The sequence below is a fragment of the Mastigoproctus giganteus genome, chromosome 4 (assembly GCF_048544385.1).
Source record: "Mastigoproctus giganteus isolate SK-2022 chromosome 4, ASM4854438v1, whole genome shotgun sequence".
NCBI classification, from domain to species: Eukaryota; Metazoa; Arthropoda; class Arachnida; order Uropygi; family Thelyphonidae; genus Mastigoproctus; species Mastigoproctus giganteus.
Window position 1 is genome coordinate 10,292,223 of NC_143578.1, and position 72,089 is coordinate 10,364,311.

General features: G+C 39.0%; 2 protein-coding genes across 2 annotated transcripts; both read left to right on the forward strand.

Annotated features, from left to right (window-relative positions):
* The first annotated feature begins 252 nt into the window (after positions 1-252).
* On the forward strand, positions 253-37,173 carry LOC150086387 (3-hydroxyacyl-CoA dehydrogenase type-2-like). The gene is made up of 5 exons (XM_090371346.1): positions 253-530; positions 9,496-9,660; positions 12,838-13,002; positions 24,907-25,144; positions 36,856-37,173. The coding sequence occupies exons 1-5, from the start codon at positions 507-509 to the stop codon at positions 37,044-37,046; spliced, it is 783 nt and encodes a 260-aa protein (XP_090227472.1). The 5' UTR covers positions 253-506; the 3' UTR covers positions 37,047-37,173.
* A 14,936-nt stretch (positions 37,174-52,109) lies between these two features.
* Positions 52,110-66,422, forward strand: LOC150086388 (uncharacterized). The gene is made up of 6 exons (XM_090371347.1): positions 52,110-52,217; positions 56,477-56,538; positions 65,331-65,441; positions 65,533-65,625; positions 66,068-66,097; positions 66,254-66,422. Exons 1-5 carry the CDS (start codon positions 52,124-52,126, stop codon positions 66,092-66,094), a joined length of 387 nt encoding a protein of 128 aa, XP_090227473.1. The 5' UTR covers positions 52,110-52,123; the 3' UTR covers positions 66,095-66,097; positions 66,254-66,422.
* Positions 66,423-72,089: the final 5,667 nt, after the last annotated feature.

A 72,089-nucleotide genomic window follows, 5' to 3' on the forward strand; every position in this document is an offset into this window, starting at 1 on the left:
TTCAGATTTTAACAAATCACTTCTGTTCAGATTTTAACAAATCAGAACAGGATCATTGTCATATCTTAGAATGCAGAACAGATCTAGCTAAATCTTAAATATGCACCAATTAAACTTAAAGCTTTTGAATTTAGTGCTGTAAACAAATCTAGCTTCAATATTTGTAGCCAAAGGTGTTTTCCAGAAAAGGACGATATGTTGTATTTTCAGCCTATCCATTTTTTCCCCCATTGAGTTATTTTGGGTTTTTCATCCCGCTTAAGAAGACCATCGTTCCGTGAGCACCCACACTCAAAATGCGTATTTTCATCAATAGTAGAAATGCAAACACAAAACCGATATGATAAATCTAGAGAATGTATGCCAACAAAAACGTGCAAATATAAAGCCAGTCAGCAATGAAATCGCCAGGCACGCCAGTATTCATATGAATCGCCAGCTATCATTTCTTATCGTATGATTAGCGTGCCTCCCTCAGATTTGCTTACCCACGTGCTGCTTCAAGGATGACGAATATTCTTTCACTAAAGGTTTGTTTTTCGTGATTTTCACCGGTAATTTTATATATTTATTATTATTTAATTTTTTTTAATTTTCATTTAGGTAATAACCCCCTAACGATTACATTTAGTATTAGTGGCAAAAGATTCAAGAAAGAAAGATTATAATAATGCATTATATGTTGTAGTACGAAAACATAATGTAGGTGGGCCATTGAAGTGGAGTGAAGTTCCGTTCATTTTATTACAATCCTTGTTTAGGATAGTAATAATGAAACGAAATAATGCAACTGTTATGCGTGAATTTATCTAACCTCAAATCTAACTAAATCTATAGAACGTTTCCGAATGCATCCCTTCATCTTATATTCACAACATCGATTAGCAAAGATTTCTCAAGGCTAAAGGAGTAAGATTTCCAATCAGATAAAAAGACATACAAATGGCAGCAGCCTGTTATCAACCAGCCAATTAGTAACAATGTCTGATATTGCAACTTTCAATCATTTTCGTTTTTTTTTTTTTTTTTTAAGTATATTTGAATACAGTATTACTTATCTACTATCGATTATCCACTATTTTAATTCATCTGTACTAAATTATCTGCTCCTAGCCATGTGATTCGAAGGGCTTGCTGTTATATGCAATAAATCAATATTTATTTATGTTATGTGAAGTAATAGAGGCATGTGATGCAAGAAAGCAAGCGGGCTTATGTAGCATCAGCCAAAAAAAAAAAAAAAAAATCCACACTACCATTCCCTCTAAAAGTTTCTCTAGCAAGTATACATGCACCTATTCTTAGTTACCCTAACACAGCACATGTATTTATTTGTTTCATGATGATTGCCATCAGTTCCTGAAACCCCCAACACCCCTCACTCCAGGCCGCTGCTCATTCAAATAGAAGTAGTGCAAGAATCACCTTCACCTCTGCCTGCGGCTACTTTTAACATTTTAGTCTGTGAATCCCGGGGGCTCACATCTGGTGAGTATGGGCTTGGCACACCCAGGGTCCTGAGCTGGATATCATCATTCTTCTCTTTCTTGGTGATTCCCTTCTACTTTTCTCTCTCTCTCTCTCTCACACAGTAACTTGTGATTTTTTTTTTTTTTTTTTTCCTGGTGCAGCATAAGCCTCAGGCTTCCTTGCACCATATGGGTATTAATAATAATAATAATCTCCTCAAGCTAGCAGTTTTCTGACCACCTAATGCTACTTTGATAGCATTAGCAAACACTTGCACTCTTCTGTTTAAGTGTATCCCATCCCTGTAGAAGCAGTTTCTCCTGTTAACAAGCACAGACCACGCTGAAAAAAAAATCTACCCCATGAGCCTTGCACAATCCCTCCAGGGCCGAATTGATTGACAAGGCTCTCATCATATACTCCCCCCTATCGTGTCTGGGCAGAATTATAGACACTTTCAAATTTAACCCTAACTCACGACTTTTTTTCAACATTGACCTATACTTGTTAAGTAAATCTGCAGATCTACTCTTAATGTCATTGGTGCCATCGTGTACAACAATATTGCCCTTTGTGCCCTTAAAAGATGATATCTGCTTCACGACATCATCAAAGTGGTATTGTTAATCTTATTAGTTCTTATCCCAGAGGTAGAATTAATGTATGGCAAATTTGCCGTGGCCACAGCCAACTTGCCGCAATTGCCGAATAGAGTTAAAGATTTAGAATAACAACTAAATTTATAATTTATTTTAACTCTTTTGTATAGTCATCTCCTTCCATTCAATTTTGTTCAGCCACTTCACCACCCTTTATTCTGGTTTCAAAAGTTATAATTGAAATATACGATCAGAACACGCAACTTTGAAAAGATATTGTTTTTAAAGACATTCTGTGCATTGAACAATTTTAAAAATTGGTGGAATGCATGAAACAGAAGTTAAAAAAATTGTATTTTTGAACCCGAGCCCCAGGAAGGTGGGCCGTGGGCCTCCATAGCTGAGTGGTCGGGCGGGAGTGCAATACTCCTACTTCTCTCTCTCTCTCTCTCACAGGGTACTCAATTTTTTTTTTTGGCTGGTGCAGCATAAGCCTCAGGCTTACTTGCACCATATGGCTAATAATAATAATAATATTGCAGATTAGGCTTGGACAATACTGTCATCTTCACAGCAGTCTCCTAAGAAACAGTATGTGATAAATTGTGCCAATACTCCAATTACAGTTCTGACAGTTGCAACTCATACACAGGGCCAGCTTTAGGTAAAGCTGAGTAATACTTAGTAGATACTGGATTGCACAAAGCAGGAGAAACCAAATGTTGCTAGCATATAAATGCTGTTGTTCCAACAACATCAATAGAACCCCAGGGGCTCACATCTGGTGAGTATGGGCTTGGCACACCTAGGGTCCTGAGCTGGATATCATCATTCTTCTCTTTTTTGGTGATTCCCTCCTACTTCTCTCTCTCTCTCTCTCTCTCTCTCTCACAGGGTACTCAAATTTTTTTTTTTGGCTGGTGCAGCATAAGCCTCAGGCTTACTTGCACCATATGGCTAATAATAATAATAATATTGCAGATTAGGCTTGGACAATACTGTCATCTTCACAGCAGTCTCCTAAGAAACAGTATGTGATAAATTGTGCCAATACTCCAATTACAGTTCTGACAGTTGCAACTCATACACAGGGCCAGCTTTAGGTAAGGCTGAGTAGGAACTGGCCTAGGGGTGCCAATGCTGCTCCCCTCCTCCCAAAAACAAAGCTTTCAAGGAAAATTTTGTGTGTTTTATGTATTAACATGCTAAATGCAAACAATATTAAATTCATAATTTACTAATTTACATACTTTTAATTTATAATTACTAATTTATATAATATAATTTACTTTTTGTAAGTAAATAAAATGTAAAATTAATCATTCTAAAAAATGAAAATCTTTGCATCGGCAGGAGGGGATTGACATCAGTCAATGTGGCATAGGGGCTCCATATACCCTTAAGATGTGGCCCTGCTCATACTCCAACAGAAGCTGTAGAAATTAAAGCACCACCTCCAACAAAAAAAAAAAAAAAAAAAGACCAAATTTTAATGACCATGGATATGGATGACACCAACCAGGATGAACTAAACCTGTCTTCATGCAGAAGATATGTACACTGGACATTCTGCCTTTTCAAGAAAAAAAGCAAAAATGAAACTGGACCAAAAACACAGACTGAATCAAATTAAACTACTAAAAACGATTAAATGAATACTAGATTACATCATTGAACGGAATTGTAGAGATGTACTTAATAGTATTGATGATATCTGTGATCTAATCAAGCAGTATAGTTCAGCCTCCATGAAACCAACCTCGTTCCATGGATGACTGATATGACAAATAAATCATAAGTTATGCTGCTGAAAGCACATATTGGCCATACTCATCTTGCACATCTATTTTTGCTGCTAGGAGATGATTCCCCCCACTTATTGAATATAAAGCATATTCTTATTGAATTCTCTCATTATCAGCTTGACACATCCACAACCTACTGATTAATATTATTGTGGACAACATCATGTGGACAGCTGATGCTATTGAGGCAGTGTTAGGTGGGTCGGAAAACTATTAGCTTGGGGGGATACAAGGACTAATAGATTAACAGTAGCCACTGGCAGAGGTGAAAGTGATTCTTGCACTGCTTCTATTGGAATGAGCAGCAGCCTGGAAAACAAGATGCAGGGTATTTCAGAGACTGCTAGGAGTCATTGCAGTACAAGTAAACACATGGGTTGTGTTAGGGTAGCTAGGAATAGGAACAGGTGCATGTATACTTGCATGTACACCAATGCTAGGAGTTTGGTAAATAAATTTGATGAATTTGAGGTATTGCTCAGAACATCTAAGGCAGATATTGTTGGGATATCAGAGACATGGTGTCACACAGATATAAGGAATGCAGAACTGGAATTAGGGGAGTAGAACGTCTACAGAAAGGATAGGAAGGGAGGAGGGGCTATGCTATTAGTTAAGAAACACATAAAATCCAAGGAAGTGAAGCCAGTTGACATCGCTGGACAGTGCAGTGTCGAGTCAGTTTGGTGTGACATAAGCATTGGGAGATCAAAATTGAGAGTAGGAGTGTGCTATAGGCCTAATGACTCTGATGAGTATAATAAGAAACTGTACGGGGAAATAGAGTGGGCCAGTAAATCAGAGAATCTTATAATGGGGGATTTTAATTTCCCAGATATTGACTGGAATTTGGGGGCTGGTCACTCACACACTAGCAAGGCTTTTGTGGATTTATTGGATGATTGTTTTCTACATCAGCATGTTTGGGAGGCAACTACAGGAAGTAATACTCTTGATCTGATTATCAGTAGTGATTCTTCATGCGTTAAGAATCTGCAGATAAAGGAAACACTAGGTAGTAGTGATCACAGTGTGCTGAAGTGAGATTTACTCAAAGAGGTAACTACCATCAGGGGTAAAGGAAAAGGTTTTTGCTTTCATAAAGGTGACTACGGTGGTCTGAGACGGTATTTAAATTCTATATGGTGGGACCAACTGATGATGTTACCAACAGCAAATTCAAAATGGGAAGCATTCAAAGAATTTATCTTGGAAACTACTAGGCTCTACATACCAACTAAGAAATATTGTTTAAGGTTTAGGCCTAAATGGATGTGAGATGAAATAATGAGACATGTGGCAGAGAAGAAAAATGCATGGAATACATATAAATTAATGGGTGACATGGAAGCCTATGATAGATATAAGCTGGTCTGTAAGCCTATGATAGAAGCCTATGATAGATATAAGCTGGCTGCGCTGGTAAGCAAGTCACAAAGGAGATTAGGCAGGCAAAGACAGATTATGAGAAATCCTTGGCAATGGATGTAAAAAAAAAAAAAAAACAACAAAGAGTTCTTTACTTATGTAAATTCTAGAAGGAAGGAGATGAATCAGATTGGTCCACTGGATATTGATGTTTCAACTGTTGATGATCTTGCTCAGTGGCTAATAAACTAAATGAGTATTTTGCATCTACATTCACCCATGAGGAATTATTCAGGGAGAGGAATGCCAGAGGTGAGTTAAACTCTGCCAGTAAGCTGGATGATTTTGTAATAACTGGGAGGAAAGTGGAGGAGAATTTGTTGAAGATAAACATAAAAAAGGCACCCGGTGTGGCCGGGATCTATCCAGTTATAAAAGGAGGCAGCAAAGGAAGTAAGCAAACCCTTAGCCATAATTATGAGAGCTTCCTTGAACTCAGGGGAGGTACCCATAGACTGGAGATGTGCAAATGTGACCTCAATTCACAAAGGAGGATCAAAGGCTGACACAAGTAATTATAGACCTGTGAGTTTAACTTCTGTTCCAGGAAAATTAATGGAGGCACTGGTTAAAGAAGCACTGCAGGATCATCTAGCCAAGACTTCAGTTATAGCTCGGACACAGCATGGTTTTGTTAAGGGAAAGTCTTGCCTGACCAATTTGATTGGATACTATGATGTGGTTACAAAGGAACTAGATGCAGGGAATAACTTTGATATCATATATTTGGATCTTAGAAAGGCTTTTGATACTGTTGCGTATGGAAAACTGCTGCACAAATTGGAGCAGTGTGGCATTGGAGGCAAATTGCTGCTATGGATAAAGGGATGGTTGAGTGGGAGAAGACAGAGAGTGGTAATCAATGGACACTGCTCGTCGTGGACTAATGTTATTAGTGGAGTCCCTCAGGGTTCATTATTGCATCCATTATTGTTTTCTGTATTTATAAATGATATTGATGATGGTATATCAAGCATAATGTCCAAGTTTCCAGATGATAAGAAGGTTGGCAGGGTTGTTAGGGACACTAATGACAGTACGCTGCTTCAACAGGATCTAGAAAAGTTGAGCAGTAGGGCTAAGAGGTGGCAAATGAAGTTTATCATTGACAAATGTAAGTACTACATATGGGAAGCAGCAACCCCAGAGTGACGTATCAACTCTGTGGTACTACACTGACAGTTGTAGAGAACGAAAAGGACCTGGGGGTAATTGTGCAGGCAGATATGAAATTTTCTGAGCAGTGCAGACAGTCTGCAAGCGTAGCTCATAGTGTCTTTTCAATGATTAGCATTAGTAGAGGCATATGATGCAAGAAAGTAAGCTTATGCAGCATCAGCCAAAAAAAAAAAAAAAACTTCCACTTCACCCCTCTGTTTTTTCGAAACAATTGTCCAGCTCAGCCTTAAATTTATTTAGGCTATCAACTTCCACAACAAGGGATGGAAGTCTGTTCCACCAACCAACTACCCGCTGGCTAAAGGCAAATTTCCGCACATCTATCCTACATCTGTCTTTCCTCAATTTGAATTTATGCCCTCTCAGGTGATTATTCTGAGCAATAGGAAGAATCCCATCAGCATTGAGCATGCTCAAACCATTCACGGCTTTATACACCTCTATCAGATCACCTCGCCGGTGCCTAGTCGCCAGACACTGTAATTTGCAAAACTTAAGCCTTTCTCATAAGAGCAACCCTTTGTTCCATTCACTAATCTTGTTGCCCTTCTCTGTACTCATTCCAGCAGCTCTACATCCTTCTTGAAATGAGGGCTGATGACCCTCCTATGTGTGTGTCCTGTGGCACAATTTTAACGATTAGACACCTTTTAATTGACTGTCCAGATTTTAGCAGCACCCGTTTTACCGCTTTTAATCATCTGACTGAGCCCTATACACTCAGTCAGATTTTATCCGACAATGACGTGTCTGCTGTTTTTAGCTATTTTAAATCAATAAAGGTTTTTAATTGTATTTAAAATTTATGTTATTGTTACCTCTTTATTGATTTATTTTTTATATCTTTGTTATTATATATCTGGACATGGTGGCCTTACTAATTAGGTCACCGAGAGTTTAAATTTTTTAAATATTATCTAGTCTTGGCGCATTATAGCCTTAGTTGCTAATGCGCCAAAAAATCCAAACAAACCAAACCAAACCAATCCTTCTAGAAATGAGGCCTCCAGACCTGTATACAGTACTCAAAGTGTGGCCTGACCATTGCCTTATACAAGGGAATAATCACCTCCTTATCCCTGCAAAAAAAATTCCTGTATATCATTGACAAGACACCACGAGCTACTCTTGCAGCCCGTCTGCACTGATCAGAGAACTTCATATCTGCCTGCACAATTACCTCCAGCTCCTTTTCATTCTTTACCACTGTCAGTGTAGTACCACAGAGTTGATACGTTGCTCTGTGGTTGCTGTTTCCCATATGTAGTACTTTGACAAATGTAATGTTAAACTTCATTTGCTACCTCTCAGCCCATCTGCTCAAGCTTTTCAGATCCTGTTGCAGCAGCAGCATAGCATCAGTAGTGTCCTTAAGAACCCTGCCAACCTTTGTATCGTCTGCAAACTTGGACATTAAGCTTGATATACCATCATCAGTATTATTTATTGATGACAGGAATCTTAATTATATTAAATATTAAAATAATATTCCTGTATATCCTGTATTATATTCCTGTATAATAAAATTCCTGTATATCCTGTATTATATTCCTGTATAATAAAATTCCTGTATATCATCAATAAATATTATTTATTGATGATATACAGGAATTTTTCTAGCAGGGATAAGGAGGTGATTATCTCCTTATATAAGGCAATGGTCATGCCACACCTTGAGTACTGTATACAGGTGTGGAGGCCTCATTTTAAAAAGGATCTAGAGCTATTGGAACGAGTACAGAGAAGAGCAACAAGATTAGTGAATGCAACAAAGGGTTGCTCTTATGAAGAAATTCTTAAATTTTGCAAATTACAGTGTCTGGAGACTATGCACCTGCGAGGTGATCTGATTGAGGTGTTTAAAGCCTTGATGGTTTGAGCATGCTCAATGCTGATGGAATTCTTCCTCTTGCTCAGAATAATCATTTGAGACGGTATAAATTGAAATTGAGGAAAGACAGATGTAGGATAGATGTGCGGAAGTTTGCCTTTAGCCAGCGGGTGGTTGGTTGGTGAAACAGACTTCCATCCTTTGTTGTGGAAGTTGATAGCCTAAATAAATTTAAGGCTGAGCTGGACAGGTACTTGGAACGAACGGAGGGGTGAAATGGGAGCGTGTCTAATGCTAATCAGTTTAACTGAGTTTTTATTTGTATGAAATTGATTAAATTATATCAGTACTTTTAAGCTCATTTTAATAACACATTCTCATCTTCACCCAAAAAGAACAGGTGCAATATTCTCCCACTTCCTAGATTGTAAAATTATATACTGGTTGACTATAAGTAATGGAAAAAGTTACAACAGGGCAGAATGATAGAACACAACATTGACATGGTTGGGGAACTTGCTGTTATCCTCACTGTGGAATTATCTTTCTCCAACCCATTTGGCAACACCCCCATCCATACAACAATTCTGTATAGAGGTTGCTCCCTTCCAGATAGAATTGAGGCAACCAGACAGCTGGACCGTACGAAGATATTTCAGTGCCCCAGGCAGAAAGAGTGTTTGGTGCTCTTTATTAAGGATATAGATATTTTTGCCTCATTGGTCTTTTGTTTTTGGTGCCCTCTTTATTGATTCTGAAGCATGCAGTGGGAGGAGTGAAAGAGCTACCCAACAAGAGGAGTCACCACACTGCCTCCATATGTCCTCAGTGCCTAGTTTCCACTTGTCTTTTGCTCTTTGCTAGTAAGAATATCGCCATCCTGTAATCTGACTTAAAATTTTTGTCTAAGAAGAAAGCACATAGATATGGGCTGAAATCTAAAGCATCTTTTATTGTTCACATTACTATTAATTCTCTGCAATATTTATTTTAAAATTAGTCTTTTAATGCAGAGAAGTATCTTTATTACAAGTCATTTATCTGTTCAATATTCCCTTTTAAAACAACATTAGAAGGCACATCAGATTAGTATGAGTACTCTCCATAGAAAATGAATAATCATAGAAATTTTCATAAAATAAAGCATTGATATATTTCTTATGTATGTTTTGTATCTTTCTAGGGTGTAGTAGCCCTTATAACAGGTGGAGCATCTGGACTAGGACGTGCAACAGTAGAAAGAATATTGAAACAAGGTGGAAAAGTAGTGCTTTGTGATCTTCCAGCATCAGAGGGTGCAAAGGTTGCTGCAGAATTAGGTTCAGACTGTGTGTTTGCACCGACTGATGTAAGAATAAATGAAATGTGTCAAAAAGTTTTGGATAATTGCAATATTTTTATTAAATACTTTGAAATTTGTGTATTTTTTAAATGCTGCCTTTACAATAACTTGAACAGGCTTTAATAAATAACTTTGACTATTTTATATTTATTGATTTATTAAATTTTAAGGACTAGAAAGAAAGTTGTTCCAGAAAGTAGAATTAATATTGTTGTCTTATTATGAGGCGCCTCCGTAGCCAGGTGGGAAGGAGCAGCGGTGCATAGCACAGGCTTCTTGATTAGACCGGGGTTCGAGCCCGTCGCCACCAAATACGGAGGATGTGGAAAGGTCAGGGAATGACCACTGCATATCCCGGAGCAATATGGCCTTAGTTGCTAATGCTCCTAAAAAAAAAAAAAAAAAAAAAAAAAAAAAAAAAGTCTTATTATACCTGTATGCTAATAAAATGTTCTGATAACTTGTAGGTCAGAGTCCAAAATGGTCATGTCAAACTGGATGCCCTCATACATTTCTGTAGCCCTAAAATGTTAACTTTATAGATTAAGTATTAAACCAACATTAAAATAATAGTAAATGGTGATGTTTTAAGGTGGTACGCTGAAAAATTTGTAAATTATTCAAATCTTCATAAACATTTTTAGGCATGAAATTGTGTATTATGTGTAGAAGAAAATATGACAACATGTAATATTTCAGTAATGCTGCACTGGTGTAGCCTGTGAGATGCTCAAGAACTGTTCTTGTGGCCTGCAGCTACTTCTGGGTTTCACAATTCTGATCTGAAGTTTATCTTATGTATGTAGCAGCTTGATATGAGCACCTTTTATATCTTTGTATACATGCATCTAATCTGTATTCATCTCTTGCCATGTATAAATTGGATTAAATAGCAAAAACAATAAGCCTGGGATAATGATGAGGGAAGAATGATCCTGGGATAACGAGGAGGGAGTAGTGATCCTGACATGCACGTTACAAGAGCTTCACGTTAGTGATCGCTCTTGTAATGATTGCGTTAGTGATCATCAGCAAAACAAAAAAAAGAAACTCTCCACCTCATTTTTACTTTTCTCTAACGATATGTGTAATACTTCAGTTTGAGGGCGCCTCCGTAGCCAGGTGGGAAGGAGCAGCAGTGCGCAGCACACGTTTCTTGATTAGACCAGGGTTTGAACTCGTGACCACCAAATACGGAGGATGCGGAAAAGTCAGGGAATGACCACTGCATATTCCCGGATCAAAGTGGCCTTAGTTGCTAATGCTAAAACAAAATAACAACAAACTTCAGTTTGAGGAAGTGGGTAGTTTATTGAAACTACCCACTTCCACAACACCAGATGGAAATTTGTTCCAACAGTTAATTACTCTCTGATGAAAGCAAAATTTTTGCATATTTATCCTGAAACCATCATCTTTTCAGCAAGGAAATTGTAGTAAAATGGCTAAATTGAAGTTTTTAACTCCTTCACTTATTTGGATGGGGTTGCACTATTCCCCCCCTCACACACAAACTGTAGCTTTTTGTCTCATAAAACAGGAAAATGAAATGATCTTTAGAAATGGAAATCTGAAAGAAACAAGAGTACAGTTTTGTAAAGGAAAAATCATGTTTAACTAACCTGGTTAGTCATTTTGTGATATTTGTTCATGAGCTGTATATATAAAATAATTTCAATGTTGTTTATTTCAGTGTCAGCAAAGAATTTCACTTAGTTGTTAATGTGCTTTTATGGTATAAGCTGGAATATTTTTGGATCACAGGTAAGGGCCTTAGATGGAGTGTAAGGTGGTTATGAGGCAGGAAGTAATGATTAATTGTTACTCTTCAAATAGGACTAATGTGGGGTTCCTCACGGATCAGTACGGTAGGGCCCCACTCATACAGCAGGTTAGGTTCCAGACCCTTGCCGAAAAGCAAAAATTGCTGAAAAGTGGAACATAGCTTTTTTTTCACTTGTAAATGCATATAAAAGTCTAATAACATGTTTACACTATCATATAATGTAAACAGACAATAAAATGGTGCCCGACATCCTTCTCACACTCGGTTAGTGATCCCATCATGCCGAAAAATGCCAAAAAAGTGGAACAAGTGCCGAACATAATGAAGTATTGATATAATTGAAAGGCGGCATATTAGTGGAACACTGAGAAGTGGAATGCCAAAAAGCAGGACCCTACTGTACATGGAAAGCCATAGTTTTTCTTAAATGACATCGGCAGAGGGATGGAGGACATGTCAAAAAATCATTAGAGTGGTTAATAATTAGCACCAAGCAGCACTCCTTCAGGATAATAGGCTTCAGAAATGGTCAGAGAAGTAACAGCAGAATGCAGCAAAATGCAAGGGCTTATTCTTAGGGAATAGTATTAGTGTTAGCTATATGGTGTAAACAAGATACGTAAGTGTCTATCCAACTGACCTATGAATTTCCCCAAGCTGTTATTCACTACTCGTGGAGATAATGTATTCCTGTAATTAATAATTTGCTAGTTAAATGAAAACCACATTTGAATTGAAAACAGCAAAGGAAGTAAGCGATTTTGGCAAGGGGTGCAGGAGAAGATTACAACAAGTGAATACAAAGTTCTCTCTGTAGTGCAGACAGCTGGCGAGGATGACCCATGGTGTTCAATCAGTTTTTTTTTTCTCTGGAGAAAAGGAGGAGGTCATAGCCCCCTGTACAAGGCAATTATAAGGCTCCACTTGTAATACTGTATCCAAATGTGGAGCATGCCTAACAAAAGAGATTAAGCATTTTCTTCTAGCCAGCAAGTTGTTAATTACTGGAATAAGTTGCCTCTTGGAGAAATTCATAGGTCAGTTGGATAGTTACCTATGTGTGTGGAGGAAATCACACACAGAGTACTGATCATAGCTGCACAAACCAAAATAAATAAAATAAATTTTATTTATTTTGGTTGGTGCAACTATTAGTATTAGCTGTATGGTTCTTGCACCATATGATACTAATAATAATAGCCGAAAATTGGTGGTGCTGAATTTGAAATGTCCAGCTGTATGCGGTAATCCAAAGAGAGATTCCATGCTTGCTAATTCATTAAGGTGTCAAAATTAAGTTGTTCTTAGGTAAATAAATTTCAGTTATTCAGCATGTTGCAACTTGCTCTTTTGCATATACTATAACGGTTCAGTTAGATTTTTACATTTCCTTACAGGTGACATCTGAAAATGATGTTAAAAATGCTGTAGCTTTAGCAGAATCAAAATTTGGCAAACTGAATGTTGCTGTAAGTTGTGCAGGAGTAGGAATAGCCTGCAAGACATACAATTTTAATACCAACCAACCTCATTCTTTAGATGAATTTCAGAGAATTATTAAAGTAAGTCATAAAATTACACATGCATGTATATATATATATATTTATTTATGCAGATTATTGTTGTTTCCCGACATTAAATTATATATATTTTGCTTATTACTATAAGACTTTCTTGAAAGTGTTGGAAAATTTGAATGTGAGACGTCTATACTGATTCTGTTATCTGCAAAGATCATTCACGTAAGTTAACAAGGTTTGGTCAGCTGTGAAATGGGTACTGTTGCTGCTGCATTAATGGGGGAAATCTGTTATCAGGCCTAGATTATACAGTGAGTGTGCCAGTTGTTTTTGTGCATACTGATGTCTGCACGGGTAGCACAGTGGTATCGTCACTGTCCTCCCCACACCTAGTGGAAAAGGCACAGGTTCGAATCCCGTCGATGACTTGAGGAACTTTTATGGACTTTTATCACTCTGTGACTGAGTTAGTCGGTCTCAGACGTAGATAGCAAGGTTTCCCCCAGAACCCGGGGTTTTTCATCTAGCAAAACAGGCAAATCAACACACGTGATTTATAGACACAATACACGTGGGTAGTTGAAATTGCATTTCTAAGTGACCAAATAAAATAAATTTTCTGTGCATATTGATGAATCATTAGACATCTTCTGGCAACTGTGATGTAGAATTGCATTCTGAATGACTGACTTCCCAACAACAAAAGAGACTCTCCACATTATCCCTCCATCCTATTTAATAATTTGTCTAGTTATTCCTTAAATTTATTCACACTACTCATTTCCACAACACCAAATTATAGCAAAAGGTAGTTTTATCTATAGCTTTTGCTATAGATAAACAAAATTTTTGGTAATAAGAAAGAATTTTATTTATTTTTTTATTGAAAATGACAAAATTAAGTTTTCTCTGCACCACATCTATGCTTATACACCTGTAAGCCCTCTTGATGGGTGCACCTGTATGTGGTGAGGGGGTGGTCCCCTCACCACATACAGGTGCTGAGGGGTGGTCCCCTTGATGCTTCTGGTCCTCCAGCAGCATCAGTGGGAGGTCATCACTGATCCAATAGCATCACTGGGATCCAATGCCCACAGCCCATGTTCCAAGCTAGCATAAATGGAATCTGGAATGTTTGCCATGCACTATGACCCATGGAAATTCGGAAAGGGGGATCCTTGTGGTTGAGGGGGCCCGGCTTCAACACACCACTTTGGCCCCTGCTTCGATAAGATCGGTGGTTCTGGATGGCCTGGCTAGGATCAATCAGCTAGTGGGTTCGCCTGCAAGGGTCAACCGTGACAATGCCATGCCCCTACCCTCATGGTCCAAGGGACAAGATTCAGGCTTGTGGCTGTGCGGGTATGGCATCTGGGTAGCCCTGGTATCCCACTCCCAAACGCATTTATTGTTTGCCGTGTAGTGGGCGTCCCTTTGGGCTCTGTGGTGGGTGGGGAGTCCGGATGCCAAGACAAATTTAAACTCATGAATCCCGATAAACTTGATTCTTCAGGGGTTGCAAAGCGGTCCCTATCTGCAAGTATAAGAGAAGAAACAGACAGCACAATTGTGCCAGACAACGAACAGAAATACCATCAGGTCCTGTTCCAAGATTCCTGATCGTTCACTGCAACAGTGAAAAGCCTATTGGAAAAATGTCGTCCTTCTTTATACAGAAGGGTTTAGAGGGGTTAGCAAGTTCTCCTAAATCAATTAAGAGGCTCCATTCTGGGGAACTCGTAATTGAAACAAAAATGACAAGCGTTCTGAGCAGCTACTCTGAGCAAATTCATTCGGAGGAATACCGATAAGTGTGACACCATGTAGAACACTCAATTCATCGAGAGGTGTCGTTTCAGAGTGGGACCTTCTCAAGGTTACTGAGGAGGAAATCTGCTCTGAACTAAAGCCACAGGGAGTTATTGCAGTTAAAAGAATTTCTGCATGTAGGGATGGGAAATTTGTTCCCACCAGAAATATCATCCTGACGTTTAACTCTCCTAAGTCTCCTAATGAGATCAAAGCTGGCTATATTAACTGTCTAGTGCATCTGTTTGTTGGTTTGTTGTTTAGTGGCACAAGGGCTGCTAAGGCAATATTGTGCCTCATCCGTATGTACCAAATCCTTTACGGTGCTTTAATTGCCAGAAATATGGACACTTACAAATGACCTGTCATGGAGCCCTTGCATGCACTCGTTGTGCTACAAAGGACCATGAAACCTCATCATGTTCAGCTTCAAAACCATCGTGTCTTAACTGTCAAGGAGAGCGCCTGCCTATTCACGAGCATGCCAGAGGTGGAAGGAAGAAAAAGAAATTCAAAAACTTAAGGCAGAACTGAACATATCATATCAGGAAGCAAGAAAAGTGGTGAAACACTTGAATATAAACAAGCCTACCTATGCTCAGAAGGCAGCAGGAAGATGTTCCATTGGAACCCAAACAGAAATGACTATACCACCAAAAGAGTCATTCACTCCTATTGCACACTACCTGTAAGTTCACAAAAAACTGTAAAAAAAGAGCTCAATCACCTGCCACTCCCATATTGGTACCTCCTAATGCTCCACCAGTAAAAAAAACTAGAAAATAAGTCTAAAGTAGAAAAGAATAAGAAGCCTGAGGTATCCGTAGCACTCAAGAAAATGAGGAGATTGAGGAGAAAGAGGTACCAGATGACTCAGTCCTGGAACTCTTTGCAGTGGAGGAAATGGACACGGGACAGTGTCCATAATTCTCCAAAACAGATAAATCCAAGACTGAGAAAAGTAAGCCCTCAGCACTTCGGAAGCCACCTGATGGACCCACCAAGTCAAAATAATGGCTAAATTCCTACAGTGGAATTGTCATGGATTCTGGTGAAATACTGACGACATCAAGGTCCTGCAAAAGAATGAGCCAGTTTGCTTCTACTTTAGTATTAGCATTTAGCATTAGTAGAGGCATATGATGCAAGAAAGAAAGCTTACGCAGCATCAGCCAAAAAAAAAAAAAAAAAAAACACACTTCCATTTCACCCCTCCGTTCGTTCGAAATACATGTCCAGCTGAGCCTTAAATTTATTTAGGCTATCAACTTCCACGACAAGGGATGGAAGTCTGTTCAACCAACCAACTACCTGCTGGCTAAAGGCAAATTTCTTCACCTCTATCCTTCATCTGTCTTTCTTCAATCTGAATTTATGCCCTCTCAGGTGATTATTCTGAGCAAGAGAAAGAATCCCATTGGCACTGAGCATGCTCAAACCATTCGAGGCTTTATACACCTCTATCAGATCACCTCGCCAGTACCTAGTCTCCAGACACTGTAATTTGCAAAACTTAAGCCTTTCTTCGTAAGAGCAACCCTTTGTTCCATTCACTAATCTTGTTGCCCTTCTCTGTACTTGTTCCAGCAGCTCTACATCCTTCTTGAAATGAGGCCTCCAGACCTGTATACGGTACTCAAGGTGTGGCCTGAGCATTGCCTTATACAAGGGAACAATCACCTCCTTATCTCTGCTAGAAAAATTCCTGTATATCATTGACAAGACACCATGAGCTATTCTTGCAGCACATCTGCACTGCTCAGAGAACTTCATATCTGCCTGCACAATAACCCCCAGGTCCTTTTCATTCTCTCCCACTGTCAGTGTAGTACCACAGAGTTGATACATTGCTCTGGGGTTGCTGTTTCCCATATGTAGTACTTTACATTTGTCAATGTTAAACTTCATTTGCCACCTCTCAGCCCATCTGCTCAACCTTTCCAGATCCTGTTGCAGTGTCAGTAGTCTCCTTAACAACCATATCAACCTTTGTATCATCAGCAAACTTAGACATTAAGCTTGATATACCATCATCAATATCATTTATAAATACAGAAAACAATAATGGACCCAACACTGAACCCTGAGGGACTCCACTAATAACATTAGTCCACGATGAGCAGTGTCCATTGATTACCACTCTCTGTCTTTTCCCCTTCAATCACCCCTTTATCCATAGCAGCAATTTGCCTCCAATGCCACACTGCTCCAATTTGTCCAGCAGTCTTCCATGTGCAACAGTATCAAAAGCCTTTCTAAGATCCAAATATATAATATCAAAGTTATTCCCTGCATCCAGTTCTTTTGTGACTGCATCATAGTATCCAATAAAATTGTCAGGCAAGAATTTAAAACCATGCTTGTGTCCGAGCTATAATTGAAGTCTTGTCTAGATGATCCTGCAGTGCTTCTTTAACCAGGGCCTCCATTAATTTTCCTGGAACAGAAGTTAAACTCACAGGTCTATAATTACTTGTGTCAGCCTTTGATCTTCCTTTGTGAATTGGGGTCACAGTTGCACATCTCCAGTCCATGGGTACCTCCCCTGAGTCCAAGGAAGCTCTCATAATTATGGCTAAGGATTTGCTTACTTCCTTTGCTTCCTCCTTTAATATAACTGGGTAGATCCCATCCACCCCAGGTGCCATTCTTGTGTTTATCTTCAACAATTTCTCCTCCGCATTACTCTCAGTTATTACAAGATTATCTAGCTTACTGCCAGAGTTGAATACACCTCTGGCATTCCCCTCGCTGAATAAATCCTCATGTGTGAATGTCAATGCAAAATATTCATTTAGTTTGTTAGATACCTGAGCAGGATCATCAACAGTTGAACCATCGATATCAAGTGGACCAATCTGATTCCTCCCCTTCCTTCTAGAGTTTACATAAGTAAAGAACTCTTTGCTGTTTTTCTTTGCATCCTTTGCCAAAGATTTCTCGTAATCTGCCTTCTCCTGCCTAACCTCCTTTGTAACTTGGTTACAGATCAGCTTATATCTATCATAGGCTTCTGTGTCACGTGTTAATTTATATGTATCCCATGCATTTTTCTTCTCTGCTATATGTCTCATTAGTTCATCTGACATCCATTTAGGCCTAAAGCTTGAACAATATTTCTTAGTTGGTATGTAAAGCCTAGTAGCTTCCAAGATAAGTTCTTTGAATGCTTCCCATTTTGAATTTGCTGTTGGTAACATCATCAGTTGGTCCCACTGTGTAGAATTTAAATACTGTCTCAGACAATCTTAGTCAACTTTATGAAAGCAAAAACCCTTCCCTTTACCCCTGATGGTAGTTACCTCTTTGAGTAAATCCCACTTCATCACACTGTGATCACTGCCACCTAGTGGTTCCTTTATCTGCAGATTCTTAATGCATGAAGAATCACTACTGATAATCAGACCAAGAGTATTACTCCCTCTAGTTGCCTCCCAAACATGCTGATGTAGAAAACAATCATCCAATAAATCCACAAAAGCCTTGCTAGTGTGTGGGTGACCAACCCACAAATTCCAGTCAATATCTGGGAAATTAAAATCCCCCATTATAAGACTCTCTGATTTACTGGCCCACTCTATTTCCCTGTACAGTTTCTTATTATACTCATCAGAGTCATTAGGCCTATAGCACACTCCTACTCTCAATTTTGATCTCCCAATGCTTATGTCATACCAAACTGACTCGACATTGCACTGTCCAGCGATGTCGCTGGACATCACTTCCTTGGATTTTATGTGTTTCTTAACTAATAGCATAACCCCTCCTCCCTTCCTATACTGTCTATCCTTTCTGTACACATTGTACTCCCCAAATTCCAGTTCTGCATTCCTTATATCTGTGTGACACCATGTCTCTGATATCCCAACAATATCTGCCTTTGATGTTTTGAGCAATACCTCAAGTTCATCAAATTTATTTACCAAACTCCTAGCATTGGTGTACACGCAAGTATACATGCACCTGTTCCTATTCTTAGCTACTCTAACACATCCAAGGGCTCCCACTCATATAATGAGTGGGAGCCCTTGGATGTAAATTTAAGAGCATTTTTGGATGTATCTATGAGCTAAAAACAGCACTTGCACTCACAAAAGCTACCGCTGTTGGACCAGATGACATCCATTATGAAATGACCAAAGACCGTTTATCAAAATCCATGGCCCACTTGCTCTTCCTATACAACAAAATCTTCCCTGAAGAGCAGTTTCCTGATGCCTGGTGTAAGGTAATTATTCTTACTTTTGTTAAGCCAGGCAAGAATCCTAACCTTCTACAGACTACTGCCGTATCGCTCTGACTAGCTGCTTGTGTAAATTATTGGAGAGAATGGTCAATGCTCATCTTTTATTGTATTTATAATCAAATGACCTCTCCCGATATCGGTGTGGCTTCCAAAAGAATAGGTCCACCTTGTACCACTTAATGAGAATGGAAATACTTATTTGAAATTCTTTCCTTAAAAGAGAGTACCTGGTGTCAATCTTCTTTGATATGGTGAAAGTGTATGACACAACTTGGAGATTTGGTATTTTAAAAGATATTTACAATCTTGGTCTTAGAGGCCACATTCCTATTTTTATTAAAAACTTTTTATCTTCTCGTTTTTTCCAAGTTCGAGTAAGATCCACCCTCTCTTGGCCTTTTTGCCAAGAGGGGCGAGTTCTGCAAGGATCTGTTTTAAGTGTTATGCTTTTTGCCATTAAAGTTAACTCTATTACCGAACAACTTCCTCCAACCATAAAGAGTGTACTCTGTGTCGATGATTTCAGCATTTTTTCCCAGTCATGCAACATGAGAGTTATAGAGAGACAACTGCAACAAGCCATTGATCATCTTAACTCCTAGGCAGTGGCCAATGGTTTTAGATTCTCATCAGACAAGACCATCTGCATCGATTTTTGTTGCAAGCGTAATCTTAACCCCGAACCTGAATTAAGACTCAGACAAAGCACCATTCCAGTAGTAACAGAAAAAAAATTCTTGGGACTCATATTTGACAAAAAGCTGACATTTTTCCATCATATCAGTCAGCTATGCACCAAATGCATGAGAGAGCTGAAACCTCTCTGTGCTCTCTTCTACCTGTTGGGGGCAGACAAGTGCATGTTACTCCATTTGTATCATGCACTTGTGTGACCAAAATTAGATTATGGGTGTCAAGTGTATGCATCTGCCAGGAATAGCATCCTTCGGTGGCTTGATACCCTCCACCACCAGGCTATCCACATTTCTACTGTTGCATTTAGAACATCTCCTGTCCAAAGTCTTTATATTGAACCTAATGAACCGTCTTTGTCCCTTCGCCAAAAATAGTTGTCTCTCCTTTATGCTGTCGAGCTTAAATCCCTGTCAGACCATCCGACGTGGGCATCTGTTTTTGAACCATGCTGGAAAATTCTGTACACCACTTGTAAAATGGCCAATCGTCCATTGGGTATTAGTGTCCAAGATTTATTCAGAAATTTGGACATCATGGTAAACAACGTTGCCCCCTCACCTAGGCAATCCTTTCCACCTTGGCATTCTTGTGTTCCTGCCTGGAACTTCTCTCTTAGCAACTGGGGGAAGAATAATACTCCATCTGATGTCTACCTGCAGCTCTTTTCAGCCCACAAATTTGAACATTCTGTCTTCTTGCCAGTCTTCACAGATTTTTTTTTTTTTTTTTTTTATGAAAACCCCAAACATGAGAGTTAGAATCTATAGTACTTAGTACCATGCTTGGGTTGGAGGGTGAGAAGATGAAAGAAGATATTTGTTGACATTAGACTTGAACTTCTTTTGACTGTAATTTTCATGAAGTACGTATGAAGGAAGGTTGTTCCAGAAAGTGGCAGTTCAATGAATAAACGAGGAAGGTAAAAAGTTGGTTCTGTGAGAGTGAAGTTGGACAGTAAATGGATGTTGGCTGGTGGCGGCAGATGTTCGGACTGTTTTGAAAGAGCAGGAATTATATAAGCCAAATTCAGGAGAACAATGCCCATGGAAGTATCTGTAGAAAAGGCATGCAGCAGAAACAGTACATCTATGAGACAGAGAGTGGAGAAACTCGGTTAGAGACGAGTCATAAATTAACCTAACTGCACTCTCTGAATGGAATCTAGAAGCCTTAGAGAGGTCTTGGGGGCACCACCCCAGATGTGGGAACAATATTCCATGGTAGGGCTGACTTGCAATTTGTACAGAGTGAACAGCTGTTTGGAAGAAAAGTAACGCCGAGAGCGAAAGAGAAAACCAAGTTTTTTAGATGCAGAGAGAGGAACCAATATTTGTAATATGCTTGTGCCAGTAGAGATTAGAAGTGAGGGTAATCCCCAAAAGAGATATCATTTTGCCTAGAAATCAGAGTGTCACTAAAGATAAGCATAGGAGCAGAAGAATCTTTTTGTGAGATATAAGACAAGACTGAGTTTTAGAAGGGTTGAAATCAACTAAGTTGTCTTTGTGCCACTGGAGAATTACCTGAAGATCATCATTTAAGAAATTGGTAGCAGATTTTCAAGAAGTTGAAGCTGATTGAGCAGGGCAAGGTTTTTCAAACTGGAAAGTGGAATGCAATGTGCTATCATCAGCAAAACTAGGGATAGGATTTCCGGTCAATGGAAGAAGGTCAATTAACTGCCATCTCTTAAACACAATCGAAAACCTTTGAGATGTCAATGGGCAATTGCTTGAGTTTCACCAAATGTTTCCATTTAATTTGTCAATAAATGAGTAACATAAGCCAGAATATCACCAGTGGATCAACATTGATGGAATCCATACTGGTGATCGTTGATCAGACAGAAGGTTTCTAAGTAGTTTAAGAGATGGCAGTTAATTGATTTCTCGATTACTTTAGAAAGAGTAGGAGTAACTGCAGTAGGATGAAAATTGGATGGGAGGAATTTGTCACCCTTTTTAAACTGGCTGGATATGAGCAAATTTCCAGGCAGAAGGAAAAACACCTTTGGAATACGAAAGTGAAAAAAGGTGCCAAAGAACAGGAGTAAATTCAAGAGCACAGGTTTTGAGACCAAGTGGAGCAATACCATCAGGACCTGGAGCTTTCTTAGCATCAAGATTGGTCAAACTCCTGACATCCTTTTGACAGAAGACCACAGGAGGTATTGAATGGAGCATGTTGGGAATGGTGGGAAGTGTTCTGCTGAGATCATTAATACATGTTGGAAGAAAAATGGGATGCTAGCAGGTCAGCTTTATCCTTGGCTGAAGTGACAGTAGAGCCATCTGGTTTTGACAGAGGTAGGAGCAGAGATGGGCAAAGGTTGCGACCAATAGCTTTGGCAGGAGAAAAGACTGCCTTGGCTACCATTAGGGCAAGAAGCAAGTTTTATAATCTTGGCCTGTTCAAAATCTAGTTTGGACTTAATTACTGCTTTATAATTGTTGCGAGCTTTGGTGAAGGCAGAAAATGAAACTGAAGAATTGGAAACAAGCCAATTATTATATGCAACATTCTTCTCTTGAACAGCCTTAGCATATTTATTGGAAAACCAAGGTCAGATAAAGGACAAGATTTTAACATGGAGCGTGGAATGAAGGATTCCATTCCTACAAGAATAATTTCACTGACACGGAGTGAGCAGACATTGACATCAGAAGTCTTGAAGCATTAATCTGACCAAGGAAAAGAAGAAAAGAAATCTCAGAGGTCATCCCATTTTGCATTCTTGTAATGCCAAACAACACAACGTTAGGAATAGCCATGAGATAAAGGCTCCATTGGAGAAGAGACAATCACCGAGTTGTGATCTGAGGTGCACTAAAGGACCACTCACTTCATCCGTGTACTTAGAAGGGCTGTTTGTGAGAAAAAGATCAAGTGTGTTGGCTGCATGGTTAAGATTGTCCAGTATTCTAGTAGGTAAATGAACAATCTGTGCAAGGTCATTAGTAATTGCAAAAGCCTCAGCATCTTGACCCGCTGGATCTGTGTGATTAGAAAACGGAAGCCAGCTGGAGTTGTGAACATTAAAATCACTAAGGAAAATTACCTCACTATTAGGAAAGTTTGACTGGAGAAAGTCAAGTTGCAAAGAGAGGAAGTCAAAGAGCTCCAGGTGATTAGTGGAGTTGGGAGAATGGCAGAGACAACTTATGAATCTGACAGAATGAGGTAGAGAGATTTTAAGTCAGAGAAGATCGAAAAGAGGAGATTCCAAATTACCAAGTCTCTGACAAAGAATATTGGAACAGACATGTGCACAAGTGCCACCTTTGAAGTGAAAGGAATCATGCAGCGAATAGTTTGGGCAACTGAGATGAGCAGTGGGCGAATCAACCAATAGCTGAGATTCTGTCCGTAAAAGTATATGGGGTTTGGCAGACTGTATGTGGAAATGGAAATCATTGAGATTAGAACCGAGACCACATGTATTTGTGAAATGAACTAGGAAGTTTTTGGGAGGTTTAGATCTTTTCAAAGATAAGCTTGCTCTATTAGTGTGACAATTCATGGTGTATTCAATAGTAAGAAAATGTGGGGGGGGGGCCATGCTGTATGAATTAATGATGTTTTTGGATATGGTGTACACATGGTAAGAATATACCCAGATCCTTGAAATGATGTGGCCTTGACAATGCAACTGCATACACACTACTAGGACTCCTTCAGGTCACTGTCTGGCATAGTAGAGCTAGCAAGATTATACACTATCTGATCCGGAAACCTCCTTGAGAATTACCAATAGGTTCGGCCCGGTGTACTAATTAGTGGCCAGCCTGCGAACACCGTTTTAGAGCTGTATCCTCGAAATGTAAGGAAGTTTGGATCTCGCCATGGTTGTTCATCATAACCTCAGAAGACATCAATCATACTGCATAATGGAAGAGAAGGAGAAGAGTTGACTGGAACTTAGCTCTGGAAACTAAACCTGAGTTCCACCACTTGAAGCCTCCAATAAGCAAAGTGGTGGTGTGGATGCCACCACACCACACCACACGTTGGTTCGAAGTCAGAGGTGTCTGTTAGATCTGCAGCTGTCTTCCCTTATCTTGGCAGACCCCTGCCAAACGCATATTCACTGCAGAGCTGCACACAATTAAACTAGCCTTGGATAATATACAAATAAACTACCACCAAAAATGTGTTATATATGCTGATTCTCTTAGTTCATTACAGGCTTTGTCATTGATGAGGTACAATCCTCATCCAGTCCTGTATCAGGTACATCAGAGGATACACTCCTCTGATGTATCCTCTGAGGATACACTCCCTTTCTGAATTGGAATTTGATATTCACTTCTGCTGGATCTCCAGCCACATTGGAATCCTGGGAAATGATTTGGTGGACTCTGCAGCCAAATCAGTAACCTGTTATAACTCTTGTCTGGTAGTCCCCTATACAGACTATAGACAAGTAATTCGAAAGAAATGAACATCGATCATTGTTGTTGTTTTTTGGTTTTTAGGAGCATTAGCAACTAAGGCCATATTGCTCCGAGAAGATGCGGTGGTCATTCCCTGACCTTTCCGCATCCTCCGTATTTGGTGGTGACGGGCTCGAACCATGGTCTAATCAAGAAGCGTGTGCTACACACTGCTGCTCCTTCCCACCTGGCTATGGAGGCGCTGCAGGCACTGTGATACCATTTTAACTGAGAAACATGTCTACTGAGTGTCATAGATTTTTAAATGAATGCTGTTTATGTTTTAGTACCTTTAATCATCTGACTGAGCCTTATACACTCAGTCAGATTTCAGCTGTCAAGACAATATGTCCGCAATTTAAAAATTTTTAAAAATCACAAATCTTTATACTCTTCTATAAATGTTTTTAGTATGTATCGTATACACCTCATTTTTACCTGGAATTTATTATCTATATTTTAGTCATTTGTATATACTGATATATCATTTTTAAGTTACTTGTGTCTTATTCTTTTTAAATACTGGACTCAGTGCATCATGGCCTTAGTGGCACTTGCACCATAAAAATCAAATCAAATCAAATCCAATCAAACACCTGTAAATATGCAAATACACATCATTTTAATGAAATTTACTAAATTTATTAAAAAAAAAAAAAAAAAAAAAACATACACACATGTAAATTCGCTTGATTAATGGCATGTAAAAATTTTACTTTAAGAATTTGATTATTTGTATTAATACGGAAATTCTATTTTCAGGTGAATTCTATTGGAACTTTTAATGTCATCCGCTTGGCAGTTGGGCTTATAGGAAAAAATGTACCTGATTGTGATGGGCAGAGGGGAATTGTTATTAATACAGCAAGTGTTGCAGCTTATGATGGTCAGATGGGTCAAGCTGCATATTCAGCTAGTAAAGGAGCAATAATAGGAATGACTTTGCCTATTGCCAGAGACTTGGGAGATCAAGGAATTCGATGTTGCACAATTGCACCAGGTTAGTAATGGGTGCTTATTAATTGATAGGATGAAGGATAGCTTGTGCATATGAATACAAATTTTGATTAAAAAAAAAAAACATTTTTTAAATGATCACATAATTCTTGATTAGTTATAGTAGCTAAGGAGGGCATGAGTGCTCACAATTATACTTTTTGAATAGATGCATGCTGGATTTTAATTTGTTGTTAGTTACCAGTATAGCAGAAAGTTGCTTTGCATGAACACGTGTTTGTCACATGTACTGAAAATGTTGGAGTGTGAACAATGTGATATCCAGTATTGATTTCATCAGTGCTGGTTCACTGGTGATATATTGGATTATGTTATTATTATTATTATTATTATTATTATTATTATTAGCTGTATGGTGCAAGGAAGCCTGAAGCTTATGCTGCACCAGTCAAAAAAAAAAATTCCCGAGTTATCCTAAGAGAGAGAGAGAGAGAGAGAGAGAGAGAGAGAGAGAGAGAGAGAGAGAGAGAGAGAGAGAGAGAGAGAAGTAGAAGGGAATCACCAAGAAAGAGAAGAATGATGATATCCAGCTCAGGACCCTGGGTGTGCCAAACCCATTCTCACCAGATGTGAGCACCTGGGGTTGTGTTACTCATCTTCGGACAAATCTAATGGAAAAGACTCAGGCAAGTGCTCTTGACATTTCCAAGACTTTTTATTGTGTTCTTTTTTTTTTTTTTTTTTTTTTTTTTTGCCATAAAGGTCTTATAAGCAGATGTCCATTTTATGGATAACCATCTGCTTTTTTGCAATGGTTTTCTCTAACTTGGGGTATACGAGATGGCTCTCTATCTTCAAACATTCTCAACTAGCGTTGGTGTTACACAAGGTTTGGTTCTTTCTACCACTCTTTTCCTCTTGTATATTAACAATCTTTTTCTGTTGACTGTAAATACTGTCCATAATTTTGTTGATTCCATTATTATTATTATTACTAGCCATATGGTGCAAGGAAGCCTGAGGCTTATGCTGCACCAGCAAAAAAAAAAAAAAAAATTCTGACTTACCCTGAGAGAGAGAGAGAGAGAGAGAGAGAGAGAGAGAGAGAGAGAGAGAGAGAGAGAGAGAGAGAGAAAACAAGAGTCAGCAGTAGAAAGGAATCACCAAGAGAGGGAAGAACGATGATATCCAGCTCAGGACCCTGGGTGTGCCAAGCCCATACTCACCAGAGGTGAGCCCCCGGGGTTGATACAAATATCTTTCTTTATATTTGTTTTTTAATGCTAGCTATACTCACAATGCAGTGAAAAGGAAATCTTCTGGAGCATAAAGAATAACATCTCATCCCTAATAACTTGAAATTATTTTTAGAGTATACTCATTCTTTTATTGGTATCCAATTTTAATAAGAACATAATTTTACCAAATAAGTACAGATTCAGGAAAGTTGCAATAGTCACACAGAACAGTACGTTCGGGCTGGCAATAGTGTTTGTGGCACCTGAGGCAATATCTTGTAACAGCACCTAATTCATATATAGTAGTAGTGGCATGTATAACCTCCATGCACAAGTACATGGTGGGTGACCACACAGGTGTGAACCAACGTAAGCAGGGGTCAAGGTGTGGCGCCCACACCACATGGAGGAACGCCGCCCCTCTATGTTACCAGGCAGTACTGGGTTGTAGATGACTCTCATCAACCGGTGAAATACCAACACTTTGCTTATTGGAGGATTGAAGTGATGGAAGGTGGAGGATTAAAGTGGTGGAGGATTGAAGTTCCGGTCAACCCTTCCCTATCTCTTCCATCATGCAGTATGATTGATGACTTTTGAGGTTATGATGAGCTTTGTGGCGAGATCCAATATTCCTTACATTTCGAGGGTACAGCTCTAAAACGGCGTTCGCAGGCCGGCCACTAGTTAGTACACCAGACCGAACCTATTGGTAACTCCCTAGGAGGCTTCCGGATCAGCTAGTGTATAATCTTGCTACCTCTACTCTGCCAGATAGTGACTGGAGGGAGTCCGAGTAGTGTGTATGCGGGGAGCATAGTCGAGGCCACGTTATTTCAAGGATCTGGGTATATTCTTACCACGTGTACGCCATATCGAAAAATTTCATTACTTCATACAGCATGTCCCACTCACTTTTTCTTATTATTGAATACACCATGAGTTGTGAAACTAATAGAGCAAGCTTATCTGCGAAAAGATCTAAACCTCCCAAGCACTTCCTAATTGATTTCCCAAATAAACGTGGTCACAATTCTAATCTCAACGATGTCCATTTCCACTTGCAGTCTGCCAAATCCCATGTACTTTTTCTGACAGAATCTCAGTTATCGGTTGATTCAACTATTGCTCATCTCAGATGCCCAACTTATTCGCTGTATGATTCCTTTCGCCTCAAAGGTAGTACTTGTGCATATGTCCATTCTGATATTCCCTGTCAGAGACTTGGCAATTTGGAATCTCCTCTCTTTCATCTTCTCTGGCTTAAAATCTCTCTACCTTATTGTGTCAAATTCATCTGTTGTCCCTACCGTTCTCCCAACTCCACTAATCACTTGGAGCTCTTTGACTTCCTCTCTTTGCAACTTGACTTTCTCCAGTCCAACTTTCCTAACAGTGAGGTAATTTTCCTTGGTGATTTTAATGTTCACAACTCCAGCCGGCTTCAGTTTTCTAGTCACACCGACCCAGCAGGTTGAGATGCTGAGGCTTTTGCAATTTCTAATGACCTTGCACAGATTGTTCATTTACCTACAAGAATACCGGACAATCCTAACCACACAGCCAACACGCTTCATCTTTTTCTCACAAACAACACTTCTAAGTACACGGTCGAAGTGAGAGGTCCTTTAGGCACTTCAGATCACAACTTGGTGATTGTCTCTTCTCCAATGGAACGTTTATCTCATGGCTATTCCCAACCTTGTGTTGTTTGGCATTACAAGAATGCAAAATGGAATGACCTGCGAGACTTCTTTTCTTCTTTTCCTTGGTCAGGTTACTGTTTCAAAACTTCTGATGTCAACTTTTGCTCAGATCGTGTCAGTGAAATTATTGTTGCAGGAATGGAATCCTTTATCCCACATCCACTTTAAAATCTCATCCTTTATCTAAATCTTGGTTTTCCAATAAATGTGCTAAGGCTGTTCAAGAGAAGAATGTTGCATATTGTAATTGGCTTATTTCTAATTCTTCAGTTTCATTTTCTGCCTACACCAAAGCTCGCAACAACTGTAAAGCAGTTATTAATCAGTCCAAACTAGAGTTTGAACAGGCTAAGAGTAGAAAACTTGCTTCTTGCCCTAATGGTAGCCGAGCATTCTGGTCTCTTGCCAGTGCTATTGGCCGCAACTTTTGCCCATCTCTGCTCCCACCTCTGTCCAAACCAGATGGTTCTGTTGTCACTTCAGCCAAAGATAAAGCTGACCTGCTAGCATCCCATTTTTCTTCCAGCTCATGTATTAATGATCTTGGTAAAACTCCTCCCAACACGCTCCATTCAGTTCCTCCTGTGGTCTTCCATCAAAAGGATATCAGAAGGATTTTGATGAATCTTGATGCTAAGAAAGCTCCAGGTCCTGATGGTATTTCTCCACTTGTTCTCAAAACCTGTGCTCCTGAACTTACTCCTATTCTCTGCCGCCTTTTTTCACTTTCTTATTCCAAAGGTGTTTTTCCTTCTGCTTGGAAATTTGCTCATATCCAGCCAGTTCCTAAAAAGGGTGACAAATCCCTCCCATCCAATTATTGTCCCATTGCAATTACTTCTACTCTTTCTAAAGTAATGGAGAAATCAATTAACCGCCAACTCTTAAACTACCTAGAAACCTTCCGTCTGATCAATGATCGCCAGTATGGATTCCATCAGTGTCGATCCACTGGTGATATTCTGGCTTATGTTACCCACTTATGGACTAATTCAATGGAAAGGTTCAGTGAAACACAAGTAGTTGCTCTTGACATCTCAAAGGCTTTTTATCGTGTTTGGCATAAAGATCTTCTAAACAAGCTTCCATCTTATGGTTTGCCAACTGTTTTTAGTAATTGGTTATCCAGTTTTCTCTCTGATCGCTCACTGAGGGTGATGGTAGATGGCTCTCTGTCTTCTAACTTCTCCACTAATGCCGGTGTTCCCCAAGGTTCAGTTCTTTCCTCCACTCTTTTCCTCTTGTATATTAATGACCTTCCATTGACTGGAAATCCTATCCAAAGTTTTGCCGATGATAGCACATTGCATTCCACTTTCCATTTTGTGAAACCTTGTCGTGCTCAATCAGCTTCAACTTCTTGAAAATCTGCTACCAATTCCTTAAATGCCGATCTTCAGGTAATTCTCCAGTGGGGCAAAGACAGCTTAGTTGATTTCAACCCTTCTAAAACTCAGTGTTGTCTTATATCTCGCAAAAAGGATTCTTCTGCTCCTATGCTTATCTTTAGTGACACTCCGATTTCTAGGCAAAATGATATATCTCTTTTGGGGATTACCCTGGCTTCTAATCTCTCTTGGCACAAGCACATTACAAATATTGCTTCCTCTGCATCTAAAAAACTTGGTTTTTCTCTTTCGCTCTCGGCATTACTTTTCTTCTAAACAGCTCACTCTGTATAAATCGCAAATCAGCCCTGCCATGGAATATTGTTCCCACATCTGAGTTGGTGCCCCCAAAACCTCTCTCAGGCTTCTTGATTCCATTTATGCTGTATGTTTATGCTTCTTGATTCCATTTATGCTGTTAGTTTATGCTGCATGCCTCTTCTACAGATACTTCCATGGGCACTGTTCTTCTGAATTGGCTTCTATAATTCCCGCTCTCTCTTTCAAAACAGTCCGAACCCGTGCCGCCACCAGCCAACATCCATTTACTGTCCAACTTCAGACACACAGAACCAACTTTTCATCTTCCTCATTTATTCATTCAACTGCCGTTTTCTGGAACAACCTTCCTTCATACGTATTTCCTGAAAATTACAATCTAGAGAAGTTCAAGTCCAATGTCAACAAATATCTTCTTTCGTCTTCTCAACCTCCAACCCAAGGATGGTACTAAGTACTATAGTTTCTAATACCTCTCGTGTTTGGGGTTCACATAAAAAAAAAAAATGTTCTGCAACGAAGCAAGTGTTTGAGCATATGCATCATCAGCAAAAAAAAAAAAAAAAAAAAAAAATCACACCATTCCCTCCAAATACCTGTCCAGTTCCTCCTTAAATTTATTTAACCTATCAACTTCCACAACGACGGATGGAAGTTTGTTCCAGCAATTAATCACCCGCTGGCAAAAGGCAAATTTCCGCACATCTATTCTACATCTGTCTTTTCTTAATTTGAAATTATGCCCCCTTAGGTTCATAATCTGAACAAGTGGAAGGATCCCATCAGAATTCAGTGTGCTCAACCCATTCAAGGCCTTATATGCCTTCTAGGTTGAGAAACCTTACCCTGTACAAACAGCTTCAACTTCTCAAATATCCATCTTCAATTTCTAAATGCCAATCTCAAGATAATTCTTCAATTGGATGACAAAAACTTACCTAACTTCAATCGTAAAATATAGTCTTTATTTATTCCTTGCAAAAAAAAAAAAAAAAATCTCTGTTGGGGATTATCCAACTTCTAATCTCTCCTATGCGGTTTCTGCTACATGCTTTTTTATAGCTACTTATGGATACTGTTCTTATGAATTAGCATCTGTAATTCCACTGCTCTCTTCCAAAGCAGTATGAATGCATGCAACAACTTCCAAACACACACAGAACTAAACTTTTCATCTTCTTTCTTGTTTATCTCTTCCTATATGTTTTCTGGAGGAACCTTCCTTCAGATGTATTTCTCAAAAATTACAATACGCAAAGAATTCAAGTGTGATGTTAGCAAGTATTTTCTGTTTTTCTGGCTTCTCAATCTGCACAGTTCTAATTACTATAGTGTCTGATGTCCTTCATGTTTGGGGTTTTCATTAAAAAAAAAAAAAACATAAAATTTTGTTGTGTACTTGGAAGATCAGCCACACAAACACACGAAATACTTGTTTTAGTTTATGGGGGAATGATGGCATGGAGAAAAAAAAGTTTAAATAGTTTTAGGGGTTTTATGAAGGAAATTTTTCTCTTTATGGAAAAAGAAGCATTTCCCCCATTAACATCCTGAAACACTACACCATTGAAGTCTGCATCATCATTCAGTTGAATCAACAGCTATTATTGTTGAGGAGATGCTCTTTCATTTGGTTTGCATCAGGACATTTTGACTGAGGATTTGGGACTAAACTGAATGGAAGAATTGCGGACTCATTTTTTTCCCCCCTCTCTATTTTTACATTTGAGGTAAGCAAGCACCAAATTTATTCCATGTGTTTTTTTAGCAAGCTTTGTCGGATCGTGCATTTATTTTTAACCAAAATGATAACAGATGATAAGTCGTACATATATGGATACGATCCAGAGACCATGAATTATAGGCTCAAAGTGAAAACAATGTCATCACTAAGGCACTGTAGTCAAAAGATGCAGCAGTCAAAATTGCATGTGTGAAAGTGATGCAATTGCATTTTTAGATGTGGGGATTTTATCAGAATTCATTCCATGAAGTTTTTGGGGATTATCCCAACTTCTAATCTTTCTTGGCATAAGTGTGACACAATCAAATATTGCTTTCTCTACCTCAAAAAAGCTTTTCCTTTTGACTCTCAACATTACCTTTCTTCTCTTCTAAAATGCTACTGACTCTACATCTGAACACTTTCCTACCATGGAATGTCATTCCTGCATCTGGGGGTGGTGCCTTGTTAATGCAGCCTACTATCATGAAGTTTTAAAACAGTTGTGAAACTCAATCTGCCATAAATGATCTTAAAAATGGTGAAAAGGTTGAGTCCTTCACCATGACAAAGTGCTGTGTCACACATCACTTGTCTGTGGAAAAATTTGACTGACAAAAACATTACTATCATGCTGCACCAACCTCATTTGACACCACATGATTTTTGGCTCTTCTCAAAATTAAAACAGGACAAGAAAGGAAAACATAGTCATTAAACCACTCTTCTTATAATCAGTTGAATAATGGGTGAAGCAGCTACAGTTTTGAAAATTATTTGATTTTAACAGACTCATTAATGATAGACCCTACTGTTGTTTTCTTAAACAAATAAACCTGTGTTTGAGAAAACCAAAGTAAAGGTATGACATCCTAGCTAGCTTCAGAACTTAATTATATATAATTGAAAGTTTGAGTTTGCTGTTTCTCCTTGCTGCCTTCCCTTTCTTTTTAATCAAGGATTTTCAAAGGCAGGAACTACTCTTCTTCTTTTTTAAGTTAACTGACAACTATCATTGTTAGTACTTTATGTTAGTTACAGGCCACGTCTATGATGGATATGATAAATTTTGAAGTTATCTTAGCAAGAGGAAGAATCCCATCAGCACTGAGCTTGTTCAAACCATTCAAGGTCTTATACACTTCAATAAGATCATCTCACAGGTGTCTAGTCTCCAGATGCTGCAATTAGCAGAACTTAAGCCTCTCTTGGTAAGAGCAACCCTTTGTTTCATTTGCCAATCTCATTGCCTTTCTCTGCACTCATTCCAGCAACTCTACATCCTTCCTAAAATGAGGCCTCCAGACCTGTCTGCAGTACTCAAGGTGTGGCCTGACCATTACCTTATACAAGGGAACAATCACCTCCTTATCCCTCCTAGCAAAATTTCTGTATATCATAGACAAGCACTATCTGCTACTCTTGCAGCCTATCTGCACTGCTCAGAAAACTTCATATCTGACTGCACAATTATCCCCCCCTGGTGCCTCCGTAGCCAGGTGGGCAGGAGCAGCAGTGCATAGCACACGCTTCTTCCATGACCACCAAATACAGATGATGTGGAAAGGTCAGGGAATGACCACCACATATCCCGGAGCAATATGGCCTTAGTTGCTAATGCTCCAAATAGCAAACAACAACAACAATCACCCCCAGGCCCTTTTCATTCTCCACTACCCTCAGTGTAGCACCACTCAGTTGGTATGTTACTCTGGAGTTACTGCTACCCGTATGCAGTACTTTACATTTGTCAATGTTAAACTTTAGTTGCCACCCCTCAGTCCATCTGCTCAAATTTTCTAGATCCTGTTGCAGTATCCTACTGGCATTAACAACCCTGCCAACCTTCGTATTGTCTGCAAACTTGGACATTAACCCTGATATACCTTCATCAGTATTATTGATAAATGCAGAAAACAACAAGGGGCCAACACTGAACCCTGGGGAACTCCACTAATAACATTACTACACGAAGAACAGTGTCCATTGATTACCACTCTGTCTTCTCACACTCAACCATCCCATTATCCATATCAGCTTCTTTAACCAGTGACTCCATTATTTTCCCCAGAACAGAAGTTAAACTAACAGGTCTATAATTACTTTTGTCACCCTTTGATCCCTTTGTGCAAATATGTTCCCTTTGTGAATTGGGAACATATTTGCACATCTCCAGTCCATGGGTACCTCCCCTGATTCCAAAGAAGCTTTCATAATTATGGCTATGGGTTTGCTTGCTTACTTACTTTGCTGCCTCCTTTAATATAACTGGATAGATCCCATCCACTCCAGGTGCTTTTCTTATATTCAACTTCAATTTCTCCACTTTGCTCTCAGTTATTACAAAAAATTTTAGCACCCTACTAGAGTTTGATAAACTTTTGTCCTCCACTTCCTTACAGACTTCCTCATGTGTGAATGTAGATGCAAAATACTCATTCAATTTGCCATCTGCCTCAACAGAATCATCAACAATCAAGCAGTTGATATCAAATGGACCAATCTGATTCATCCCCTTCTTTCTAGAGTTTACATAAGTAAAGAAGAAGTCTTTGCTGTTTTTCTTTGCATCCTTTGCCAAAGATTTCTCATAATCTGCCTTCGCTTGCGCAACCACCTTTGTGACTTGATTGCAGACTTGCTTATATCTACCATACTGTTCTGTGTCACCAGATAATTTATATGTATCCTGTGCATTTTTCTTCTGTGCCACGAGTCTCATCTCTTAGAAATACTCTTCTAAGAAATACATTTCTTAGAAGAGTATTTCTTAGTTGGGTCAAAAAGCCTAGTAGCTTCCACGATTACAGGTAACTCTCGTATAACGTGGTAGTTAGGTTCCTATAAAATCTTGTGTAAAATCTCCCGAAACATTTTACATCTCCCTAACTACCACGTTAGGGAGATGTAAAATCTCCCTAACGTGGTAGTTAGGTTCCTATAAAATCTTGTGTAAAATCTCCCGACTAAGAACTGGTTCTTAGTCCTGCAGTGTTATGCGGGACTAAGAACCAGTACAAAAAGGGGGGTTACGTTCCAGAAGGTAACAAAAAATACCCCATTTTTTTATAGCTATCGGAAACTTAACGTTTATTAAAAATAGTAATAACTGAACAAACGCCTTACAAACTGTGATACATATATGCCAGATAATGTACGTTCGTTTAATTTTCTTCTTCTTCATCACTGCTAAGCACAACCAAACAAGAACTTTTCTCTGTTGCAGAATATCTTCACCTTCTGAACTTTCTTCTGCAGCATCTAGATTTTGTGTATTTTCTGCTCTTTCTAAAAAATCAGTAATCTGGGTTGTTTACTTTTGCTTGATAGTTTAAAAAATTTCATGTTATGGAGCTAAACATTTTTGAAGCTCACTTTTGAACTTTGCACTTCTTTCAGTCGAAAGATCTGCATCCAAAAAATAAGATTCTAATTGCTTGGCTAAGTTTGTGCCTTCCTGTATGCTTTTTAGTGTAAAATTTGGATCTTCAGAATTTTCATCTATGCTATCATCCTCTGAATTGATTGATTTGGTTTACCCCTGATGCCATTTCCACCAAATCTGCTTTGCCAGCCTCTTTTTCTACCAGTAATTCTTTAATGTCTTCAGTAGTCATATCATCAAAAGCTTCACTCCTACTGACTTAGCAAGTTGTACTATTGCACTGATTCCATTTTCTGCTGGTTTGACCATATGGCATTTCCTGAATGAACTGATTTTGGCTATACATTTTTCCAACATGCGGTTAATGTTGATGGTTGGTTTTACTTTGAGTGATAAAGCTATGATTCCGATACAGTCCACAATTGAATAACGTTTCCATGCCTCCATCATTTCAATAGATTCGGAATAAATTTTTTCCAAATGTATTGTAACGATTTTCTATTGTAATGAGTTTTAAAGGTAAATTAAAGAAGTTGTATTAGGTGGTAGGAATATTACTTCAACGTTTGGACGACATATCTTTTGGATGGCCTGGCGTGTTATCCAATAGTAATAAAACTTTGAAATCTAGATTTTTTTCCACAAGTTCAATAGCACACGGGGATTTCCCAACAAAATAAAATATGAGGTTTTCCAGTATTTTTATTTTATTTTATTTATTTATTTTTTTTTTTGCATAATGACTAGCAAGCCAAAAGCAGGGATTCACCAAAGAGAATGGAAACGTTGGAAAATTATATCCAACATAATAGCAGGATTTCCCCGTATAAAATCCCAAAAATACCTCGTTATGCAATATTTGCCACAATTCTCTAACCGCGTTAGAGCGAAATCATGTCATATCAGTACCGTGTTGTGCGAGGTTTGCCGCAATTTATTAATCATGTTAGAGCAAAACCATGTTTTAGAAGTACCGTGTTATACGGGGGTTGCCTCTGTTTTCTTGAATGCTTCCCATTACAATTTGCTGTTGGTAACATCATCAGTTGGTCCCATTGTATAGAATTTAAAAACTGTCTGAGACCACTGTAGTCACCTTTACCAAAGCAAAACTCTTCCCTTTACCTCTGATGGTAGTTACATCTTTAAGTAAATCCCACATCATCACACTGTGATCAGTGCCACCTAGTGATTCTTTTATCTGCAGATTTTTAATGCATGAAGAATCATTACTGATAATCAGATCAAGCGTATTACTCTCTCTAGTTGCCTCTTGAACATGTTGCTGAAGAAAAGAATTATCCAATAAATCCACAAAAGCCTTGCTAGTGTGTGTGGGACCAAATCACAAGTACCAGTCAATATCTGGGAAGTTAAAATCTCCCATTATAAGACAGTTATGTTATATGTAAGACATTTATGTATCCATCCAGTAATCTGTCCTGTTACCTCTGGTTCCAGTATATTTCAGGCTGCGTTATCACATCTGAAACAAAGTGTGGTGCTGTCACAATAGTTTGAGATTAATTAAACATGATTTTCTCTTTATAAAAGGTTGAATGTCATTAATCTCAAACTATTGTGACAGCACCACACCTTGTTTCAGATGTGATTAAAAAGTTGTGAAATTATTAGGTTAACAAATTACTGTGATTTTCAGCTCATTTTGGGATTTTAGAGAGCTATCAGTCTCCATTACCCCACTCATTAATTTCTTTGATTTCTATTATAATTATAAGAATTGCAGATTGTCCCATTTTTTTTAAAACTATATTTACATTTGATTCTTAACTAAATATTTGAAACATTTTTTGGATACATTCCATAAAGTACCCAAGGAGGTGGTACAGCTTGCAGTAATCTTTGTGTCATGAAATCTTTAGTCTACATAACGTGGTATCTTTACATTACAATATATGTTTGTTTTACTTTCTTTTTATGATAACTTGCAAAAGTAAACAGTTACTAAGTATAATATAGGGTTGTGGCAAACATGTGTAAATTTTTATTTTAAAATTTGTTTTGTTCACCATAGGAATCTTTGACACCCCTCTTCTACGATCACTGCCTGAAGAAATTGTGAATCATCTTTCCAAACAAATTCCATTTCCAAAGCGGCTTGGAAAACCTGAGGAATTTGCACATCTTGTACAGTTTCTGATTGAAAATACAATGATGAATGGAGAGGTAATCAGATTAGACGGCGCTATAAGAATGGCATATTGAATTTGTTCTGCATAGTACTTTTATAAATTTATATTAACCACAGCCAACTTTTACTTATTTTGTATATGTTGTGAAAGAGTTTGATTGCTTCTGAATGATAGTGATAAATAAATTTTTTTTTCCTTAAGTATTGATTTTTATTTTTACCATCTGTCAACTAATAGTGCTAAAATAAACAAAATTTTTTTTTTTTTTTTTTCATAACAACATTGCTTTTCCACAATATTTGAATCAGCCAGAGATCTGCCCACATTTGAAGTTTGTTATTAACATTTTGATGCATTTCCTGTGATATTGAGAGCTTATTCAAATTGAGAGATGGTAGGCATGAATCTCATGTATGGAGTTGCTAGATGCAATGCAGCTGAAGTAAGATGTCGAAGCATGTAAGAAAACTTCCATAATCTTCAGGTGCCAAATAAGACCTTTCAAAGAATACATGAACACCTTGCAGAAACCATTTCATTTAGAAAACTAGTTTCGGATAGTGGTAGACACATTAGTATGAGAACTGTTGATCCTTAATCACACTGAAGAAAATAATGGACACAGCAAGAAAGGATAGCAATAGTAAAGAATGTGGGACATACGAAGTGCGGCTAAAATGAAAGGAGAATTGTTGCTTACCAATGCCTTACTACTATGTATGTTAACAACATTCATATCATACTAAGCTAATAAAACAGAAAAAAACTTCTCTATTCCAGGAGCAGTAAAAAACTTCGCCTGCACAAGGCTACTCTTGTTCTATATGCGCTTATTGTCTTCAACATGTCCATTCATTTGCCTGTCTGTCCATACACATGTAACAGAGACAACCAGCAGACAATTGAAAGTTTATATTTGGACTTTTTAAAAATATTTGCTGAAGTATTCCATATTTGCTTTAAATTTTCCAATACAGTCGATCCTCGTATAACACGTGTTTGCATTACACGAATTCGATCATACACGATTTATAAATAGGGGAACGTTATCTTATATAACACGAACCGAATTCGCTTATACACGATTCGCCTTTGTGTTTACAAGAAATGGCAGTCGAATGCGGAATCACCCCAACTGAATGCAACACGATAGGAAAGAAGAAGATTCTAAAAATGTATTTATGTGTTTTATATCAGTGAAGGGGAAACACATTTCACCATAATAACGTAAAAACCAACACAATTCCAGCTATCGATATAATCGCAAATGCAATTAGATGGAGTTTACTACCAGTTTATAACAGATTCCACTAGCAGAAATGCAACTGGAAATTGTTTTTATTGTTTTATGGTAGTAACCTCCAAAAATGTGCTTTAGTAAAATGCGAGGTGTTAATTAATAGTGTATCTCGGCCTTTACGGTGTTATTTATTCAGTTGCTACACGCGCGCAGCTTTGTTTATGTGTATCAAGCGTGCCTCCTCGTTTTGTAATTGTGCTTTATTCCCTAAAAATTAGTAAAATACTTAAAAGGTGTGAAAAGGAAGCGTCCTGGCTAAGACACTGCACATTCAGAGAGAAAAAAAAAAAAGCAATATCGATAAACAGAGGCGGACTGGATCAAAAATTCTTACCCGGGAAAATTTATAGTGGCCTCATACTATGGTTTATGACCAAAATCACACCGGCCTCCGGCCCACCGTGGTTTCCCCCGTAAGGCTTATGGCCAGTCCGCTTCTGTCGATAGAGAAAAAATATTAAATTGTGAAACGCTTTGAGCGAAATGAAAGACCATGTGATATTGCACTTGCTACAGACCTAAATGAGGCAACGCCGAGAATTACAAAGAATGCGGAGAAAATAAAAACAACTTTCATAGCGGGAACAACTCAAAGTGTAATTAAAATCCATTAGATTAAAACACAAAGAATTGGAAGAGATGGAACGGCTGTCATCTCTTTGGATTGAAAATCAAACAAAAAGCAAGTTTGCTTACGATAGAAGCAAAAGCATTAGCAATATTTTATTACGATTTACATATTATAATTTATACAGTACTTACGTATTATAAAATACGTAAGTATTTTATTACGACTATTTTATTTAATATAATAATTTTTTTACGAATAAAATACGTATTTTATTCGTAAAAAATACTTTTTTAGTATTAAAAAATACTAAAAATACTTTATTATAATATAATATTATTTTTATTACGTATTTTAATCGTTATAAAATACGTAAGTATTTTGTAACGATTAAAATTACCCGATTATTTATTGTGTTTGGTAATGTTTTGGTTCCAAATGTGTGTTCAATCTTGGGTGGTCGGCACCTAACCCTACTTTTCCCATAGGGCCTATTGTTTATATTGCACGAGGATTTCTAGGAACGCAACTATCGTGCTATACGAGGACAGACTGTACTAGAAATCCTTCAATCATTATTTTTTTTTTTACTTTTCAAAAAAAAAAATTTATGGATTAAATCTTTTAATTCAGGAATGCTTTAGACAGTCCATGCACATTTCACATGTATGCTTGTTATGTAGGACTCATGAATGTGGTGTCTCATGCGAAGAGGTATACCATATGTAGAGGTAAAAGTATATTAGCATTAGCATTAATAGAGGCATACGATGCAAGAAAGCAAGATTATGAAGCATTAGCCAAAAAAAAAAAAAAAAAAAAAACCAGCTCTGATTTCATACTTCCTTTGGTTCCAAATACCTGTCCAGCTCAGCCTTAAATTTATTTAGGCTATCAACTTCCACAACAAAAGATGGATGGAAGTTTGTTCCAACAACCAACTACCACACTGGCTAAAGGCAAATTTCCGCACATCTATTCTACAACTATCTTTCCTCAATTTGAAACTGTGCCCCCTCAGGTGATTATTCTGAGCAAGGGGAAGAATCCCATTAGCATTGAGCATGCTCAAACCATTCAAGGCTTTATACACCTCAATCAGATCAGTTCGCAGGTGCCTAGTCTCCAAACACTGTAATCTGCAAAACTTAAGCTTTTCTTCGTAAGAGCAACCCTTTGTTCCATTCACTAATCTTGTTGCCCTTCTCTGTACTCGTTCCAAAAGCTCTACATCCTTCTTAAAATATCATCATTCTTCTCTTTCTTGGTTTCAGATCAATTCGCAGGTGCCTAGTCTCCAAACACTGTAATCTGCAAAACTTAAGCTTTTCTTCATAAGAGCAACCCTTTGTTCCATTCACTAATCTTGTTGCCCTTCTCTGTACTCGTTCCAACAGCTCTACATCCTTCTTAAAATATCATCATTCTTCTCTTTCTTGGTGAATCCCATCTACTCTCTGTCTCTCTCTCTCAGGGTAATTCAGAAATTTTTTTTTGGCTGGTGCAGCATAAGCCTCAGGCTTCCTTGCACCATATGGCTAATAATAAATAATAATAATAATAATAATAATAATGAGACTTCCAGACCTGTATACAGTACTCAAGGTGTGACCTGACCATTCCCTTATACAAAGGGATAATCGCCTCCTTATCCCTGCTAGAAAAATTCGTGTATATCATTGATCAGCCACCATGAGCTACTCTTGCAGACCGTCTGCACTGATCAGAAAACTTCATATCTGCCTGCACAATTACCCCCAGATCCTTTTCATTCTCTACTACTGTCAGTGTAGTACCACAGAGTTGATACGTTACTCTGGGATTATTGCTTCCCATATGTAGTACTTTACATTTGTTAATGTTAAACTTCATTTGCTACCTCAGCCCATCTGCTCAACTTTTCTAGATCCTGTTGCAGCGGTGTACTGTCATTAACAACCCTTTCAACCTTTGTATTGTCTGCAAACTTGGATATTAAGCCTGATATACTATCATCAATATCATTTATAAATACAGAAAACAACAATGCACCCAACACTGAACTCTGAGGGACTCCATTAATAATATTAGTCCATGAAGAGCAGTGTCCATTGATTACCACTCTCTGTCTTCTCCCACTCAACCATCCCTTTATCCATAGCAGCAGTTTGCCTCCAGTGCCACACTGCTCCAATTTGTTCAGCAGTCTTCCATGTGCAACAGTATCAAAAACCTTTCTAAGATCCAAATATATGATATCAAAGTTATTCCCGGCATCCAGTTGCTTTGTGACCACATCATAGTATCCAATCAATTTTGTCAGACAATATTTTCCCTTAACAAAACCATGCTGTGTCTGAGCTATAACTGAATTGTTGTTTAGATGATCCTGTAGTGCTTTAATCAGTGCCTCCATTAATTTCCCTGGAACAGAATTTAAACTAACAGGTCTATAATTACTTGTGTCACCCTTTGATCCTCCTTTGTGAATTGAGGTCACATTTGCACATCTCCAGTCCATGGGTACCTCCCCTGAGTCCAAGGAAGCTCTCATGATTATGGCTAATGGTTTGCTTACTTCCTTTGCTGCTTCCTTTAATATAACTGGATAGATCCCATCCACCGCAGGTGTCTTTCTTGTGTTAATCTTCAACGATTTCTCCTCCACTTTCCTCTCAGTTATTACAAAATCATTTAGCTCACTGCCAGAGTTTAGTTCACCTCTGGCATTCCCCTCCCTGGAGAGAGAACAGTAATAAATAATATACAGTTGTAATTAAAATGAACGCTAGGTTTAGAGAGTGCGAAGCTATACAGTTTTATTAAGTGTTCTCTAAAGTTATCTTAATAATTTTTTAATTGATAAGGCAATAACTATATTTACTTTTCACTTCCATTAATCACAGTATAAAAGAAAACATTTTATTTAAGGAAAAAAAAATTGAACGGCTTTAAAATGTATTTACTTGTTTAGCTTGAATACAACCTCCAACCCAAGCATGGTAACAAGTACTATAGTTTCTAATACCTCTCGTGTTCGGGATTGTCATATATAAAAAAAAATAATAAAAAAAAAAGCAACAGAATCTATTGGTATCAGACATAGTACAGGGAAGTATCAGGCTTTTGCTACACCAGCCAAAAAAATTAAAAACAATAAAATCATTAAAAAATCAATTAATAAGCCAGGAAAAAAGGTAAAATAGGAAATAAAAAACTGAAAAATAAAAACAGTGAAAATAAGAAGCAATAAATAAAAACATGATAAACAGAAAATTAAATAAAAAATAAAAAACAAATAAAATCAGGAAAAATAAGAAATAGAATAATAAAAAAAACCAAATAGAAAATAAAATAAATACTGTAACTGGAAAAAGAAACGAAATTATTTTTAAAGTTTTTTTCTGTTTATTTCTTATTTTCACTGATATAAATAACAACAAGGAAAAAATAATAGAATAATAAATTAAAAACAGAAAAAATTTTAAAAAAAATGAAAAAGTTAACTGAAGAATTTAAAAATTTCACTGGAGTGAAAATAAACAAAATAAAAACTGAAAATAAATAAACAGAATGGTGTTTATAAGCATTCTGCTCCCTGCGAGGGAAAGGTTTTCTTCTATTTCAAGATATTTTGTGTGCCAATGTAAAGCCTTCCTTTTACTGCTGCTTTGTAACCTCAACTCTTTCTCCTGTAAGAATATTTTCAAAAGCTTTTAAATTAAATTAGATCTTTTACTAATATATTTTCTACCAGCAGCACAATTCCTGATTTTTTTCTACTTCTGGAACTATTTTCAGTTTTTACCAACCATGGCGGATCAGATCTGCTACCCTTCAGTACTCTCCTTTGAATGATAAGAGTGCTAAACTAAGAATGCACCTGAAGCTGCACAAAGTCAGCTTGCTAATTCTGTCAGATGCAGGAAAAGGTGGAGAACGTCCTAAAAAGTTAGACGATCCCAGAAATTTAGAACACTTACTATGTCCACCCAATCCCTGAATGCAGAGACCCCAAGTATCAAGATTTTAGAGCTACTGCTATCAGCTGTAGGTTCCTTAAGACATTTGAAAAGCAATACAGTGCTCCATTGCAAACTGCTATTTTAACCACAGGCCCCTTATCTCCACATGGTGATCAAGAAAAGTACTAATAGTGACCTCATGGACACCCTTATAAGAATCCAGAAAGCTCTCAACAACAATGCAATTTGTAATTTTCTTTGATATAAAAGTAGTCTATGACAAAATAGATATAACAGCTCCATTCTCAAGAATTACTTCAATATTACAGGCAATACTTTCAGTATAATTAAATCTATCCTGGAGCTTAGATATCTCATCATCTCATATCACAGTTACCTTAGAACTTGTAGTACTAATATGGGTATTTCACATATGGAGTACTACCTTCAATCCTGTTTGCTCTGGAATCCCTCCTGGCATCCCAAACACTTTCAGTCATATGCTGATGACCTGAAACTTCATGTGACCAAAATCGGATTCTCATCAGTTTACTCTGCAGGCAAACAAAAAAAATTCAGCAACTTGAGTATTTGGCCTCAATTGAACTGGAGCCGAACCAAATAAAGACAGCAGCTCAAACGTCTCTCACATGGAAGGAGTTATGCAATGGCATCAAGGTAAACATTAAAGAATCACCCACTCAAAAAGTTAAAATGCACAAATATATGGGGTTAGTATGGAATAAAGAGCTCACCTCCTGAACACCAAAACAAAATGCTTTCTACAATGTGGGAAATCCGCCAGGAACTAATGACGATGCATGATGCTGAATTGGTCAAGAAATACATCCTCCAATGTCTCTATCACATGCCAAAAAAGATTGGACAAAGACATTGAACCATATAAAGTAATGCCTCCTAATTTTTCACTTTCAAATGTAGGGCTGTGGATCATTTCGCATGTCACTGAGTGGTCACTGGAGATCTATGGTTTCACCATACTCAGTGGTGCTGTGATTGGTCTTGTGAGTGTAGCACATGGATAGTTCAAAATGGTGAAACATATACATGTGCTGCCACTTTATCAGGTACACACCTGCTGTGCACACAAATTGTTTTTCCCACAATGTTGCAAGTTACATGACCACAGTTGTGTATATAAATGCAGCAGAACAACCTTTAAGCATACAAACCGTAGCAAGAATGGGGAAAAGGAGTGATCTAACGGACTTCGAACGAAGCATGGTAGTAGTTGCAAGACATGCTGGACAAAGCATCTCTGAAACGGCAGTTCTGAACTTTTCATGCATCACAGTTTCAAGGGGATATCGAGAATGGTGCAACGAACAGAAAACATCCTCTCAACGGCATTCCTGTAGAAGAAAATCACTTGTTGATGAGAGAGAGGTCAGAGGAGGATGGTTAGAACTGTGCAAGCAAACGGGCCACAATGTCGCACTTCATGTGAGAATACAATCTTGGTGCGCAGAACAAAATATCGCACTTTGTCGCGAATGGGCTACAACAGCTGATGGCCACATCGCGTACCTTTGTTATCAATGAAGAACAACAGAGCACGCCTCCTGTGGGCACAGCAACACTAGCACTGGACTATCGAGGATTGGAAAACAGTTGCTTGGTCTGACGAATCAAAGATCCTGGTGCATCATGTTGATGGAAGGCTCAGAATTTGGCGAAAACAACATGAATCCATGGACCTGTCATGTCTGAAGACTACTGTGCAAGGTGGTGGGGGAAGTGTTATGTTGTGGGGAATGTTTTGTTGGCACACGTTGGGTCCATTGATACCCATAGATTCACGTCTGACTGCCACATCGTTGCTGACCAAATGCATTTGTTCATGTTGACAGTTTATCCTCAGTCAGATGGTCACTTCCAGCAAGATAATGTGCCAGTGCACAAAGCCCGAATCACTATGGAATGGTTCCAGGTACATGACAATGACTTTTCTTTGCTGCAGTAGTCCGCTCAGTCCTCGAATCTCAATCCTATTGAACATCTTTGGGATAAGCTGGAAAGGGCTGTTTGCTGTAGGGCTAGATCTCCATCGAAACTGAAGGAACTGCGTGATACATTCATGTCTGCATGGTACTCCATTCTTGCACAACGTTTTCAGCATCTTGTTCAAACCATGCCTAGACGAATTCAGGCTGTTTTGAAGGCTAAAGGAGGCTCAACACGCTGCTAGGTAGGTGTACCTAATAAAGTGGCAGCACAGTGTATGTATCAAGCAAAGAGTGGTGGTGATTGAATTTCTTACCAAGGAAGAAGTGACGCCTATCGAAATCCATTCGCTACTCAAAAATTTTTGTGGTGACAATACTGCAGCTGTGAGTACAGTTAGACGTTGTATAAGACACTTTAAGAATGGGGAAAGTGACATTGTTGACAATCCCCGAAGTTGCTGGCCAGTAACGTCAGTGACAACAAACAACAAGAGCCGGATCGACACACTGATCAAAGAGGATTCTCGCATCACAGCATTACAGTAGGTATAGAGAAACCTTCTGTGATAACTATCATAAAGGAACTACACTACAACAACGTTTGCGCCTGATGGGTCCCGCAAATTCTGACACATGAGCACAAAGAAGCCCGGAAAATCATCTGTATGGAACTTCTCCAGTGCTATGAGAGTGACGTTTTTGTTTCACGCATAGTCACAGGTGAACAAACCTGGGTTCACCATTATGACCTTGAATGAAGAGACAGTTGATGGAGTGGCACCATCAAAATTCAGAATTTGAAAAAGAAGTTCAAAAATAAGTTCAAAAGACAGCCTTCTGTCGGTGAAGTCATGACGACAGTGTTTTGGGACAGAGATGGGGTCTTACTTGTGGACTTCTTGCAACGTGGCACCACAATTAACTCAGATCGAGATGTGGAAACATTGAAAAAGTTGAAAGCCTGCATCCGCAGAATTCGACCAGACAAAAACCTTAATGTTCTTCTCTATGACAACGCACGACCCCACACCAGTCTGCGCACGATGGAGGCTATTGCAAAACTGGGGTGCACTGTTCTTTCTCACCCTTCTCATAGCAAGTATCTTGCACCTTCCAACTTTGGTCCCCTGAAGGATGCTCTCGGTGGAATCCATTTTGTGGACGAAGCCCTTCGGAGAAAGAATAAGGACTTTTACAGGATTGGAATACAGCGCCTGACTCACAGATGGCGGAAGCGCATAAAAAGTGATGGGGCTATTTGTGGAAAAATAAAAATGTGTTTAGTAATGATTGAGGATTAATTGATATAAAAGACATAGTCGTAGGAATTAAATTTTGTGAGGAAAAAAATAGGAGGCATTATTTTCGTAATTAAATTTGAGGCATTAATCCTGGAAGATCGCCGTATTCGCGTCAAAGAACTAGCTTCAGAGTTCCAAACTAGTGTAGGGTCGGTCTGTGGAGAACAACCACCAACAGTTGCATATGAATAAAGGTGTGTGTTAGATGGGTTCTAGACTTCTGATTCCTTACCAGAAGAAGGAAGAGAACAATGTGCACATAAAATGTTGTCGATGAGCCAGTAAAAACTGATATAGCACTTCATCCTGCTTATATCCTCGACCTTGAACCCTCGGATTTCTTCCTCCTTCCTGCCCTGAAGTGCGCTCTTCGTGGAGAACAATTTGCTGATGATGATCAGGTGATTGCTGTTGCCAAATTGTGGTTTGAAGGACACTCAGAGGACCTTTGGACCTTGCAGAGGGCGCTGACTCTCTTTAGAAAATACAGCTGCTAGTTACAGGCTCTGAAAAAACGCTATCTAATAGAAACAGTAATACGCTTCACTGTTTCTATTAGATAGCGTAGTATTGACATCTAATTTAATTTAATTTATTGATCTTATTCATTTAAAATATCATGCCCCAAACTAGAGCAGCAAAGCAACGGGCACAAAGTGGCAGGAGTGCTGTGACTCGTGGGAGAACTGAGGGGGGGCGATTCTCCAACGCATCACAGCCTAAAAAAATGTGCAACTTGTGAAATGTTTGCCGAACTATCTGGAACGGAACATGATATTGCCATGGGGGATGTCTTTGTGTGTGCGCGATGTAAGGAGTGTAAGGAAATCAGGCGACAACTCAGCGTTGTTATGGGCCTATATGAGAGTTTGAAGGACAGGGTGGATGCCCTCGAAAGATCTAAATTGAGGGGCCCATCAGGCTCTCAGCTGCCCACATCAACGCCAGAGCTTGCACTTGGTCATCACGCAACACAGCGGCAACACTCAAGGCAGATTGCGCTGGTCCCAAAGGAACTAGTAGTTGTTGGTGACTCTATTGTCAGGGAAACGGGGAACATCCTTTGTAAAAACGATAGGTGGAACAGGACCAGGGTATGTCTGCCAGGGGCAAAGGTTGATGACGTTGTAGAGCAGATATCATCTTTTAGGGGCACAAAAGGTGATATAGTTGTACACGTTGGCACTAATGATATTAAGAGTAGGAGTCCGGCAGAATTACTTAACAAGTACAGGTCACTGTTGAAAAAAAGCCGTGAAATAGGGTTGAATTTGAAAGTGTCTGCAATTCTGCCCAGACACGATAGGAGGGAGTATATGATGAGAGCCTTGTCGATCAATTCAGCCCTGGAAAGATTGTGCAAGGCTCAAGGGATAGAATTTTTTTCAGCCTGGACTGTACTTGTTAACAGGAGAGACTGCTTCTACAGGGATGGGATACACTTAAATAGAAAGGGTGCAAGAATATTTGCTGATGCTATCGAGGCAGTGTTAGGTGGGTCGGAAAACTGCTAGATTGGGGGGATACAAGGACTAATAGTTTAACAGTAACCGTAGGCAGAGGTGAAGGTGATTCTTGCACAACTTCTATTAGAATAAGTAGCGACCTGGAGCAAGGGGTGTTGGGGGTTTCAGGGACGGATGGCAGTCATCGTGAAACAGGTGGGTATATGGGATGTGTTAGAGTAATTAAGAATAAGAATAGATACATGTATACTTGCATGTATACCAATGCTAGAAGTATAGTAAATAAATTTGATGAATTTGAAGTGTTGGTCAAGACATCAATGGCGGATATTATTGGGATATCAGAGACGTGGTGTCACACAGATATAAGGAATGCCGAACTGGAATTTGGGGAGGACAATGTGTACAGAAAGGATAGACAGGATAGGAAGGGAGGAGGTGTTATGCTGTTAATAAAGAAAAACATAAAATCAAAAGAAGTGCATCCAGATGATATAGATGAACAGTGCTCTGTTGAGTCAGTTTGGTGTGACATAAGCACTGCGAAAGCAAAAATAAGAGTAGGAGTGTGTTATAGGCCTAATGACTTGAATGAGTACAATGAACAATTGTACAGAGAAATAGAGTGAGCTAGTAAATCGGAATGTCTTATAATGGGGGATTTTAACTTCCCAGATATTGACTGGAATTTGTGGGTTGGGCACACACACACTAGTCAGACTTTTGTGGATTTATTGGATGATTGTTTTCTGCAGCAGCATGTTCAAGAGGCAACCAGAGAAAGTAATACTCTTGATCTGGTTATCAGCAGTGATCATTCATGTATTAGGAATTTGCAGATAAAAGAACCACTAGGTGGCAGTGATCACAGTGTACTGATGTGTGATTTACTTAAAGATTTAACTACTATCAGGGGTAAAGGAAAGGGTTTTTGCTTCCGTAAAGGCGAGTACAGTGGTCTCCGACAGTTTTTAGTTTCTGTACAGTGGGATCAACTGACGATGTTACCAACAGTAAATTCTAAGTGGGAAGCATTCAAGGAATTAATCGTGGAAGCTACTAAAAGGTTCATACCTATTAAGAAATATTGTTCAAGGTTTAGGCCTAAATGGTTGTCAAATGAACTAATGAGACTCGTAACAGAGAAGAAAAATGCATGGGATGCATATAAATTATCAAGCGACTCAGAAGCATATGGCAGATATAAGTTAATCTGTAATCAGGTCACAAAGGAGGTTCGGCAGGCGAAGGCAGATTACGAGAAATCCTTGGCAAAAGATGCTAAAATAAACAGCAAGGATTTCTTTACTTATACAGGGTGTTTCAGTTAAACGTTTCAGAACTTCTAAGAGGGGTAGGGTACATCCTGACAACTCGAAATCATATAGCAATGTGGGGTCGGAAATGCTTTCCTGAAGCGGTGTTGTACACAGAAGCACCATAAAGAAAAGAGACCGTAAGTGAGAAATCGTTTTAATAATACATGAAAAGAAGCAAAAGGTACATGGATTAAAGTAAGTGTTCGAAGTTTCTTCCACGGGCTACAATGCACGCCTCACATCTCCGACGCATGGACATCCGAACATTCTGGAATACTCCAGGCAGCGTGTCCAGACACAGCAACCGGAGGATTATGCACCTCGTATTGCTTTCGCACAGTGGTACCTTGGAAAATGTGCTACAAATCCCCTTTTTCCTGCTGAAGTGTTGTTTTCCGATGAAAATTCCTTCACAAGGGAAGGAATTTTCAACACGCATAACGACCATATCTGGGCGGTCGAGAACCCGCATGCAATACGACGTCGTGCAGCACAGATTCGATTTTCGGTCAATGTATGGGCCGGTATTATGGGAGATCACCTCATCGGACCTTACCTGTTACCGTGTCGTCTAACCGGACCTATCTACTTGATCTTTCTGCAGCAAGTATTGCCACAACTTTTGAGAGATGAACAGATTTCTGCATCGACGCAACAGACAATGTGGTTCCAACACGATGGGGCCCCTGCCCATTATAGCGGAGATGTTCGTAACTACCTGGATGTCACATTTGGTCAACAGTGGATCGGACGTGGTGGTCCCGTGCGTTGGCCTGCTCGGTCACCCGACCTATCATGTCTTGATTTTTATTTCTGGGGTCATATGAAATCGCTAGTTTATGACACCCCTGTTGACAATGCTGAGGAGCTGGTTGCAAGAATCGCAGTAGCTGCCGAAGAAATTCGAAATTCGCCTGGAGTATTCCAGAATGTTCGGATGTCCATGCGTCGGAGATGTGAGGCGTGCATTGTAGCCCGTGGAAGAAACTTCGAACACTTACTTTAATCCATGTACCTTTTGCTTCTTTTCATGTATTATTAAAACGATTTCTCACTTACGGTCTCTTTTCTTTATGGTGCTTCTGTGTACAACATCGCTTCAGGAAAGCATTTCCGACCCCACATTGCTATATGATTTCGAGTTGTCAGGATGTACCCTACCCCTCTTAGAAGTTCTGAAACGTTTAACTGAAACACCCTGTATAAACTCTAAAAGGAAGGGGATGAATCTGATCGGTCCACTTGACATCGATGGTTCGACTGTTGATGATCCTGCTCAGATAGCAAACAAACTGAATGAGTATTTTGCGTCTACATTCACACGTGAGGAATTATTAAGGTTTTAAAATGGCAGCAGGTTATCAAATTGTAGCAAGATACTTAATGATTTTGTAATAACCGAGAGCAAAGTGGAAGAGAAATTGTTGAAGTTAAACATAACAAAAGCACCTGGGATGGATGGGATCTATCCAGTTATATTAAAGGAGACGGCAAAGCAACTAAGCAAACCCTTAGCCATAATTATGAGAGCATCCTTGGACTCAGGGGAGGTTCCCACGGACTGGAGATGTGCAAATGTATCCCCAATTCACAAAGGGGGATCGAAGGGTGACACGAGTAAATACAGACCAGTTAGTTTAACTTCTGTTCCGGGTAAAATAATGGAGTCGCTGGTTAAGGATGCATTGCAGGATCATCTAGACAAGACTGCAGCAATAATTCAGACACAGCATGGGTTTGTTAAGGGAAAGTCTTGTCTGACAAATTTGATAGGATATTATGATGTGGTTACAAAGGAACTGGATGCGAAAAATAATTTTGATATCATATATTTGGGTTTCAGGAAAGCTTTTGACACTGTTGCGCATGGAAGACTATTGTACAAATTGGAGCAGAATGGTATTAAGGGTAAGTTGCTACAATGGATAAAAGGATGGTTAAGTGCTAGAAGACAGAGGGTGGTAATCAATGGGTGCTGCTCTTCTTGGACTAATGTTATTAGTGGAGTCCCACAGGGTTCGGTGTTGGGTCCACTGTTGTTTTGTATATTTATCAATGATATTGATGAAGGTATATCAGGCTTAATGTCGAAGTTTGCAGATGATACAAAGGTTGGCAGGGTTGTTCATGATAGTAATGGCAGTGTGCTACTGCAACAGGATCTAGATAATTTGGGCAGATGGGCTAAGAAGTGGCAACTGAAGTTTAACCTTGACAAATGCAAAGTACTACATATGGGTAGAAGTAACCCCAGAGAAACGTACCAACTGTGTGGTACTACACTTAAGGTGGTAGAAAATGAAAAAGACCTGGGAGTAATTGTGCAGGCAAATATGAAGTTTTCTGAGCAATGCAGACAGGCTGCCAGGGCAGGTCATGGGGTTTTGTCAATGATATATAGGAATTTTGCTAGCAGGGAAAAGGAGGTGATTATCCCTCTGTATAAGGCAATGGTCAGGCCACGGCTTGAGTACTGCGTACAGGTCTGGAGGCCTCATTTTAGGAAGGATGTAGATTTACTTGAGCGTATACAGAGAAGGGCAACAAGATTGGTGAGGGGAATGAAGGGATCCTCTTACCAAGAGAGGCTTAAGTTCTGCAAATTGCAGTGGCTGGAGACTAGGCACCTGCGCGGTGATCTGATTGAGGTATATAAGGCCTTGAATGGGTTGAGCACGCTGAATTCTGATGGGATCCTTCCACTTGTTCAGATTACGAATCTAAGGGGGCATAAATTCAAATTAAGAAAAGACAGATGTAGAATAGATGTGCGGAAATTTTCCTTTAGCCAGCGGGTGGTTAATTGCTGGAACAAACTTCCATCTGTCGTTGTGGAAGTTGATAGGTTGAATAAATTTAAGGAGGAACTGAACAGGCATTTGGAGGGAATGGTGTTATTTTTTTTTTTTTTTGGCTGATGCTGCATAAGCTCATACATTTGCTTTCTTGCATCACATGCCACTACTACTACTACTACTACTACTACCTACGAAAGTAGTCTGTAGAAGTGCATTGAGGTGGAAAAAATGTGTGGTGAACTCTTTGAAAAAGTGTAACACGTGATTGTTTCAACTCACAATCATAGCTACTGCTGGCTGAATGCAAATCTCTCTTGAAGCCACCTCGTATACAGTTGAATGACGTACACGTGATGTGCGCATGTATTACATCCCGATTTGCAGGGTCAACTAAACCTATGACGTCATGAATAGGAAATTTCACTGGGAGTAAAAAGATAGTATTTCACCTTGAATCAGCAGTTTTCTCTTCTACAGTTGTCTCATAATGAAGGGCTTTATTTTAGCAGCTATATGTACAGTCACCGTTTTCGGGGCAATTCATGACCAGGAATTCATCGAGTCTTTAAACAAGGAATGCGGTGAGTGTGAGATCATTATTAATTAATTTTCCATGTTTCGCCTTTTATTACATGTTACATATTGCACTGATTACATTTTATTATCTTTTTAGCAGAACATAATTGCCTAAATTATGTTGTACTGAAATTAAATCTAATGGATTTATGTCTCCGAAGAAGGAAAGATTTGATTAATATTAAACGACATTTATTAAATTTAGGTTCTGGATTCTTTATAACTGTCAAAATTGCAAATGTGGTCTTACAATTGCATTATACAGAGAGTTATGACCTCCTTATCTCTAAAGATATTGTTCGATAAATCACCGATAGGACACCATGGGCTTCCAGACCCCTTTCTTCCTCCTCTGTGTTTAATACAACCCCACCAAGTGAATAACTTATTTTGGGTTTGCTGTTCTCCAACCTTGCATTTAGCTGTATTAAAACATAGCGGCACTTTTCTCACCATTTTTGAAGCCTGTTCAAGTCATCCTGAAAGAGCTCTGCTTGGCACTGATCATTAACGACTCATCCAATCTTTACGTCATCTCAAAATTTTAGCATCACGCCTCCTATCCCTTAGTAGATGTCGTTTATGAAAATCAGACACAACAGTAGTTCAAGAACCGATCCTTGGAGGACCCCACTACTGATGTTACACCAATCTGAAGAATATCCATTAATCACAATCCTCTACCTTCTTTTATTTGGAATATTTCCATTTTGTTATTAACCACTGTACTGTGTCAAAACAGCTTACTAAATTATTTAAACATGATTTTTCCATAACAAAACTACGTTCGTGGGTACTTTTGTTATGGAAAAATCATCAAGGGAAGGTGGCTTGCGTGTCCTTAAGAATGCCGTATTTATCTAAGTGTCCCTGAATTGCACTCTTAATCATTGCCTCTAAGATTTTTCCTAACACTGAAGTCATACTAACTGGTTGGTAACTACAGACTACCAACTTTACTTTTATAACCACTTTTATGCATTGGCGATACCAAACTATTAATTATTATCCGAATAATTAAATTTATATGCTCAGCTGTGTCTTATGTCTGTTAATTGCATGAGTTCTATGGTCGATTTGCCTCTTTAGCCGAACGAAAACCCCAATCCCTGAGAGGAAGATCTTGCTAACACGCCTGACACCGACTGACTTGGCCACGGAGTGAAAAAAAAGTCCATTAAAATTCCTCGCGTCATCGACGGAATTCGAACCCGAGACTTTTCCATCCAGTGTGGGAGGACTGTGACGATACCACGATACCTCGCAGATATGTATTGGCGATACACTGGCATTTCTCCAATCCAAAGGAATCTCCCCTGAGTCCAAAGATCCCCTCATAATTAACCTCAATGGTTCAATACACTCCCTCGAGCTCTCCCTCAAAGCAGGTTATATGCCATAAACTCCGGGCGCATTTCTTGCTTTTTTGCTCAAAGGTTTTTCTAATAAACGATCATCTGTAATTACGACATCACTAATTTCATATGGCTGAGTCTCACTCGCACAGCCTCTACTCAGTATGAAGGGGCTTTCGTCGTGAGTAATGATGAGGTCAAAAATATTCTCACCTCTAGTACTTTCTCTAAAGGGCTGGTAAAAATAATAATCATCTAGTTTACTTAAATTTTTTCCCCATCGTGAGTTTCCCCTCCCACTTATTCCAATCAAATTAAAGTCACCTTTAATAATAATACATTCGAGCTTGCTTGCCCAAATCATTTGCATGTAAAGATTCTCGTCATATTCTTCACAATCTTGAGGTCTGTAGATTACTTCCATTGTTCCTTTGCTTCCGACTAACTCACATCACACAGATTCTAGGCTGGCAACCATAACTAACTTCAGACTCAGCAAAAGCTCTTTTTATGCTCAGGCTGATTTTGATAACAAGCATGATCCCACCACCCTTTATGTCTTCTCTATTTTCTTTAATACATTATACATTCCATAATGGAACTCATCCCCAATTTTCGAGTGGCACCACGTTTCTGTTAGCCATATTATGTCAGCATTAGTTGTCCTAACCAGGAGTTCGAATTCACCATTTTGTTGACAACACTCCTGACATTACTGTAAACACAATTAAGACTAAGTATTCTTTTATAGTTTGCTACCCTGACACACCCCTTAAACTTATTTAGGCTTGTTTCCCTAGCTTTATCTTCCGGCTCATTTGAAACGTTACTACCCTAAGAATATCTTACCAACATCAGCAAGCAGCAACAAATGCATGCATTAGTTCTACTAATATTATCCGACAAACGCAGATTTATATTTCTCTTCTCTTCCCTAACTAGCAGTTTCCTTGAATCTTTAAGGTATCCTCAATGATACTGGCAAATATCCTTTTACCACCTTTGCTCAACTGCATGCATCGCTACAAAAAGTAGAGATGCATGCAGTCCCTCTCTTATCGGGCAGCGGGACAATCCCGGCCATATCGGGACGATGGCCACTCTGACTGCAGTGCTAGTCGAAATTCATGCCACGAACAAGCGCTTGGAGCCCTGACAAATGGGTACAGTTCGAGTCCCATTTTAGCCTACAAATAGATTCTAGACAATTTCAACAACAGATCATCGAACCCTGTGTGAGACTTTTTAGGGGTGCGGTTGGCCCAGATTTTCTTTTCATGCACGACAGCGCCACTGCACATAGAGCTCAATTTCGTCGAAGAATATGTTGAAAATGAAGATAGTGGACATAGTATATTTAGCATTAGTAGAGGCATATGATTCTAGAAAGCAAGCTTATATAGCATCAACCAAATAAAAAAAAAAAAGCACCATCCCATTTCACCCATCCATTCGCTCCAAATGTTTGTTTAGTTCTGCCTTGAATTTATTCAAGCTGTGAACTTCCACAACGACAGATGGAAATTTTTTCCAGCAATCAACGCTTACTGGCTAAAAGCAAATTTCCGCATATCTATTCTACAACTGAATTTCCTCAATTCGAATTTATGTCCTCTCCGGCGATTAATCTGGGAAAGAGGAAGAATCCCATCTACATTGAGCTTCCTAAAATTTGTGTGACGATTCCTGTGGTTTCCCACAAATCCGCTTTAAATACTCTGTGATGATACACAATTTGCAGTCATTCGGTGTGGGTTATAGGAGTAGTGTGTTGTTTGTGTTCTTCGACTCGTCTCTTAGTTACTGAGAGGCACGATCACCAGGAAAGAACCTCCCAGCATCCGTCCACGGCAAGGGGAGCCGAATCAGGGACAGCAGAAAACGCCTGTCGGGCTGTCGGCACTCTTGCAATAGAGAAAGAGAGAATGTGAAGGGAGCCAGCAGAAAGAAGCATTTCACAGGAAAGATGAAGGCAGATAATTCCTCGGTAACATAGTGAGCTGGTGAGCTAAGGTCTGCGCTAATGGAAGAATGGGATTTGTTGCTACATAATCTTAAAGACACCCTTATATCGAGCATGGTTCACCGCTGCCAGCCTGTTTAGCCGTTGGAGGAGAACATATGTGACCATATTTTCGAGCATCTCCAAGTTTGCTTTGTTAATTGATCTTGCAGCCTTGTTGTAGTAGTTGTAATATCCATAATTAGTTCTTGCATAGGATGGTTTAAGCAGTGGATGGTTTCTTAAAGGTGTTTTCGATACGTTGAAGTTAATTTATGAGACGAGGTGATGGAAATTTATGGTACCATTTACCAGCTCGTTAAATCGGAGCAGATCGGCTTTGCATTTTCTTTCTTCCAGGGTTCCAAGTCCAAAGAGTATATACCATAAAGAGTATACACCGTTATATTCTAATCCATTTTGAAGGACGTATTGCATTGCTCTTTTTTGGATATTTTCAATTTCTTGAAGTTTCTTTTGAAGTTAAGTTACATCACGTTTTCTACGTGTACTGTTAATTTTGTTGAACTGCACATCATTAAATTTAACATCACATATGTAGTTCATTAAAACAGCTTATCGAGACAAAACAGTGTTCCCAAAACAATAAAAAGGCTCTGGAGGAACACCAGGATATTTTCCCCAAAATCAGGACGTCACCCTAGTTATAATGGATATGTGTCCTTCTTTAAATTTATAACTTTTGAGCAATTAATAATGTTGGTGTCATTTGAAAGTAGCAAAATAAAACAAAACCAGTGATTTGGGTTGATTTTATATGATGAGTATTTTGTTGTAATTATTCATTTTTCAATTAATCAATGAGGCCTAATAAACGAATTCTGCTTCACACTTTAATTTCACAGATTTAAATACCAAATAATAACAACAAATTTCCTTTTTACAGTTTTACAGAATCGTACAGAATTCTTTACTTGTCTTTGCGAACCTGGAAATATGAACGTAGAAGTAAGAAGAATTTAGTTTGAAATAAGTAACAAAAAACTTCAAAAAATTATTATTTAGAAATTTATTACTCAGGAATTTATTTTTATCTTTTTAAACATTTTTTAATTATTATTACTGAAAACATTTAGTACGTTTTAAATATACACTGTCCTCTCAAGGTTTTCATTACTTATTTCTGAAAAAATAATGATAATATTATTCTTTCTGTTAGATTACGAACTCTTCGTAATCTTCTAGTCTTAAATGTAATTTTTTTCTTTCTGGTGATGGACCATTCTCATTTTTCTATCTCCCATTTCATCCTACTGCAAATGTGCAACGTGCATCTGCGCCTGTTTCAATTTATAAAAAGAGAATTATTTTCTATGATTTTTCAGATGCTATTGTGTATACAATAACAAGTACAGGGCAATGTTGAGAAAACGTCGCCTTGTAAAGTGTCTGCATTTCTGCCCAGACCCGATAGGAGGGAGTATATATCGATAGCCTTGCCAACCAATTCGGCCCTGGAGAGAATGCGCAAGGCTCAAGGTATTTTTCTCAGTGTGGTCTATTCTTCTTAACAGGAGAAACTGTTTTTACATTTGAATAGAAGGGCTACAAGAATATTTGTTGATGCTATCAAGGAAGTGATAAATGGACCGGAAAATGCTAGTTTGGGGGATACACAGACTAATAGCTTAACTAGAACCACAGGGTTCTAGTTAAGCACATTCTGGGACTTCAGACCTTGCTGTGGGTCATCATGGAAGAAATAAATACACGGGCTGTGTTAGGGTAACCAAGAGTAAGAAAATGTGCATGTTCATTATTGCAGGAGTATAGTAAATAAATTTGATGAATTTGAGGTACTGATTAAGTCATCAAATACAGAGATTGTAGGAGACATGGCACCACTCAGACATAAGTGATGCTGAATTTGAATATGGGGAGTACAATGTATATAGGAAGGACAGACAGGACAGGACAGGTGGATGGGGTTATGCTCTTAGTTAAGAAGAATATTAAATCTAAGGCAGTGCATCCAGTTGACTTGGATGACGAGTGCAACGTTAAGTCAGTTTGGTGTGGAATAAGCACTGGGCAAACAAATATGAGGGTAGGAGTGTGTTGTAGGCATAATTACAGCAATGAGTACACAAATGGGGGATACACAAAAATTGGGGATTTTAAATTTCCAGATGTTGGCTGGAATTTGTGGGTTGGTCACATACACACTAGCAAAACCTTTGTGGATTTCTTCAATGACTGTCTTATATTTAGAGAGGCAACAAGAGGAAGCAATACTCTTGATGTGGCACCTACAGAGAGATCTGATTGAGGAGCTTAAAGTCTTGAATGGATTGAATAAACTGATTTCATCTGTTATTGTGGAAGTGGATAGTTGGAATATATTCAAGGGAGAATTAGACAAATTTCTGAAAGGTATAAATGGGAGAAATGTGTTGTGCCCTTTTTTTTGGCTGATGCTATATAAGTTTGCTTTCTTGCATCATTTGCCACTACTACTTCTACACTACGCTGCATGGTAGAGTAAAACCGAGAATCACCTGTTTGAGTTCTAGGCCTTATACTTTTAGCACCAGTACACGACCAAAAGTAGAAATCGCATAACACAATATACAGCCTTGGGCAAAAATTTCCGGAACATATCCGTATACTTCATTTTCTATTATTCAATATAATTCATACAAATAACAGGAAATATTTTATCCCACCACCTGTTCTTTGGCCACGCAATATACGTGTTTTAGAGTTATCGCGAATTTTTACGCCTACATTCAAAATGCTCCTTCCTGTTATTTCAAAATTAAGGCATGTTGTTGAAATTCTGCATTCATTTAGGTGATCAATGGAACTGATGAAAGTTTATTTAACATATAACACAGAAAATTCGAATTCGAGGTTTTTTAATTGTAGTGTGAATATCATTGTCACAATAGGATGATAACTTCAAGGATGATAGGTATAGTTATCATTAACTTTTGTGCCTGACAGATATTCTATGGTCCTATTCCACTTATCCTTTTCGGACAATATATTGCTTGATGGATCTTCCTGTTTTAAACTTTCTTCCAAGGCATCAGCCCGTTTCCTTAAGCACTCAAATTCGCCCATCAAATAGCTGTATATTCGCTTAATTGCCTCATACTCTTTCTATATAAAATAAAAAAGCATCTCTCTATATGCCACTAAAGTCAAATATGTAAACGTGCCCAAGAAGTACAAACAAGGAGACCCTGATCAGGAGGAAAAATACCTCACCAAAGAATTCTCATTACTCTGAGCTCTTCCAATTAAATTGTAACTTAAAACTCCGACACTATACTCTCCCCCAGGCAGGCATCAACAACCGTAAAATTACATTATGTATTATTTTGAAATATTTACAACTTACAGACTTTATAGTATTAATTATAAACCTACGAAATTAAACAAAAGAATATGAAAAGATCTTAATGTCATGCTTAAATGGGTAAAGGGAGAGGTTTTTGTTTTCGTAAAGGTGACTACAGTGGTCTCAAGTAGTTTTTGAATTCTATACAATGGGATCAACTGATGATGTTAAAAACAATTACTTCTAATTGGGAAGTCTTCAAGGAATTAATCTTGGAACCTACTAGGCTTTTTATACAAACTAAGAAATATTGTTCAAGATGTAACTGGATGTAAGCTGAACTAATGAGGCTCATGGCAGAGGAGAAAAATTCGTGGGATGCATATAAATTAGCAGGTGACACAGAGGCCTACGGCAGATATAAGCTTGTCTGTAATGAAGTCACAAATGAGGTTAGGCAAGCGAAGGCAGATTACGAGAAATCCTTGACAAACAATGCAAAGAAAAACAACAAAGGCCTCTTTACTTATGTAAACTCTAATGGAAGGGGATGAATCAGATTGGTCCACTTGATGTTGGTGGTTCGACTGTTAATGATCCTCAGATAGCTGTCAAACTGAATGAGTATTTTGCATCTACATTCGCACATGAGGAATTCTGTAAGGAAAGGGAGGACAGAAATTTACTAAAATCTAACAGGGAGTTAAATGATTTTGTAATAACGGAGAGCAAAGTGGAGGAGAAATTGTTGAAGCTAAACATAAAAAAGGCACCTGGAGTGGATGGGATCTATCCAGTTATATTGAAGGAGGCAACGAGGAAAGTAAGCAAACCCTTAGCCATAATTATGAGAGCATCCTTAGATTCAGGAAAGTTCCCCATGGACTAGAGACTTAACTTCTGTTCCAGGAAAAATAATGGAGTCACTGGTTAAAGAAGTGAGGCAGGATCACCTAGACAAGACAGCGGTAATACTTCAGACACGGCATCGGTTTGTTCAAGGGAGCTCCTGCCTGTCCAATTTGATTAGATACTACGATTTGGTCACAAAGGAACTGGATGCAAAAAATAATTTTGATATCATATACCATTGATTCATGAATTTCAGAAAAGCTCTTGAGACTGTTGCCCATTGAAGACTCCTGTATAAATTGGAGCGGTATGGCATTAAGGGCAAGTTGCTGGAATGTAAAGCACAAAGGGATGGTTGAGTGGGAGACTGAAGAGACTGTTAATAATAATAATAAGATTCTTTATTAACATAAATTTTATACAATAGTGATTCCTTACACAGAAAGCCAGAAGAATCTTACAATTTGTTGTTTATACAAGTGATTTTGATTTATAAAGAAAAAAAAATAATAATAACTAAATAATAATTAATAGAACAAAGCAAAGATGATAATCAAAATGTAAAAATGAAGTAGTAATTACAGCGAAAAAGGACTACAAGTTGAGCAGAACATGAAATGACATCCGTTAACTTACTAAGATCGGCACTTACATAAATGTCCTTTACAAACAGCAAGATAGGACAAGATGCCATCGCGATATGCCTTGTCTATAGTCCACAGGTCGTGTCGATGTTGAACGAGTTGAGAGTGTCCAGAGTCACATTAGGGAAGTGTCTCTTGAAATTCTGTAACCGCTGGAGCCTTGAGCACAAGGAGGGGGTACTGCGGAGATGTCTGCCTGACAAACGCCAACCAACCGTGTTCCAGATGTTGATGTGATCCTGCTTAGCTGAGCACAGATATATATAGGCGTATATTGCTGATTGCAGCAGAGAGTAGATTTAGATGTTGTGTAGATCTGGTGCGACCACACGTTGGCCCACTTCAGCACCCAGAATTCGAGGCCCCATAGTTTCCTGAGGCTGGTGGGTGGTGCCGCCGACCAAACTTCCACGGCATAGGAGAGTACACTACAGAAGTAAGTTGCGAGGTACTTTTTGATTATTTTCTTATTGTGCGTTTTGCACAGATCAATTTTCATTCCCCAGAACGCTCTCAGGGCTTTGGAATACTGAGCTTGGATTTGTTTTTTATACGTGAGGTTGGCATCAAGGATTACTCCTAGGAATTTGACACTGTCTGTGGGAATCTGGACATTTCCTGCCAATTCTGGAAGTAGAGAAGATGTAGTATCAGTAGAAGTAAAGATGAGATAGTTTGACTTCTCTGGATTGACTGACAGGCCAAACAATTTAGCATACTTATAGAATGTATTTCGGTAGCTGTTTACAGATTCAGAGGCGGTTTGTCTTTCTTGGGAATCACCAACATGGCGTTTGCATGGCAAGTAGCATACAATATAATCAGCATACGATAGGAACGCTGGAATTTGATTCATTAGTGGAACGAATATTGCTGCAAATAACAAGGCTGAGAGATAACCACCTTGTGGGATCCCTACTTCGACGCTTTTAGTGACATTAATGGCATCGCCTTTGAAGTGAAGCATTCTCCTAGATAGCAAATTATTGAGGATCTCGAGCATATTTCCAGCTATCCCGTAGAATCTCTCAAGTAAGGCAAGAAGGGGTGTTATCTGGACTGAGTCGAAAGCAGATTTCATGTCCAGAAAATTGGTGTGAAGATCTTCGTTGTCATTCCAGGCTTGAAATATTTTCTTTGATAAGGACTGCAGGCAGGTTACAATAGATCTATTAGGCATGGCATAATGGGTATGTTCTGGCCTATGCGCAAAGATTGCGAGTGCTACGTCATTATAGATGCACTTCTCGAGGCATTTCAGGAAGGGAGAGGCAATTGATATTGGCCTGAAGTCAGCCGGTCTTTTCGCATGAGGCTTTTTCGGAACTGCCACGACTCTGTATGATAACCAGCTTGAAGGCACCTGTGCAAATTTGAGTACTTTGTTGTAGAGTTGAGTGAGCTCTTTGCTGATGAAATAAGAAGCAATTTTTAGACTAAACAGTCTTGTGTCAATTCCTATGGTGGACTTGTCAGGTAGTGAATTTATTATTTTTATTGGTTGTTCTTCGGAATTTTCTGTATTACTAGTAGGTGAAGAAATGTTAAACGCTTCGTTCCAAGGATATGCTTCGGACACACGGTGATCTCGCTTAAAAGGCAGCACATGTTCACACCATTCCTGGACATCTAAAGATAGAGGGGCACAAGTATGACTAGTGGACCACACACGTTTTTCCCTGGATAGCAGGCCGTTCATGAAATTGTCAATAGCAAATTGTTTCCTCTTCTGGAAATCCATCCTTGCTTTGGAAAATTTGGCGTATGACTCTTGTGAAGGCGACTTCTTGTAAGAGGCATGGGCTGCCTGTTTTTCCCTAAAGGCCTTGGTCAGGAGGTCATTCTACCATGGCTTTGAGTGGGGACTAAGGATGCAAGTTTTGGACATTGCAGACCTTGCAATGAATTCCATCCATCTCGAAAGCCAGTAGGCAGCCTCGTTTATGTTAAGCTCAGCTAATATGTTCCATGGGTAAAGTTGGAAAAGGGTAGTAACTTTTCCAATGTTGATGTATTTTGGATTGTATACTCTCCTGGCAGTGTTCGTAGTTTGTACTTGTGTACGTTCATCCTTAGGTGCCTGCAGAGATATCATCGCAGCAATCGGAACATGATCGGAAGGGAGGAAGTTCTCAGTTATGGTCAGGGGTTCCTTTACTAAACAGTTTGAGGAGATGCGCTGCAGGGTGGCATCGCCATGTGAGGGAAGAACATGAATAAGACCAATGCCCATTTCCAACATGTTCAATGACAGTGTATCTAGGAGCTTCTTTGTGGCTGGCAATGAAAGATTAAAGTCTCCGAGGATGATGAGCTTTTGCCGATGATTGATTGTGGATGACAGCCGTGCTGTCAGATTAAGGACAGAATCCTCAGAAACTGGTGGAGGTAAATAAACGGCACACACAGAGATCGGCAAACCAGCAATTCGGTAGATTCCAAGAACAGCTTCTATGTCACCTCTTGTATAAGTGGATGCCTTACTCAGGGGTAGTGAACTCCTTTGACAGATTGCTACACCGCCACATCGTCTCCCATTTCTATTAGTAGCCAGCGTGTGTAGCCAAGATTTGAGGTGAAGGCAGCAATTTCCATTTCATCTCTGAGCGAGGTTTCAATCAGAATGATGAAGTCGTACTCTTAGCAGGAAAGCAAATCAAGTAGGCCATCTAGTTTGGTTTTGACACTCCTGATGTTTTGTAGGAAACATCGAAAATTTACTTCGACAGAAGGTTGTACTATGATGAGATTACTCTTGGAACAGTATTTGCTTTTCACATAATGATCTGAAATCTCGTCCCGGGATCGATGTCGCGTTCGATGTGCTCTCTTTATAAATGTACACTGCTCTGTGAGAACTAATGTTATTAGTGGTGTCCTCCAGAGTTCAGTGCTGGGCCCATTGTTGTTTTGTATATTTATTAATGATATCGATGAAGGTATGTCGGGCTTAATGTACAAGTTTGAAGATGATACAAATGTTGGCAGGTTTGTTAATGATAGTAAAGACAATATGCTACTGCACATGGATCTAGTTAAGTTGAGCTGAGAATTGGCAACCGAAGTTTAACATTGACAAATGCTAAGTACTGCATATGGGCAGCAATAACCGAAGAGAAACGAACCAACTGTGTGGTACTACACTCAGGGAGGTGGAGAATAAAAAAGACCTGGGGGTAATTGTGCAGTTGGATATGAAGTTCTCTGAGCAGTACAGATGGGCTGCCAGAGCAGGTCATGGAGTTTTGTCAATGATATATAGGAATTTTTCTAGCAGAGACAAGCAGGTGATTATATACTGGTATGCAAAATTCAAGGACCAGTCAGATTTTCACCTGTAGCTTCTCATAGGAGTGGTCTGGATATGGGAAAAGCATACCAAAGGAACCTCGTAAGATACAGAAATGATGAAGGAAACAACACCGACACAACAACGGAAACAAAACGGTACAGAGGGACTTTATTCAAAAATGGCAACAGAGCACTGGCTGCCATGATACAGATGCATCACTGCCAAAGATGGGGCAAAGGGAAGAGGTAGTCCTCAGTAGGAGTTATGGCAACCCGTAATGTCTATGCAGGCTTTGACCGCCTGTCCGTACTTAGAATAATGTTGTTGATAAGTTCTTGCGGTAACATCATCCATTCCTCTGTCAGGGCCATCTTCAGCTGGTGACCATTTTCTGGTGGGTGTGGACGTGCCGCTAGGCGTCTCCCCAGAGCGTCCCATATGTGATCGATAGGATTTAGATCGACGGAAACAGGCAGGCCAATCCATAGGAACAATGTCCTCACTTTCCAAAAGCACATCAACAGCTGCAGTGCGATGGAATGTGGCGTTATCATCCATAAACACTAACTCGTGACCAATGGCACCTAGGAACAGAACCACATGCGAAAGGATTACCTCAGTACAGTAGCGTGCGCTGGTTACAGTACCGCCTTCCAGTATCTGCAGTTGTGTACATCCAAGATAAAGCCTCCCCAGACGAGACCACTTCGACCGCCATATCGATCCCTTTCACTGATGTTTGCGGGGTGATGCCGTGTGCCAACCTCTCGCCAGATTAGCTGACGTCCAGAATCACTGTTGAGACTGAATCTACTCTCAACAGCACAGAGTACCTTAAGTAAAGATTTTGTGGTTGTAACCTTTAGAAATAGTGTTGGTCCTTAAGTTTTGCGCACCAGTGTACTATACTCAGGGTGGGGGAGAATGAAAAAGACCTATGGGTAATTGTGCAGTCGGATATGAAGTTCACTGAGCAATGCAGACAGGCTGCCAGAGCAGGTCATGGAGTTTTGTCAATGACATGTAGGAATTTTGCTAGCAGAGACAAGGAGTGATTATACCTTTGTATAAAGTAATGGTCAAGCCACACCTTGAGTTCTGTGTACAGGTCTGGAGGCCTCATTTTAGGAAAGATGTAGATTTGCTAGAACGAGTACAGAGAAGGGCAACAAGAGAGGCTTAAATTCTGTAAGTTGCAGAATATGGTGACTAGGAGCATTCTATTTCTGATTGAGATGTACAAGGTCTTGAATGGTTTGAGCAGGCTCAATACTGATGGGATAATTCCATTTGTTGAGATTAAGATCCTGATTGGGCATAGATTCAAGTTGAGGAAAGGCAGTTGTAGAATAGAAGTGCGGAAATTTGTCTTTAGCCAGTGGGTAGTTGATTGCTGGAACAGACTTCCATCTGTTGCTGTGAGAGTTTTTAGCTTAAATGAATTGAAGACTGAACTAGACAAACATTTGGAGTGACTGGATGGGTGAAATAGGAAGGTTTTTTTTTTTCTTTTGGCTGATGCTCTATAAGCTTCCTTTCTTGCATCATATGCCTGAATTAATGCTAATGCTAAATTGATACAATGAACAATTTTAAATTCCAAATTGAAATTTAAACGAAGATAAAATATACACATGCAACTTTAAAGTTTATATATTTCTTTTAGTTTAAAGAAAATTGGATAAAATGTGCCCGTTTAATTACGAACACAGCTCTCAGTACTTCAGAAAATATTGAAGACTTCAGATGTAAAGATCATCCTGGTGATCCCTCCGAGGTAAAACAGTTTAAATATACTTTCACTATAGCTTCGATTAGCAGTTTAAAATGTTATCTATAGAAATGATAAATTGCTTTTCTTTAATTAGGATTTGCAGGTGACCAAAGACTGTGTAACCATTTTGGGTGCGATTGATACTTCCCTTGACGAATTCTTCCAGAGAATTGCCATTTCATATCAGGTATTGTGTGCAATGACCATGACACTCATAAACATATCTTTGGACTGTAACCTTTAATATCCGTTTAACATCTTAAAATGATCTGAATTGTTCTCAAAGTATTGATGGTTAAATTAAGTTCCAGGTTTGAGTCAATTTAAAGAACACCAGAAGTTTAAATGAAAAAAAAAAAAGATTTTAGTACTTTTCAAAGTAATTGTGTTGAGCAACTGAACACTTAGAAAATGGTTGTAGAGTTTTCTGGAACGTTTTTAAAAGCAGTTGAACTGACCGCTGACCTCTAAAAGATCAGCAATGAACTCAGTTCTGGAACTTATTGTCAATCTTGTAAATTTACCAATCCTGTATTTGTGCAAAGAATAAATTATTTTTATTTCGTTTTTTGAACATCATGAATAAACGTGATTAATGGTACAGTACCTTCTTTCTTGATTTCTTTCAGAACTGTGGCGTCCAGTTACAGGGATAGCAGGTGCGTTCCGAATGATTGGCGAGCATGTTTGGTTGTGGGCTCATGAATTGGACGTTGTTGTTCTATCTTAATATAATAGGATTAATTTCTAAAGTCATTAATTTTTTTTCCAAGAATAATATAATATTGAATGTTTTCCCATTTTGTTCTTTCCAGACAACTCTATTCCAAAATGCTGGCTGTAAACTCAAGTTGAATAAGGATCGATAATAAATAGTAACCAATCAAGATTAATTTCTGTTTTGTTCTGATGTATCTCAGTGGACGGTATTTGATTCAGGCATGTGTAATAAGATCATGCAAATAAAGTTCTATTCGCATTATTTTTATGATATTTGCCTTTTTTTTTTTTGAATCATAATGCTGGTTATTTTAAACACTCTACTCCTTATATCTTCATAAATGTTTACCATTCAAAAGAAAGATTAAACAACGAAAAAATAAACAAAACAAAGATGGCCAAATCAAAATTTTAGACCATGCTAATCGTTTTATTACGGCTTTTCTCCAGGTCATACTATGTGAGGATATTTTTGATGGAAAAAAAGGGACCTTCTGATGCTCCATCTCATTTCAAATTCGCGAAAAGGGACAAGGTTTGTCCCTTTTCAAATATTTTTTATTTAGTAATTTTAAGGAGCCAAAATTAAAGCATAATTCTATAATTTGCATTCCAATGCCAATTGAAGTTCAGATAATGTTTAGATATATTTAAGGAAGGATTAGACGAATTATTAGGGGATGTGGACAGATGTAATGCTTACTTATTTTATTTTTTGGGTGATACTATAGTGGGACACCGCACACACCACTAGAAAGTAGCCAGGCTGCCCGTTTTTCTCTGGCTAGTCTCTGTCAGGGTCTCCTGAGCTTTCTGAGCGGAGACCAAGTAAAAATAAATAAATAAAGAAAAATAAATAAATGAATAAAAATAAAAAATAATAATTATAGTAGAGCACGGGGGTATAGTGCAAAAAAAGGGAGTAAAACTGGGAGAAAGTGTAGCGGCTGTAGAGAAGGCAGCCGCCCAAGTTCAGTGGAGATCCACCAGGCGAAGGAAAGGGAACAAGTCCAAGGAAAGGGAAGAAAGTCACACAGCAAGGGAGCCGTGCGTTCAATCCTACTCTGTCCAAAGACAGGATTAGCAAATCCTACCCCTATAAGATCGGGGTTAGCAGATACATTCGACAGTGTACAGCCTTTGAACCATATGGTATTGAGCTTTGCTCAAGTCTGGGCATCATCATAATTCCCAGTATGAATAGGCGGTAGGGTCTTCCGTCTTGAGAAGAGATCTTTGGCAAATTTGTTGAACGCATGATAGTATTCTTCTTCTGTAATGAGTAAGTGTTCTTGTCCCTGTGCTTTACCTTGGATCCTAGTGTAAAAGGTGCCACGAAGGTCCTCATAGAGCGGGCAGAGGTACAGTGAATAGTTCCAGTCCTCGATTTCTCCACAAGAGCAATAGGGATTATCTATTTTACCCATGGAAGTCAATTTTTGATTGGTCGACCCATGCCGAGTTAGTAGATAAGTTGCATAAAGACCTGGGGAAAACAAATGAAACTTCGGAAATAATTTTTTTTTGTAATTATACCCTTGTCTGTGTCTGTCCATCTAGGCTGCCAGGTCTGTAGAAGCTTGGCTGCAATTAGCCTCTTCTCTGTCTCTCTCATTGAGGATGTTGATGGTATACCCAAGAATGGAAGTTGGTAAACTCCTGGACAGGCAGTAATAGAGTCCTCGACGGATGACCTCTAGATCGAGCGGAGGGATAAGCGAAAAGGAAGCTTTCATTGCAAGCTTTTCTTTCAAGTATTCAAAGTACTGGTTGTGGAAGTGAATCTAATCTATTAACCGCCAACTCTTAAACTATCTAGAAACCTTTCATCTGATCAATGATCGCCAGTATGGATTCCGTCAGTGTCGATCCACTGATGATATTCTGCTTATGCTACCCATCTATGGACAAATTCGACGGAAACGTTTGGCGAAACTCAAGCAGTTGCTCTTACTATTTCAAAGGGTTTTGATCGTATTTCGCATAAATGTCTTTTAAATAAGCTCCCATCTTATGACCAATCCATTTTTGTAACTGGGTGTACAGTTTCCCTTCCAACCTCTCACTGGAGGTGATGGTAGGTGGTTTTCTGTCTTTTAACTTCCCCACTAATGCTGATGTTTCTCCAAAGTTCAGTTCTATCTTCCCTCCCTTTCCATTTATACATTAATGACTTTCTTCTTCCTCTTCACCGGAAATCCTATCCATAGTTCTGCTGATGATAGCACACTGCATCACACCTTCCAGTTTAAAAAACCTTGCCCAGCACAAACCACTCCGACTTCTCGAATATCCACTGCCGATCTTATATCTCGAAAATGATTTCTTCAGCCCCTATGCTTATCTTCGACGACACTCAGATCTCTAGACGAGATCACATATTTTTACTAGGGATTACTGGGTTTTCTCTTTTGCTCTCGGCGTTACTTTTCTTCCAAACTCTGTACAAATCTCAAATTCAAAGCTGACTGTGTACAAATCGTAAATCCGCCCTACCATAGAATATTGTTCACATATCTGGGACAGTGGCCTCAAAACCTCTCTGAGACTTCTAGATTCCATTCAGAAGAGGGAAGTTAGGTTAATTAATGACCAACCTCTAACAAAGTCTTTTCACTCTCTGTTTCATTGTCATTCTGTTTCTGCTGCATTCCTTTTCTATAAATACTTCCATGGGCACTGTTCAAGCAGTCCGAACACGTGCCACAACCAGCCGACATCCTTTTACTGTGCAGCTTCAAACTCGCAGAATCAACTTTTCTTCTTCCTCATTTCCCCAACTTCCGTTTACTGGAATAAACTCCCTTCATATGGATTTCCTGAAAATTACAACCTACAGAAATTGAAGTCTAATGTCGACAAATATCTTCTTTCATCTTGCCACCCTTCAGCCCATGCATGGTACTAAGTACTATAGGTTACAATACCTCGTGGTTGGAATTCCATAAAAACCAATAAGTCAAAAAATAAAAATATATTTTTAAGGTATTGATGATCTTGGAATACATATATATATATTTGGAATGAAACTCAACTCATGCTACTTTAATATTTCCACTACAGTTGGATACACAGCAAGCGTATACATATATTTTAAAATGAGTTGTATACAAGATAATCGAAAATATAGCAATAAACTTGGAGGAGAAGATCGAATATCAGATATAACTACATGCAACGTGTGCATTAAAGTGTTCTTGAACACGTACACCCTACTCTGTCTAGACAGTAGTACCGCCTACTGCAGTGCGAAGGCCATGACTTTCCAAGTTTTACGTGGTGGGGATACCATGCACATCCGCTTATGGTTGTCTTGGTTATTCTGATGGGGAAATTCAAAATAGCATTGACTCTGACCATGACATTTTACTAGCAGTTTATCTGAAGGATGTTGTCTCGATCAACCGAGAGCCACCCATCAAGGACCATGTGTTCCAGCACACAGGGCCAAGAACAGAGCCCTGAGGGCAGCCCCTAGAAAGAGATCTGGAGACAGAGCAGAATCCTGAGGAAACTGTGATGCTGCGAGAATCAAAGTACTTCGAAAGGAGAAGGTAAATAGGAGCAGAGACTCCGGCCTCTCTGGACTTCTCCACGACACTCGGCCACCAAACATGTCGAATGCCCCTTGGAAATCAACAAAGAACAGAACAGAACTCAAAACCTGACAAATAGCATGAACAGAAGACCTTCCACGTGTAAAGCCAAATTGAAGTGGGGAACTTAGGTTTCTGTCTAAATAGCAATTTAGAAGACGGGAAACAATTAATTTTTCCAAGGATGGGGAGCAGTTCAATGGGCCTGTAAGAGGCCGGATCTTTGGAGGGTTTGTCAAAGGACTTAAGCAAAAGTTTAAGACTAGCCTGTTTCCAAGCCAGCGGGAATAATCCCAAGACAGACAAGCATTCAAAAGTTTTAATATAATTAATGGGCAATTTTTTCAAAATCTTTTAAGTACAGAAACATTTACCATCCCGTAAAAGGAGCTTCGATTCGGGGCCCTTGGTATGATAAATGATCTAATCTCATTGTAGTTTGGATGGTGTTTTCACAGGAGGCAGTGTCCTCATGGAGCAAGCCGTCCAAGATGGCATTAATTGACAAACTCCAGTCCAGGGTTTCATTACTATTTACAATAATAGAAGAAACCGGGATGAACCTTGTTAGTAACAAGTTTGTAGGGTAATCCCCACGGATCATCATTTATGTTATGCTGAACAAACCTTGCCCAGGCAAGTTTCTTCTCTTGGAAAATGGTATTGAAACAACTCCTTCTAATGGATTTATACAACTCACTAAGTCTGTCATCTCTAGCTGTTAGCTCTCTTTGCTCTCTGAAAATTACAACGAGCATTTTGTAAGTTTATTGTGAGAATTGTGAGATTTGGAGTCCACCATGAAACACTATTCATTTTTCGTTTTTTTCTTTTTTAGAGTGGACTCACGGACAGTGATTAGAATCTCTTGAACCCTAGAAACCTGCATATCAGCAGGAAGCCAGCCAAGTTGGACGATTATTTCTTCTGAAATACGCCCACGTACCTTGACACCAAAGATATTCCAATCAATGTGTTTTGTCTTAAACCGCGGGAAGTCAAAATAGTATCTGATAACCCCAGGATTGTTGCTTAGACTGATCATAAAAGTGATCACATTGTGGTGGCTCGAGCACCACGAAGTATGGCTAAGCCAGTTGGAGATGCGATGACCAAGAGTAGAGTTTGAAAGGGTAATGTCAGTATAAGATTGACCCAGAGAAGAAACAAAAGTAGGCGGATGGCCTGGGGTATTCCACAGAGTGAGGTAATTGGACTGAATAAACTCCCCCAAAAGCCCACCTTTAGAGTTTGTAGTAGGGCTGTTCCAAAGCTGGGAATAAGCATTAGCATCCATCATAAAAATGACGGGAAAACCAGATAAACGGATCAAAGCGTCTTCCATGTAATTTAGAAATGGCTCTATGGCTTGCCCGGCCTGACTACATTGAGCATACAGAGAAACCACATACATTTTTACAAAACAGCCTTCCAAGCATGCACATTCGGCATGTGTGGAGCAAAGACTAGAAAATTTTGTTACAGTAATGAGGGGGTCAGCAACCACCAGGGCGGCCCAAATCCGGGTAGTGGCGTTACCCCGGTCACCGACAGTAAAAGGGTTTAAAGAAATAATGCGACAGCTCAGAGGGAGGCCCTTGACCACACCCTTATAAGAATACAGTTCTTGTAACCCTAAAAGTTGAAATTTGTGTTGACTTAGAAAGGTCACTTAAAACCGAAAAAGATTGTTGACAATTTAACTGTAAAGTATATAATCAAGACATTCCAGAGTTAGGTAAAGTTGGTCCGAATTTTTGTTACCGCTTGGGCTTTCATAAATTCAGGGAACTTAACATCCTTGAAGGAATGGTCCGCATTCCTCTTCTTAAGCCGACAATTTGGGCAAACAGCCGGTTCCTCCATTTTAGGACAGTCTTGAATTTGATGACCCAGGTCACCGCGATGTCCGCAGGTAAACTCGGACTGGTGGCAGTTTTTAGCCGAGTGTCCGTAGCTAAGACATTTAAAACAGCGTGATGCTGTGAAAAAATCCTTCATACCATGGACAGACCATCCGACAAAAACCTTGCAATTTGAAGCCAAAAACACTTTCCTAAATTTATTTGGGATCTCAAGAACCCAATGTTGATTGTTTTTGTTCCAAGACCTGATTTTAAAACTAACCTTAACAGACTCGAAATCTTCCTGGGAAATCCCATGATCCACAAGGTTTTTATTGAATAAGTCCTCCAGAAAATCAGAGACATTGACATCTTTAGGTATGTCATATATTATGACAGTTGGATTTCATTTTTTAGGGGAATCCACAGAAAATTTTAACTCCTTGAACTCAGGGCAGGATTTAAGTTTATTTAGATCCTTGCTGTTATCA

Coding starts and splice junctions, on each gene's coding strand:
- LOC150086387 (XM_090371346.1), top strand. CDS start 507: ATGACGAATATTCTTTCACTAAAG. Junction 531..9,495: donor CGAATATTCTTTCACTAAAG/GTTTGTTTTTCG, acceptor GTATCTTTCTAG/GGTGTAGTAGCCCTTATAAC. Junction 25,145..36,855: donor ATGTTGCACAATTGCACCAG/GTTAGTAATGGG, acceptor TGTTCACCATAG/GAATCTTTGACACCCCTCTT.
- LOC150086388 (XM_090371347.1), top strand. CDS start 52,124: ATGAAGGGCTTTATTTTAGCAGCTATATGTACAGTCACCGTTTTCGGG. Junction 52,218..56,476: donor GTCTTTAAACAAGGAATGCG/GTGAGTGTGAGA, acceptor TCCTTTTTACAG/TTTTACAGAATCGTACAGAA. Junction 65,442..65,532: donor ATCCTGGTGATCCCTCCGAG/GTAAAACAGTTT, acceptor TTCTTTAATTAG/GATTTGCAGGTGACCAAAGA.